The 72089-nt window shown below is 42.5% G+C and overlaps 1 protein-coding gene across 1 annotated transcript; it reads right to left on the reverse strand.

Moving 5' to 3' along the window:
* Positions 1–22697: 22697 nt before the first annotated feature.
* On the reverse strand, positions 22698–42824 carry LOC139165357 (mucolipin-3-like). The gene is made up of 12 exons (XM_070748548.1): positions 42747–42824; positions 41419–41572; positions 39152–39236; positions 38978–39074; positions 30436–30535; positions 29565–29677; positions 29321–29474; positions 28700–28800; positions 28456–28578; positions 27878–28084; positions 25186–25316; positions 22698–24406 (listed from the first exon to the last, which is right to left on the reverse strand). Exons 1-12 carry the CDS (start codon positions 42822–42824, stop codon positions 24400–24402), a joined length of 1350 nt encoding a protein of 449 aa, XP_070604649.1. The 3' UTR covers positions 22698–24399.
* Positions 42825–72089: the final 29265 nt, after the last annotated feature.

Raw genomic sequence — 72089 nt, forward strand, 5'->3', positions numbered from 1 at the left:
TTGTTGTCAAAGCAAGATTTCTTTTTATTATAAAAGTAGAAAATTAAATATGTCATGAGAGACAAATAAAAAATACATCTTCACATTATGGCTGCTAACACCCTGCCTTCTTTCTACAATTCCATTAAGAGCCGGGGAGTAAGGTGCTGACGCTTGATGATGGATTCCATTTTTCCTCATACATCCTTGGAATTGCTGGGACATGATCACTTTGTATTCTTCTGATGCGGACACCATGTTGTTAGTACCTCTGCAGCAAAGTCTTTAAAGATCTGAAAAGTCTCAGATTTTTGTTTCATTAGGAATACATACCCATATCTAGAATAACTATCAACAATAGTCAAGAAATACTTACAGTTCCTTTTAGTAAGCCGAAATGGACCGACAATGTCAGTATGAACCAAATCAAAAATGCGTGTAGACAAATGTGTGGCATGCTTAGCAATAGGTGCAGCTTTAGATTTAGAAGATTTGCAAACAGAACAGTCTAAATGAATTTTGCAATTACTATCAACCTTAAAACCATTTACAAGTTCAGGCATCTTGGATAAGACTGGATAAGATGCATGGCCCAAACGACGATGCCATTGGTGAACACACCTGGAATGAAAAGATTTGTTTGTTAATACAGGTTTAACATTTGCAACATCATGTGGAACCTCTTGAACCTCATTGGCTTTAGGAGCCTTTGTTTCTATAGTGGCAACAGGTTTTCTCTCTGGACCTGTGCTTTTGCCCTTTGGAACTTTTATACTTACATCACGTTTTACATGAGGATTTGGCTTTAAGTAGTAAACACCTCTGATTGGAAAAGCAGTAGCAATGACTCTTCTGTTCTTGACAATGTAGCCTTCACTTAGTTTAAAAGTCACTTCGGAACCTATATCTTCATTTAGGCCAGTGATTTTCAACCTTTTTTTAGCTGCGGCACATTTTTTACATTTACAAAACCCTGGGGCACATTGAGTAGGGGGGGCCCTAAAAAAATTATCTCTCTTCCTCCCTTTCGCTCTATTTCTCTCTCCCACTTTATCTCCCTTCCTTCCTCTTTTTTCCTCTCTCTCCATCCCTCTTTCTCTTCCTTCCTTCCTCTTTTTTGCTCTCTTTCTCTCTCCCTCCCTACCTCTCTCTCTTTCTTTCTCTCCCTTTCTCTCTCTTGCTTTCTTTCTCTTGTTCTCTTTCTCTCTCTCTTGCTTTCTTTCTCTCTCTCTCACTCTTTCTCTTTTTTTCTTTCTCTTTCTTTCTATCTCACTTGCTTGCTTTCTCTCTCTGAGCTTCGCGGCACACCTGACCATGTCTCACGGCACACTAGTGTGCCATGGCACACTGGTTGAAAAACACTGATTTAGGCGATATGTGCTGAGTATGTTGCTTGTAGCTTGTGGAATATATAGAACATGTGGAATTATCTGGTCTAATTCTTTTATGTAGACAGTTTATATGCCGCCCCGTGTTTGCGGAGAGGGGCGGCATATAAATCCAATAAACCTAAACCTAGTTCCTTCTCCTTCAACTTTGCATAAGTGATTTGACACTGCATGTAATTCTTTAATATCAGTCTTATAAAATTTTATGAACAGTTCTTTTTGGTAGGTGATGTGAAAAGCTGCTCCGCTGTCTAATGTCCATAAATGTTGAATGTCGTACTGTGGACTCTTTTGTCAAACATTGTTCAGGATGAAAGAATTGATGTAAGGACATGGCTCACCTCTAGAACCTTGTTGAGATGATCTGTAGTTGCTGGAGCTTCTGCTTCTGGAACCCCTAGGATCTGTTCCTCTGAGCTGAGCAGGATATTGGGAGCATTGAGAATCACCAGATTGAGAGCGTTGAAAATCACCAGATTGAGAGCGATGAAAATCTGTTCTTCTAGGCTGATTGTGCCGTGGATATCTTGGAGTGTAGCCCCTTTGTTGGTAGCTGTGACTCATTGTAGGTTTGTAACCAGGTGCTGTAGTTTTGAGTCTACTTTGCATAATCACTTCTTCTTCTGTTAACAGCTTACATACTCTGGACGTAGTTCTTTGAGCTAAAGGTATGTTATTATACTTTGTAATAGCATCTTTCCATTCATAATTTAAAGACGTGATTATTGCGGTTGTCATCTGTATGTCGTCTATTTGATAGCCTCTCTCTATCAGATCCTTTTGCATTGCTAGAAGTTTAGATAAGTGTGGAGCAATTTAGATTTAAAAGAGATTACTAACCGACCTCTGCTGCCATGTCAGAATGAGGGGAATTAAAGTCCGTTTGAACCTTAAATCATTCTGGAGGTGATGGATTGAGAGAGCAGACATTTGTTGTCAGAGCAAGATTTCTTTTTATCATAAAAGTAGAAAATTAAATATGTCATGAGAGACAAATAAAAAATACATCTTCACATTATGGCTGCTAACACAGGACTGACTTAATTAAAATGGAGAGGAGGATAAAGACGAATGTGAGCTATAATGACGTGGCAGGATTTTACATCATAGTAGGAGGAGCTAATAAAACACACACGCAGTTAACTATTTAATTACTGAATGTCTCTGAATGTCTTTGGGGCTGTCAATATTCAGCGTGACAAGGTCTGCGGCATCTCTCAGAAAGGGAGAGGCTATGACTCCACGGGTAATAAATTCTTTCCTGGGGTATACAATCAATGGCAATGGGGGGGCAGACCAGATGGATCATCCTCACCCGCTTCCGGAAAATAAAAATCAGGCTCTGGTTCAAGAGGTAAAAAATAAGTAAGGCCAGGGGTCATCATAGACACAGTTTCAGAAGCATAGAGACCAAAAGAAAGAAGCATACGCCCAAAATAAAAAATTTCAGCCTTTGGTGCGGGGCTAGCTGAATGCCCCCACTCTAGTTTTCCTGGTCCTGGGGCTGAGGTTGAGGCTGTACTTTACATTGATTTGCCCAATGATACCGTTTCTTGAATTTGGGACAAAGAGTGCGTGGTTTGGCTGTGCTAGGGTTAAAACGTTGCTTTTGGGCGCCCCCCCCCCTCCTAGGGCCTGTACTGGTTTTTGAAATGACCATATTTACTGCAATTATAACAGTTGCCAGATCGTGGATTGGGGTTAAACCTTTGCAATGCCATGTACAGTAATACCTCGTCTTACGAACCTAATTGGTTCCGGAAGGAGGTTCATAAGGTGAAACGTTCGTAACACGAAACAATGTTTCCCATTGGAAACAATGTAAAAGCGATTAATGTGTGCAAGGGGAAAAAAAATCCCCAAATGGTGCTCCGCTGGGCGCCGCTGCCCAGCTGTCACCTTTTAAAAGAACCGTTGTACATACCTGAACGGTCTTCTCAATGCTCTGGAAGGAGTCCAACATGGGTTAAAATCCAATCCTATTGGTAGAGACTGAGTTAACTTAAATAATTAGCAGGCACCGCCCCCTAGTAGCCCCCAAGAGCTCAGTTTTAAAAACGAAGACAATGTAAGAACAACAAGAATTTATTGAACATTAATAACATATAACTTTAAACAACCCAAATACTCCGGCGACCTGGCCAAAAACCATGCCGGGTGGGTTTGGACTCTCCTTCCAGAGCATTGAGAAGACCGTTCAGGTATGTACAACGGTTCTTCTCCAGTGCTACTGGAAGGAGAGTCCAACATGGGATATACCAAAGATCAAATCCCTTGGGTGGGAAAAGGCTGCGTCAAGGTCGTTGGAGTGGTACACACTCGTTGCAAGACACGTCTGCCAAATGAAGCCTCCACCGAAGCTAGGGAGTTTAGGTTATAGTGGCAGATAAAGGTAGAAGGAGAAGCCCAAGTCGCTGCTCGGCAAATGTCCTCGATGGATGGTTGAGTCGCCCAAGCTGCCGATGCAGCTGCACTTCTGGTAGAATGTGCTGTCACCCCTGCCGGAGGTGACAAGGATCGTGCTTTATAAGCCTCCTCGATGCAATCTCTAAGCCAGCGACTGAGAGACTGAGATGAAACACCCAGTCCCATCTTATTCTGGGCAAAAGAGACAAATAGTGTCTCGGTCTTTCTGAAAGGTGCTGTCCTCCTAATGTAGAGCTTCAAGGCTCTCCTGACATCAATCTTGTGCCACCTGAGCTCCGAAGGATGTTGGCCGTGCGTACAAAAGTCTGGGAGCACAAGTTCTTGTTTCCTGTGAAACCCAGAATTCACTTTTGGAATGAAAGAGGGATCCAACCTCAACACAACCCTATCTGGATGAAAGATACATAAATCCTGTCTAATAGACAGGGCGGATAGTTCAGAAACTCGTCAGGCCGACGTAATCGCCACTAGAAATAAGGTTTTAATCGAGATCAATCGGAATGGAATAGATCTCATGGGCTCAAAGGGAGGTCCGGTAAGCGCCCGCAGGACCAGAGAAAGATCCCATGTCAGGAATCTCCGTATTGGAGGGGAGTGCGTGTTAATGGCACCTTTAATGAAGTCCCTTATCCACGGATGTTGAGCCAGAGAACGGGTTTCTGACAATCGAAGGATAGTTGAAAGAGCGGCTACCTGCCTCTTCAGTGTGTTAGGAGCTAGTCCTCGTTCAATGCCCGATTGTAGGAATTCCAACACTGAAATTATGGACGCCTCCTTAGGATCAGCATGATGGTCCGAACAGAATCTACAAAAAGCTGCCCACGTTGCTTGGTACACTCTCGTTGTTGAGGGACGACGGGCAGCCTGCATTGTGCTAATGACTTTATCTGGTAGCAACTGCTGTTTCAGTCTATCCCTCTCACATGCCAGACGGCTGGAACCACTGAGGGTCCGGATGTTGAATGGACCCCTGGCTGAGGGAAATGTCTTGATCTGGAATCCTCCAAGGGGAGGTCACTGATATGGCCGTCAGGTCTGCAAACCATGGGCGTTGAGGCCAGTGAGGCGCCACCACAATCACTTCTGCCCGTTCCTGAATTATTTTGTCCAACACTCTCTGCAAGAGGCATGTTGGAGGAAAGGCATACAGCAGACCTTGAGGCCAGGGTGACAAAAGAGCATTGATCCCTTCTGCCCCCAGAGTCGGAAAACGGGAGTAAAATCTCCCCAATTGTGTATTGACGTTGGTTGCAAAGAGATCCACCACTGGAGACCGGAAGCGGTGAACTACTTGTTGGAATAGGCCAGGGTCCAGTCTCCATTCCGAGGGATCCACGGTCGATCTGCTCAACCAGTCCGCCTGAATGTTGCTGGTCCCCGCGATGTGTTCTGCGGTCAATGAGGCCAACCTGTGTTCGGCCCAGTTGAACAATTCCGTAGTCAAGGTCATGAGTCGGCGAGACTTTGTTCCTCCCTGATGGTTTAGGTGAGCCCTGGTAGCCACGTTGTCGGTCAATACTAGGACATGTCTGCCCTGGACCAAGCGTGCAAAGGTTTGTAGGGCCAGGAAAACTGCCTTGAGTTCGAGGTAATTGATATTTACAGGGCTCAAGTCTTCTGGTGTCCAAAGTCCCTGGGCCAAATGAGAACCCATGTGAGCCCCCCAGCCTGACAGACTCGCATCTGTGGTGAGAATAAGGCGGTCTTGGTCGCGAAAAAGTGAACCCTGAAGTAAGGCTGGGGAGGTCCACCATTGCAGTGATTCCCTGACCACTCGTGGAATCCTTACTCGTCTGTGCGAGTGACTCACTCTGGCCCTCTGCGAAGGAAGGAGAAACCATTGAAGGGCCCTGATATGGTGCCGAGCCCAAGGCACAATTCCTATGGACGACACCAAAGTCCCTAACACCTTTGAAAGTAGGGCCAGAGATACTCGATCCTGGTGTTGGATGTTGGAAACCAACGACCAAATGTTTGCTATCCTGTCTGGGGATAAGGTTACGATACCTTCGGTTGTATTTATGATAGATCCCAGATGGAGTAGCTTGGTTGTGGGGAGAAGATGACTTTTCTCCTCGTTTATGGTGAAGCCATGGAATTCTAAAGTTTGTCTCGTCAAAGCTAGATCCTCTAGCGCTTTGGTGTGGGACCTGGACAGGATGATAATATCGTCCAGGTATGCCAGTAGTCTGATGGATTGAGACCTCAGATGGGCTGTCAAGATGTCGAGCAGTTTGGTAAATGTCCGAGGAGCCGATGATAGGCCGAACGGCATGGCTCGTTATTGATAATGAGATCCATTTAGGTAAAAGCGGAGAAATCTGCGATGAGCTGGAAGAATTGGTATATGCAAATAAGCCTCTTTTAAGTCTAGCGATGTCATAAGATCCTGATGGCGGATAGAGGCCAGAATGGTTTGGAGGGAATGCATCCTGAACCTTCGGTACTTGATATAAGTATTTAGATGCTTCAGGTTCAGGATCATTCTGAAACCTCCCGATGACTTTGGCACCAGGAATACTCTTGAGTAGAAACCTGTACCTTCCTCTAGTATTGGCAACTTTTCTATCGCTTGAATATCTAAAAATGAGTGATCTCTTGACGCAATTTAATTTTCCTCTGGGGATCTCGCAGAAGTGGGCACTGGATAAATCTTGCTGGTGGGGGCTGGAGGAACTCCAAGCGCAGCCCTTGAGATACAGTGGCCAACGCCCATCTGTCGGAGGATGAGGTCCACCAGGAGGCACTGAAGTTTTGGAGTTTGCCTCCTAAGGGTTGGGGTGCAAAGTCATTTGGTACGCTTGAAGCCCCTCTGACCGCCTCTAAAGGAGCGCCTCTGTTGAAATCCTCTTTGCCTATCCTGAGAGAACGCACGGTCTCCTCTGAACGTATTCTGGTGGTATTGGTTCTGAGGATAGGGTCTTGCGTTCTGACCTGTGTTGGAAGAGGTGTCCCACCGAAAGGACTGTCTGCACGCATAAGGGCCTGCCCGGCGCTCCCGGCGTCTGTAAGCCTTGGGGAGTGACTTTCTTTTGTCCTTGTCCTCAATGAGAACTGGCTCTAAGGCTTCCCCAAAAAGCTTATCTCCCTGAAAGCACGATGAGGCCAGATTCCACTTTGATTTTAAATCAGCCGGCCAGTTCCTCAGCCAGAGGAGACGCCTGGAGGAGAGTGTGGTTGTCATACTCCAGGCAGAAAACTTGGCCGCGTGGAGGGTGGCATCAGCTGAAAATTCTGCCGCTGCCAGAAGTTTACCTAGGTTTTGCCGAAGGCGGCCGTCCTCTGGTCCTAGTCGGGCTTGCATTTCCTGCAACCACACTATCGATGCCCTGTTGAAAAATGATGCAGCATCCGCCGCTCGAAACCCCCAGCTCGCCATCTGGTGCGTTTTACGCAAGAGGACCTCAGCCTTTCTGTCCTCTGGTTTAAGGCTGTCACCCATCTCGGAAGGAACTAAAGCCTTGGAAATCAGCTGCATTACTGGCTGATCTATGGGAGGAAATTCTAAAAGCTTTTCCACCTCCTCATCGAAGGTGTAAAATTTCCTCTCCATGGCTGAGGGGCCTTAAGCAGCTGCCGGGTATTGCCAGGGGCGCTTCACGCTTTGACAGAAAATTTCCGAGGAAGGAATGTGGTCTGACTCGGGTTGAGGCTCCTTAAATAACACCACAGAAGGTTTGGCCTCGCCAGTGGTCTCATCAGGTTTGGTAGGCCCAGGTAAGTCTACTGCCTGCTTGGCTTTATGGAGTAGAACTCTAAAAACTGATGCTTTGAACAACCCCGCAGTAACAGGCTGTTCAGGGGCCGTTTCATCATCAGATAAATCATATTCCTTTTCAATTTCCTCAAAGGGAGATTCTTCAGTCCAAGACCCCAAACCCGAGGGGGGCGGAGCAGACCACAAGTTCCTAGATTGTAATGGGCGAGTTGGTTGACTATGTTGATTCACCCCAGCTGCCATTCCTTGCGAATAGGTGTTTGTGATAATGTCCTGCAGCATGGGGAACATTTGTTGCCAGGCCTCTGGCTGTACACGAAGCCCTGCCACTGTAGGCGTGAAAGTTGCTGTTGGGCCTTGCATGCTCCTCACTGAGTGAGATGTAGAGCCTGGCCTAGGTATGCTGAGGCCTGGAGAAGGAAGAACCTGAGGCATGGATGATGTCTGCCTGTCTGGAGACCAATCCCTCTCAGATAAGGCCTCTGAAGGTCTGGAGATGAACTGAGGAATTGAGGGTTGTCTGACCAAGCCCAAATGCTGCAAGGACAGTGAAGGGATGGGTGGGGGAGCATGAAGAGCTGCCTCCAGCTTCTGTTCCAAGGCCTTGATACGCCTTTCTGCCTCTTTAAGGGAAGAAGAGGGGGCGTGAAATGTCTTGGCCTTATTTATTTATTTATTTATTTATTATTTATTAATAGAGTTGAAAGGGACCGTTAGGTCATCGAGTCCAACCCCCTGCCTGAGCAGGAAACCCTACAGAACCCCAGCCAAATGGAAGTCCAATCTCCTCTTGAAGGTGTCCAGAGTTGGGGAGTTCACCACCTCCCCTGGCAGGCAGTTCCATTGGTTGATCGCTCTGACCGTCAAGAAGTTCTTCCTTATTTCCAGGTTGAATCTCTCCTTGGTCAGCTTCCAACCATTGTTCCTCGTCCGGCCCTCTGGTGCCCTGGGGAATAAAGAGACCCCCTCCTCACCGTGGCAACCCCTCAAGTATCTGTAAACTGCTATCATGTCCCCTCTAGACCTTCTTTTTTCTAGGCTGTCCGTGCCCAGTTCTCTCAATCTCTCTTCGTAAGTCTTGGTTTCGAGTCCCCTAATAATTTTGGTTGCTCTTTTTTGCACTTTCTCCAGAATTTCGATGTCTTTTTTGTAGTGAGGTGACCAAAATTGGATGCAGTACTCCAGGTGGGGTCTGACCAGGGCATAGTACTTCCCTGGTCTTCGAGCGTATTCCTCTGTTGATGCAGCTTAGGATTGAGTTGGCTTTTTTGGCTGCTGCTGCACATTGCTGACTCATGTTTAGTTGATTGTCCACCAAGACTCCAAGATCTCTTTCGCAGTCACTACTGCTGAGTGGGATATCTCCCAGGCTGTATCTATGTCTAGGGTTCTTTTTGCCGAGCTGGAGGACTCTGCATTTGTCGGTGTTGAACCTCATTTTGTTGGTATGGGCCCACTGTGATAGTCTGTCTAGGTCTTCTTGTACTCTGAGCCTGTCCTCAAGGGTGTTGGCTACCCCCGCCAGCTTGGTGTCATCTGCAAATTTTATTAGTTCCCCTTTTATTCCCTCGTCCAGGTCGTTGATGAAGATGTTAAAGAGTACAGAACCCAGGACAGAGCCCTGTGGTACTCCACTGTCTACTTTTTTCCATGTGGATTTGGTGCCGTTGAGGACAACTCGTTGGGTGCGGTTGGTCAGCCAACTGTTTATCCATCTACATGTGTAGTAGTCTACTCCATTTTTTTCTAGTTTGTGGATTAGGAGATTGTGGTCGACTTTATCGAAAGCCTTACTGAAGTCCAAGCATATGAGGTCCACTGAGTTGCGTTGGTCAACTGACTTGGTTATGGTGTTGAAAAATGATGTGAGATTGGTTTGGCATGATTTGTTTCTGATGAATCCGTGCTGGCTATTGGATATGATCTTGTTTGTTTCTAGGAAGTGGGTAAGTTGTTTTTTGATTATTTTCTCCAGTATTTTTCCAGGTATAGAGGTCAGACTGATTGGTCTGTAGTTACCTGGGTCGGTCTTTTTGCCTTTTTTGTGGATGGGGACTACGTCAGCTCGCTTCCAGTCTTCCGGTAGGTCTCCAGTGATCCAGGATATTTGGTAGATGAGGAGGAGTGGTTCCGCTATGGTGTCTGCCAATTCTTTTAGGACTTTGGGGTGAAGTCCGTCTGGCCCTGGTGATTTGTATTCGTTGAGTTCCCTCAGGTAGTCCCTCACTGTCCTTTTGTCTATGTTGAGTTTGGTTCTGGGGCAGTTTGTTGCAGTTAAATTGCAGATTGGTTGGAGGGAGGTTCCCTTTTGTGTGAAGACTGATGCAAAGTAGGCGTTGAGTAGCTGTGCTTGGTCATTGCTGTCTGTGATTTCTCTACCCTCTTCGTTTTTTAGTGTGACGATTGTTTCTTTGATTTTCTTCTTATTGTTGAGGTGTTGGAAGAATCTTTTTTTGTTGTCTTTGACTTCCGCTGCAAGGTGTTGTTCATATTGTGCCTTTGCTGTTTTTATTTTTTGTTTGCAGGAATTGGCTGTTTGCTGATATTCCGCTTTGGTTATGAGTCCTTCTTTCCATTGTTTGTACTTAGCTTTTTTTCCTTTTATGTCATCTGCGAGGGCTTTGTTTAGCCATGCAGGTTTAGTTTTGGTTTTCCTGTTTTTCCTTTTCATGGGGATTGCGTTGTTTTGGGCGTCTATGATGCTGTTTTTTAGGATCGCCCAGGCTTCCTGAGTGGTTTTTCCTTCTAAGAGTTCGTTCCAGGGGCATTGTTCAAGGTTCGCTCTGAGCTTGTTAAAGTCCGCTTTTCTGAAGTCTGGGACTGTGGTGGTGTTGGGTATAGTAGCTAGTGATTGCACTATGTTGAATTTGAGGATGACGTGGTCGCTCTCTCCCAGTTTCCCTTCTTCTTCTGTTCCCTCTATTGTTTCTTCCCTGTTTGTTAGTATTAGGTCTAATATAGTATTCCCACTGGTTCCTGTTTCAACTTTTTGGGTTAGAAAGTTGTCAGCTAGACTGGAAAGAAATTTGGCAGACTTTCCGCTTGGTGCTGAGTTAGTTTTCCAGTTGATGTCTGGGTAGTTGAAGTCCCCCATTATTGTTGTGCTGTGTTTGTTGCATATGTCTGTTAGTTGGCATGTGAAGAGGTCGTCCATTGTGTCTGTATGATTGGGTGGTCTGTAGTATACTCCAATTGTGGTGTTGCTCTTTTTTTCTTTTATGATTTCTAGGGGGTTATCATCTTTGGTTGGATGTAGTTCTGTGGCAGTGTAGTGGTCTTTGATGTATAGTGCAACACCTCCTCCTTTCTTGTTTGACCTGTTCTTCTTGAAGAGGTTGTAACCCATTATCTGTGTGTTCCAGGCGTGCGTTTCGTCCCACCAGGTTTCTGTGATTCCAATTAGATCGTATTGGCCCTCGTGTATTAATAATTCCAGTTCATCCTGTTTGTTTCCCAAGTTTTGTGCGTTTGTGTACAGGCATTTTAGATGTTTCTGTTTGTTTGCAGGTAGAAATTTTTTATTCTCAGGTTTGTTTGTAGGCTTGTCCCATTCCCCTTCCTTGTTTTGTTCAGTGTTTTGTCGTATAGTTTGGTCACCCTCCCCTCTCAGAGCTAGTTTAAAGCCCTCCTGATGAGTTGAGCTAGTCGGTTGCCTAGGAGGTTCTTCCCCGCTCTAGTGAGGTGTAGCCCGTCGCTTGCTAGAAGCCCTTCTTGGAGATAGTGCAGGCCATGGTCGAGGAAGCCAAAGTTCTTATGACGACACCATCCTTTAAGCCAGTGATTTATCTGCGGGATTTTGCATTCTCTGGTGGGGTGTCGTCCTCTAGTGGGGAGGATGGAAGAAAAAACAACCTGAGCACCTGTTTTTCTGATAGTGTTGCCCAAGTGGTCATAGTCTTTCATAATTTGGTTCATGTCTTTCCCTGTGTCGTTGATTCCCGCATGAATCACCAATAGTGGGTAGTAGTCCGTGGGTTTGAGTATTTTGGTGAGGTTTTCAGTTATGTCAGAGATTTTAGCTCCAGGGAGGCAGCACACCTCTCTAGATTGGTTGTCTGGTCTGCAGATGGGAGGCTCAGTTCCCCTGAGGATTGAGTCTCCAATTACCAGTACTCTCCTTTTCTTTTTGGCTGGCTTGGGGTGATGGAGGTTAGCTTCTGTTGTTGAGGCTTTTGGTGGAGTTGTGTTGTGCTTGGTTCTTGGTGGTTCTTTGTCAGATGTTTGCAGGTTTTCTTGTTCCGAGAGTACTGAATATTTGTTGCTTGTAGGCAGTGGGGTTGGGAGGAGGAGGGTTGGAGTTGGTGGAGGCTTGTTTTTTCGTCTTAGGGTGATGTGTGTCCAGCTATTTACTGCTTCTGGGGCGTGGATTCGGCTTAGCTCCTCTGGGGTGTTGGTTTTGTTGGGAGTCTGATGGATTTTCTCATTGTGGTGTTGGTGCTTCAGGGTTGTTAGGTTTTTCTCTAGGTTTTCGATTTTTTCCTCAAGTAGCTGGATGAGTTTGCATTTGTTGCAGGTAAAGTTTGGGAGGTTTGAGGGGAGGAGTGAGTACATGGAGCACAAACTGCAGCCCCCCCACCTTCGGCTCGCAGCCGGGTATGGCCTCGGAGGCCAGGGCCCCCAGGCTGTGTTGCTCCTCGATCAGCATGGTACCCTCTGAGGGAAGAGGCTCCCGAGGAGATCTCAATGGGGTGGTGCCCGCGGAGGGCAGAGACCCCTCTGAAGAATTTTCATAACCTGTAGCAAAGACAAAAAGAGAACAAAATTAAACAGATACAATTTATTACTTTAAACACATTTTAAACCATTTAAAACACATTTTAAACTCAGTAGACAAAAACTACAGTCTCTACATTTGGACTGAGTCTTTAAAACTGAGCTCTTGGGGGCTACTAGAGGCGGTGCCTGCTAATTATTTAAATTAACTCAGTCTCTACCAATAGGATTGGATTTTAACCCATGTTGGACTCTCCTTCCAGTAGCACTGGAGAACAGCCATTATTTTTACAATATTTTCTTCTTTATTTTCCTGTATGTTCTGGAACCTCAGAAACAAAGCAGTATTTTCAAGTTCCATGCTAAGTAAAACTTCTTCCATATTTTTAATAGTTGTCAACCTGTTAGTTTCTGTTTCTTGCATTTTTGCCTCCATCACTCTTCTCTTCTATTTCTTTTATTTTTTGCTCATTCTTTGATAATGTTAATTGAATAGACTCTATTTTCCCATCCATTTTGACTACTCTATCCTCTACTCTTTTAATATTACCCCTCATATCTTCCATGTTTTCTGTCATCTTTTCATAATTTTGATTGATTGATTGCTGCATCCTTACCATGGATTGGAATGTAGTCGCTGAAGACATCAACATTTTACTACATTCTAATCCAAAACTGGCAAAAAGCCAGTTTTAAATTAAATATTTTAATTTAAATATAACAAGAATATAACTCCAATTAACCATATACTTCTATTATATTTATTTAAACTATTTCAAAAAAGAGTTGCTATGTGTCAGGTTTGTCTATTAATATCTCTGCCTCTCTAATATTGAATAGTTAATGTAATTAAAAATTAAAGATCTAATAATAATAACAAGCAAGCAATCTATCACTATAGTAAGTAATAAAGCAAATCAATCAATGACAGTTCATTTACAAAGCAATGTTAAATAAAGTAGCCAATAAATAGTTAAGTAATTTTGATTAATTAGGTTTGATCAGTACTGTATTTATATTAACTCTATATTTAATAGGGAGTCAATTTTAAATGAATATCAGAAGAGGAAACAGAGAAATAGGAATTAGGATATACCTAGACAGTTTTATATTGATTATTAAATAAGATCAGTTTTGAACTCTTAATGTTATTAATAGAATAGAATAGAATAGAATAGAATTTTTATTGGCCAAGTGTGATTGGACACACAAGGAATTTGTCTTGATGCATATGCTCTCAACGTACATAAAATAAAATATACATTTGTTAAGAATCATGTGATACAAAACTTAATGATTGTCATAGGGGTCAAATAAGCAATGAAGAAGCAATATTAATAAAAATCTTAGGATATACGCAACAAGTTACAGTCATACAGTCAACATGGGAGGAAATGGGTGATAGGAATAATGAGAAAAACTAGTAGAATAGAATAGAGTAGAATAGTAGAATAGAAGTTATAGTCATACAGTCAACATGGGAGGAAATGGGTGATAGGAATAATGAGAAAAACTAGTAGAAATGAAGTGCAGATTTAGTAGAAAGTCTGACAGTTTTGAGGGAATTATTTGTTTAGTAGAGTGATGGCGTTCGGGGAAAAACTGTTCTTGTGTCTAGTTGTCTTGGTGTGCAGTACTCTGTAGCGACGTTTTGAGGGTAGGAGTTGAAACAATTTGTGTCCAGGATGCGAGGGGTCAGTAAATATTTTACCCGCCCTCTTTTTGGCTCGTGCAGTATACAGGTCCTCAATGGAAGGCAGATTGGCAGCAATTGTTTTTTCTTCAATTCTGATTATCCTCTGAAGTCTGTGTCGGTCCTGTTGGGTTGCAGCACCAAACCAGACAGTTATAGAGGTGCAGATGACAGACTCAATGATTCCTCTGTAGAACTGAATCAACAGCTCCTTGGGCAGTTTGAGCTTCCTGAGCTGGCGCAGAAAGAACATTCTTTGTTGTGCTTTTTTTATGATGTTTTTGATGTTAGGTGACCATTTTAGGTCTTGAGATATAATAGAACCTAGAAATTTGAAGGTCTCTACTGTTGATACTGTGTTGTCTAGTATTGTGAGAGGTGGAAGGGTTTCTCTTAAAGTCTACCACCATTTCTACGGTTTTGAGTGTGTTCAGTTCTAGATTGTTCTGGTCACACAAGGATAGTTGTTCAACTTCCCGTCTGTATGCGGATTCATCATTGTCTCGAATGAGTCCGATCACTGTTGTATCATCTGCAAACTTCAGTAGTTTAACAGATGGATCGTATGAGATGCAGTCATTAGTGTATAGAGAGAAGAGAAGTGGTAAGAGTACACAGCCTTGGGGGGCACCTGTGCTAATTGTACATATATCTGATGTGATTTTTCCTAGCTTCACCTGCTGCTTCCTGTCTGTTAGGAAGCTTGTGATCCACTTACAAGTGTGTTCAGGTACCGCTAGCTGATTTAGTTTGGTTAAGAGAATGTCCGGTATGATGGTATTGAATGCTGAACTGAAGTCCACAAAGAGGACCCTGGCGTAGGTCATTGGAGATTCAAGATGTTAAGTTAAGAAGTTAATTTAAGTTAAGTTAGTTAAGAAACCAATTGTCTTCTAATTAATGTATCAGTCTGACCCAATCCTAAATTAATTCAACAATGTTCCTTATTGGTCATCAAGTTGCTTATAGTTCTAATCCATTTATATCCAAATTAATAAACCCGCTGAGCTGGTGATACTCCCTTTATTTTCAGCGTGGGGCTTCCAGTTTGCCTAGTCACCTCTAAGTCTTCTGTTCTTTCAACTTGCACAAAACTTCATATACATTCAAAAAAACCACCGTGCCCTTTGCTATTCAAACAGCTCATCCGGAATGATTCCCAAGTAGGTCTAAATCTGGTATTAGGAGGAGGGAGTCTGTGGCTGGTCTCCTATCTCCGATTTCCGATCTCCAATCACCCATCCGCCACTTCAACTCTTTCTCCTCGCCCATCTTTCAAGTCCTCACTGTTCCTGATGAAATGCAATGACTGCTGCCTTGCCCCGATCAAATCAAATACAATCAAATCAATCCAACCAGACAGCATCAAGGGCTCCTCTCTCCAAGTCATTCTACTATTACCACCTCTTACTCCGAACCTTTCCACAAATCCGCAATCCCCATCGTTTTAGTCCCTTATTTGGCTTATTTTGGCTGTTATTTCTTGCTTCCCTTTTAAGTGTCAGGCAGCTGCATCAGCTGTGGTCCTGAGGGTATTTCTCGCTTTCTGGGGGATCACCACAGATACACGGGAAGTTCCTCTTTAAGTTGTGGAGGCTCTCCAAGCTGCAACCAAAAAAGCTCAAAAGCAGAGAACAGCCCTGGAGTTCACTGGAGGCTGTCCTGCCATGATGCGATGTCAAGTTGGAAGTAAAAAAAAAAATCAGGACTTTTAAAAAATGCTGCGGGATGTGGGACAAATTGTTAAAAATTGGGACTGTCCTGCCCAAAAGTGGGACATCTGGTCACCTTACCTAAAGGATCAGAGTAGAGGAATTAGAGGGCAAATATAATTTTAAAATTATGTGCTATTCTGGACACTGTTTCTCAAGTCTAGATTCCAATTTTGGAAATAAAAATGTCAAGGCTGTTCTGCATTCTCACCTATTACTTTGTCTTCTAGTTTCCATTACTGATTTTGCGATGGAAAACAATTTGTTGACAAAATTAAGAGAAAAGATGAAACGTCTCGAAAGGGAGGTAAGAGAAAACATTTGTTCATACGCTGTCACAGTAAATGTGTGATGGAACATATAGAAATTTTAGGCAGGTAGCTAGGTAGGGATAGATAGATAGTATAGAGAGAGAGAGAGAGACAGACAGACAGACAGTCAATCAGACAGACAGATAGATAGAAAGAACAGTAGGTAGTTGGAGAAAAACAGATAGACAGACAGAATATGAATTGTGATTTCTGTTTATCCTCAGTTGACCGTTTAGGTTTTTGTTTTGACCTTTGAAATACATAGTTAGCTTGCATTAGCAACCCAAGAAAGCCAGTTTGGTATCGTGGTTAAGGCATCACTCTGCGCACCCAGAGACCGACATTCCTTGCCCCACTTTAGGCACAAAGCCAAGTGGGTGACCCTGACCCAGTCACCTTTTCTTACCCCTAGAAAGGAGGCAACACCAAACCACTTCTGAAAAATCTTGTTAGGAAAACAGCAGGAACTCATCCAACCGAGAAGAAACTGGACTTTCCTTTTTGTTTGTTTGGGGGTTTTTTGAAAAATTTTAGACCGTAATCCAAGAAGTTTCTTCAGTTTTGGAAGAATAGTAAAATGTTATTTTTTTCAGTAGTGTGAATTTCCAGGCATGTGTCAAAGATTAGATGGCAGAGATATAGTTGGTACCCCAGATTTGAAGAGGAAACAATGTTTCATATCATTTAGAATTGTTGATAGAAAAATTAGTGTCTTTAATCACTGTCAGTTTGCTTTTAAAAAATAGGGTATTTTGCATCCGGAAGAAGAAAGTTCGAGACTTCCTCTTCTGGCACAAAGACATGCTGAGGTATATAATGTGTAGCTCACCTTAGAATATAATTAGGAGAAAAATGAAAATAAATGATTTTTTCACAATTGGTAATGGTTAATAATGCATGTGCAGCATATTTTATGTAGTATATATGTTCGCTGTATATTTCTATTGCATATATGAAATCCATACACACATCTATACAGACTAGTTTATTTGTAATTTCTGTAAAAGAATGGCAATTATCAGAGCTGATGCTAATTCTTGGTCGGTTCCTTCTTTGCTACATTAGCTAGTTTCTTTGGCCACATACAAAACCAATGGTAGTGAAATAAAATTTAGATGATTCACAATTGTTTTGAACCACTGTGTTTTACGTTTCCTAAAGAAATTAACTAAGACTACTTTTTTTGTAGCCCAGCATAAAGTTGCGTTCCCATCAGGTAAGCAATCTAGTACATAAGGAACCTGTTGAGTGTGCATGACCGAGACATAGTTCGTATCATAAAAAGAGGGGGGAAAGCCCAGTGTGACTGATTGGGTAGTGAGGGGTAGCAAGTGGGCTGCTACGGAAATATATTCCTGACTTATGATCTATTTTGGCTTCTCTAGATTGTTCAGACAAAAGCGGAAAGAGCAGATGCTGATTTGAAGAGATTGAGGGAGCAGAGTTATATGTAAGTCTTCACATAGTTCATCAAATCTTTGCACAATCCTATTAAGTTCACCCTGTCTGTATGACATTCATAATTTCCTAAGGTATTTTTAATGTGTATTTAATAAAAATTGAATAAGAAGGTTGATAATTCAAGTTAAAAAAAACCCTGGGGGCTAATTTCTCTCTGGTCTTCATCATTTGCAGGCAGACAATGGAAATTTCTAAACTCCTGAATGAAAAACAAGAAGAAGAAAAAAAAATTAACGAACTTGTAAAGGAAAATAAGCAACTTTGCAAAGAAAAAAAATGAAATTTCTGAAGAGTTTGAAGAAAAGTTGAGGAGGTGAGAAAATTTTTGATAGCAACCCTGACTTTCTCGTCATTTCTTCAATATTTCAATTAGTTTTTATTTTAAACAAGTTTTACAATTTGAATAAAAAAACTAAGGGGGCTAACTTCACTCTGCTCTTGATATTTTACAGGAAAATTAGTTCAGATAAACAAGAGGAGATTGAAAAAATTATAAAAGAAAAGGAAAGTCTCAGCTCAAAAATTAAAAAATATGCCATCGAGAAAGTAGAGCTCCTCCATGAAAATAATGAATTAAAAGAAGAACTGTATAGGTGAGAAATTTTTATTTTTATTTTATTTATTTTATTTATTGGATTTATATGCCGCCCTTCTCCAAGGACTCGAGGTGGCTTAGAACATATAAAAACAAATAGAATACAAATACAATAGCAAATCCAATTAAATTAAAACTATAGAGACAATCTAAAACCCCAATTATGTTAAAAATCAGTCATACCCATTCAAACAACAGCCATACAAACATTTGGTCGGCCAGGGGGACTGAGATCTAACTGCCCCAAGCCTGGTGGCATAAATGAAGTGGGGGGGGGGCAGAGCGAATCTCCAGGGGGAGCTGATTCAGAAGCCCCCACAGAAAGGGCTCTTCACCTACGCACCACCAAACGACATTGTCTAGTTGATGGGACCTGGAGAAGGCCAACTCTGTGGGACCTCACCAATTGCTGGGATTGATGCGGCAGAAGGTGGTCCCACAAGTACCGCCAAGTACCGATGCCATGTATGGCTTTATAGGTCATTACCAACACTTTGAATTGTGTCCAGAAACCAATCACCAACCAATGCAATCCACGTAGTGTTGGAGAAAGAGGGGCATGTCTAGGAATGCCCATGACCATTTGCACGGCCACATTTTGCACAAATTTAATTTTCCAAACACTCTTCAAAGGTAGCCCCATGTAGAGAGCATTGCTGTAGTTGAATCTCAAGGTGATAAAGGCATGAGCGACTGTGAGCATGAGCGACTGTGACTGTGCTACAGCTGAAAGATGATGGTTCCTTCCCCCCCAGAGTAATGGACCAGCAGATGGAAGTGTTCTTTGGTAGCCCCCTGGGTCCATCGCACCTGGGAAGGAATCACCTAATCAGTTCCATCTCCCTGCGGAGGAGGATTGAAGCCTTTAAATCAAGCCGTAGCAGAAAATGATCTGACTATGACAAAGGCAACATATTTAAGACCCTTAATTTCAGATCATTGCTCAACTGCTCTGTGGGGAATACCATGTCAGGAGCATGCCACCCTCATGAGTTGCACCCTAAATTACTTCGGTCAGGTCCATGGTTGCCATGGTGGCCATAAACTCCTGCACCAATCCAGAGGATTTTCTGAGCAACAGGTTAATGTCCACCAAGACAATAAGCTTGGGGAACTCCACTGCCAAGCCCAGCTACCTCCTCGAGTAGAGCAGGTAGGGCTGTTGACACGCAGCTGGGAGGCAGGTACATGAGCAACAAGCCCACCTGAACCCCTAGGTCCAACTTCACAAAGAGGGACTCACAACCCGTAATCTCAGGAGCGGCGAGCCTGCATAGGCTGAAGGTCTTTTTCGCTATAATAGCCACTCATCCCACCTTCCCTGGGGTCGTGGCTGGTGCCACACCTGCAACCCAGCTGGGCACATTTCAGAGAGAGGGACTCCTCCTTCTGGGCCCAGCCAGATCTCACTCACACATGTCAGGTCAGCCTCCTCATCTAGGAGTAAATCCTGGATGAGGGGAGCTTTATTTACAGCTGACCTGGCATTGAATATCAACAGCCTGAGCATAAGGTCCGAGATTCGCTTGTCGCCAGTACCCCGAGCTTAGCTCACGGGGCCGGAACAAGGGATCGCTTTCAAGCAGCGAGCTCTTGTTCCCCGAGAGCAGCCTACCCCATGTCTCCCAACATATCTGCCTCTCCCCAGCAAAACCGGGATATTCCGGCCCTGTGCCACCCTAGATATGGGCTCCTCCACTCCTCCCACCTCTATATTGCAAGAGGGCTAATATCTCTCTGGTCCTTATATTTTACAGGAAAACAGCAGTAATGGAAGAAATTACAATAGAAAAAGTACAAATGAAAATTGAAATGGAAAAAATCACATTCCAAAAAATGGATACAATTGATAAAAATGAGGAGCTCTGCCGAGAACATTACAAATTGCAGTGGAGGTGAGAAATTTTTAGATAGCCACCAGAAACTACAGAGGAAAGGCTCGTAAGTCTTCACATAGTTCATCAAATCTTTGCACAATCCTATTAGGTTTACCCTGTCTGTATGACATTCATAATTTCATAAGGTATTTTTAATGTGTATTTAATAAAAATTGAATAAAAAGGTTGCTAATTCAAGTTAAAAAAAACCCTGGGGCTAATTTCTCTCTGGTCTTCATTATTTGCAGGAAGACAATGGAAATTTCAAAACTCCTGAATGAAAAACAAGAATTAGAAATAAAAATTAACGAACTTGTAAAGGAAAATAAGCAACTTTGCAAAGAAAAAAATGATTGAAGAACAGTTGAGGAGGTGTTTTTGTATGCGTCGAGGAATGTAGACGCTCCGCTGAACGCTCCTCAAATGAAAAAAATAAACATTGGATTTTAAACCCCATTGAACCTCTTGGAGTCTCAAATAAACTGGACTAAGTAAAAAGCTAAAACTTTGGAACCTGGAAATACCTTGGGCTTATCGGGGGAGAGCAGAAACAACGGGAAAACAGCCTGCTTTCCATTCGGAACTGTGAGTAAACAATAAGTTAATTGGGGGAGGGAAATGGCGGAGGCAGTTGGGGCAGAACTGACAGAGAGAATGGACGCTTTGATTAAAACTTTTGTTATGGTCGGTCAGCAGCTAAAAGAAATGCAAGATGTGGTGGCTAAGACTGAGACCGAGCTGCAAAAAGTGAAAATAGAACAGCAAGAAGTGAAAATAGAACAGCAAGCCCAGGGTATTAGGGTTTTAAAGATAGAAGAAGGAAGGGAACAGGACCAACGTATAAATATGCTGGAAGACAGATTAAGAAGAGCAAAGTTACGTCTGAGAGGATTTAAAGCAGATTTTGCCGATGACAGAAATATGATCCAAAATATTCAGCAATGGTTTAAGGAGTATAAGATTGAAATTCAGGATCATCAAATAGAACGTGCACATTGGGTTTTCGGAGCGCGAAGAGACGGGAATCAACGAGACATAGTAATTAAATTCCTCTCAGAAAAAGCAGCTGAAACAGTCTACAAAGAGTTAAGGAAAATTACTAACCTTACTTTTAAAGGAGCCTCGATCCGGGTTTTGAAGGATTTGTCGGTGCAAATTTTGCAAGCTAGGAGCCAGATTTTCTAATGACATTAATTAAAATGATGCATTTTGGAGATAAATTTAATAATTTTATAGAAACTATATATTCAGGCCAACAGCTAATATAATAATAAATGGAGATAAGATAGATATAATTAATATTGAAAAAGGAGTTAGACAAGGTTGTCCAATCTCTCCGCTACTATATATTTTGTACATTGAAATCTGATTGAACTTTGTGACAACAAATCCAGATATTAGAGGTTTGAAAATTAAGGAGCAACATTATAAGACACAAGCCTTTGCCGATGACCTAGTCTATATCATACCATTAAATTCGGGATTGGAATTGTTAAGGGAAATGGAAAAATTTGGAAAAGTACTGAGGCTCAAAATCAACAAGGATAAAACAAAGATGTTAACTAAAAACTTGTCCAAGAAACATATAGAGGAATTAGAGGAAAGAATAGAAATTAAATCAGTTTAAAAAGTTAAGTATCTGGGGATTTGGCTTACAGCCAAATGTACTTCGATAAAAAAATACAACTACCCAAAATTTTTAAAGTATATCCAGAAAGATTTAACGAAATGTTCTAAATTACAAATATCCCTGTTAGGGATCTCAGTAATTAAGATGAATGTACTTCCAAAGGTACTTTACCTATCTTCCTTGATGACTTCAACCCACCTCACATTTCCCAGGAAAAAAAAAACAAGGAATATAAAATCTTACTGGAGAAGTTTTGTCCAATGTCAGCTAAGTTATGGCATGCGCTGCACTCTTTTGGACTACTTTCAACGGATCTTCACTGTTAATCATTTTGTTTGCTTGGAATCAAATCAGCTGTATGTATAAATTGATACAGAGAAACATGTGTATCTGGCATTGAAAAGCCAAATTGAAAGCTGGACATTTTGAAGGTGAAAAGGAATCAACCAAAATCAGGATTGCTTCCCTGACTGCAACATTGCTAGCATAACAGTACAGCCTTTGTGGAAGGGAAATGCTGCCTTATGAGGAGAGTTCTCAGACTTCCATGGCCATCTCACAGTTATAAGCCGTGGTCTGGTCTTGCCATGACCCTGGAATTTGGGTGCCAAACTTTAATTAAAAAGTTGAAATTGGATTTCAACTGGATTTCAATTGAAGGGCCATGAAATTGCCCTTTCAGCTCTGAGCTTTGCAGTTGAAATCCAATTTCAACTTTTTAATTAAAGTTTGGCAGCCAAATTCCAGGGTCATGGCAAGACCAGACCACGGCTTATCCAGGGCCACAGAATATCTCTGTTGCTGGAACTGGAGTTCCCAGCAACTATAGAATGATCTTTGGACTTGATATTTCCTCCATTTAATTTGCCTCCTACAGGTACTTAATAAAGCTTGAAATCTCCTTATGAACTGGTGTGTTTGTTTGGTTTTGATTCTCAAAAAGCCATTTATTTGGCAGCTGGCCATTGCCTGACACTTGCACACACATACACACACACATACACACACACACACACCACAGAAACATATCAGATTTATTTACTTTGAATAACAAGGTAAATTTACAAGTCTTCAGAGAGGGGTGGCATACAAATCTAATAAATAATAATAATAATAATAATAATAATAATAATAATAATAATAATATTATTACAAACAAACCAAGGAGCCACCCACACACATTTATTGTTCATAAGCAATTGTGCCAAGAGAACAAGATCACTGGTAAACCAGGCTGTCACCAGAAATCCATTGTATCCGTAAGGTACCTGGGATGGACCACCAAAATGGATCTGGCCTTGCATAGGCAGTCCAAAGCAGGCTGCAGCACTACCAAACCATCAAGCCACACCGTGCCAAGGATAGGAAGCTTTGCTTGCTTTCCTACGCAGTAACCTCCCCGGCTGAGCAAAGATGCTGGAGAGGAGCACAAGCCCCTTGCCACTTTGTCTGAAAGGGAAGAAGCCAGGCTCTGCTCACCCCTCCTGAAATGGAGCACATCATCTCCATGCCAGGAGAAGCCTTCCTCCCAAGTCATTTTTCTAGAAAGCAGAATTCTGGGCTGGCTCCTGGTTCTACAGCCATGACAGCTAGTATTTGGGCACCAGCAAAGAAAGCCTTCCGTTCCTTTCATTCTAGGTTAAGCTGAAAGAAAAGAGCCCATAAGGGACCACATAATGCTATACTACACCTGCCAAATGACCTCACCTAATGGTCTCATCTACTTTTAGTATTAAAAGGAGCAGGAACAAACCCTGATCACTCAGACCATGCTATTCATGTGTTCACACAGTGCTTGGAAGCTTTGAATTTTGGATGAGGAGAATTTTGTGGGCGTGGCTTAATTTGTAGAAGTTGCTTGTCGGTCATATAACTGGGTGGGAGCGGCTTTGTGGTCATGTGACTGAGGTGGGGTGGTTTGGTGATTATTTGACTGGGTGGTCATGTGACTGGGTCGGGGTGGCCAACTTGACATCACTAACATCAAGGGTTAGTTAGGGTTAGGGTGTCTGACCTCTCCTCGCCTCAATGAGATACAATTTCCCTATTTACTATTACTCAGCATGCAAACTATGTTATTTAATCCTATGTATATATGCCATATGTAGACTTACATATTACATACAGGCACACAAAAATATACATTATCTACTATGTGTACTGTATGTGCATGTACATGCGCGTGCACACACACAAACACACCTCTTCTGAAACTATACATATTCAATCTCACTTATTGCGTTTGGAAAAAACATACCCAGAGTTCACGCTCTGCCACACATTTAACTCTGACTTCTGTACATTAAAACATTCCACATGCCTTCAGATTTACTTCCCTAGTTTGCACATCACTATTAGAGCCAAGAGATGTCATGGATTGAATAAAATGTGGCGAAACTCACTTAACAACGCTCAATTGGGCTCAATTGTGGTCATAAGTTAAGGACTATCTCTGCCTTCCTCTGCATGGCAGCCTTGTCCTAGTAAATTCCTTCTTCTTTCTGGCAATTGTTCTCTCTGTTAGAGGCACCAAAATAATCCAGACAGTGTAAGCTTTCCTGCTGCAGCAGGGGGTTGGACTAGATGACCTCCTAGATGTCTTCCAGCCCTAAATTGCTGTGTTGTTTCAAAGTGTCTTCTGAAACAATGTCTAGAACCACAGTTTGTGGTGCTTCCTTCCTCTTCTCTCTCTCTCTGTTTTCTCCCTTTCCCCCCTCCTCTTCCTTCCTTCTTCCTTCCTTCCTTCCTCTATTTCTTTTTTCTCTTTTTCTCTTTTTTTGTCTCTCTTTCCCTTCATTCCTTTCTTTCCTCTTTGATGATTTCTTACTGAATCTGTGATGATTGTCCAGCTCCAGAATCTCCAACTACTTTCAGCAATTTTTGCCAATGTTTTTATTAAGACCTAAAAGAAGGGGAAAAGGTACAGAGATGTTATCCAGCTGCACAAAAATATAATAAAGAGAAAGAAATCAAAATGGTCCCATTTTATAAATCAAACAAGATCTATTGATCTAAAGAAAATAATTTTAATAAAAATAAGTCACCCTGAATAAGAAGTGCAAGGTTAGAAACCGTACTCTTAAAAAACCCCAAAGAATTAGTGGGGATAATCACAATTGCTCACTTTACAAAAGTATAACTGACACCAAAGTTATTTTATGCACCATTATTTTAAAGGTTCACTGGTATCTTTATTCCTCAACCCTCAGAAAGTTTAAAATAAATCAGTAATTGCTTTCACTTTTAACCATTTGCAATTCTGAAAAATGGGTATCTATCTATCTATCTATCTATCTATCTATCATCTATCTATCTATCTATCTATCTATCTATCTATCTATCTATCTATCTATCTATCTATCTATCTATCTATCTATCTATGACCAGGGGTCCTCAAACTTGGCAACTTTAACACTTGTGGACTTCAACTCCCAGAATTCTCCAACCAGCTAAGTTTGAAGACCTCTGATCTATGACATTGGGGGATCATGGGAATCTAGAGCAGCTTTCAAACCAGTGTAGGGTCACTAGGCTTATGAGAAAGTGCCTACAGTTTCACTAGATTCAAGACTGATGTTCTGTTAACCTGCTTTCTATTCTCACAGCAGTCAACTTAATTTAATATTGAAGAAACCAAGCTGTCAGATGATGCATCTGTCACCCAGGCCTTTAGTCACCAACCTTTTACAACAACAGAAAATATTTATAGGACTGTCCTCTTCTAATCTGTATCTTCCAGAGTTTGGCAGGTCTTTGCACTGGGCTATGAATGAATGAAGTTCTGTCTCTGGAAAGCCTTCACGCTGGTAATGCTAAAAAAAAAAAGTTGTTATGTAGTACAACTCCAGTGGATATTATATGGCTATGAAAAACACAATTTTTAAAGAGGGGTGAGGAAAAATAGGAAAGGTCAGGTTTCTCCTGGTGAGTTAGAAGCCATTAAATAAGTAGAAAAGTGAGGTTCTTGCACCCTATTTCTCATCCACCTTCCCCCAAGTTTCCACATGAGATTGGGAGATTAGGGTGGACTTGTAATCTGCATTTTATCGGTCTTTAAACCCTGGTAGAAATGACAGGGGAACCTCAGGATTCCAGGCAGACTCTAGTAGCCTTGGAGGAAATATTCAGATGTCTTCCAAATGATGCTGCCAAATTATACTTTTTCATATGAGAGAAGAGGAAAATTCTGAAATCAAAGAGCAAAGCCATCTTCTCTGGACCCTTGTGATTTACATGGATACATCCATTCAGTTTTATTGCCCAGGAATGGTAAGAAAGTGATGTGGTTTTGCCACCTTCCAGGATGGGTTTTCAACCTCCCACAGCACTAGATTTTTTTCAACTTCCAATATGAAAGCTAACCAGAGCCAAATCTGCTTTGTCAAATCGTACGTTAGCTACCTGAAGATGCGGACGGCTGCTAAGGCAGTAATTAAATAATAGAGAGGGAGCAAGGCCTTTGAAATATGGCACTGGAGAAGACTTCTGCGAGTCCCTTGGACTGCAAGGCGATTAAATCGGTCAGTCCTAGATATCAACCCTGACTGCCCTTTAAAAGGCCAGATGCTGCAGATAAAACTCAAATACTTTAGCCACCTAATGAGAAGGAAGGACTCACTGGAGAAGAACCTAATTCTGGGAGAGATTGAGGGCAAAGGAATAAGGGGATGGTAGAGAATGAGGTGGCTGGATGGAGTCACTTAAGCAGTCAGTGTGAGATTTAATGGACTTCAGGGGATGGTAGAGGACAGGAAGGCCTGAAGGAATGTTGTCCATGGGGTCACGATGAATTAGACACAACTTTGCATCAAAAACAACAAAAATCATAGGAATTCTGTTGAATTAAATATCCTTGTAATTCAATATAAACATAACATTAACTTAAAATCAAGAAGAGTGCTTGAGGGCTTTTCATATTTTTTTTGTCTTTAGGGCCTACAGAGGACATTAGGAAGTTGGAGCACCCAAACTATCTTCTGAAGAGATTCCCTCATATTATAGGCAATGGGAAGGGAAAAACAACTGTTATCATAGTACATGTCCTCTTGCCCAAGGGAAATTAAGCATAGTAGTTCAGATTAAAGTAGAGTTGGGAAATTAAGCAATAGGTTATAGCCTTAAACTTCAGTCTTGGTTGTTCTAAAGAACTTGCTCAGTTCTTTAGAACCAGATAAACCATGCTAACAAAAAAAAATTAAATACAAAAAAACTTATCACTCAGCTATGGAATAAATCGAACAGATGGCCTGTGATTTGGATGCATTATGCGCAGGCCAAGCCCACCACAGTTCCGCAAAGGGGGGAAACATCGCAATACATTATATGACGGTAACATGACTCTGTGAGTTTGACATAGACCGAATAAATGATGACACTGCATCATGATGTCATCATGCAAATGGCCCTTTTTTGCTTACTTGCAGTAAATATGAACTTATCAGAGCTCGGTGTCATTTGTATGATGATGTCATGATGTTATGCTGAATTCTTGCAAAGGTGTAGAATACAGTGATCCCCCGAGTTTCGCGATCCCGATCATTGCGAATCGCTATATCGCGATTTTTCCACCCGATGACATCACTCCCTTCCTTTCTCATCTTTCTTTCTCTCTCTCTTTCTCTATCTTGCTTCTTCCTCTCTCACACTCTCTTCCTCCCTCTCTCATCTCTTTCTTTCCTTCTCTCTCTTTCTCTATCTCTCCCCCTCTTGCTGGCGGGCGGCAAGCGAGCAGCCGGGCGGGCGAACGGGCAAGCGGCAAGCGAGCAACTGGGCGGGCGGGTGACGGGCAAGCGGCAAGCGAGCAGCCGGGCAGGCGGGCGAACGGGCAAGCGAGCGGCCGGGCGAGCGGGTGACGGGCAAGCGGCAAGCGATCTTGGGGTTTCCCCTTTGCCTGGGCGGCGGGAAGACCCAGGGAAGGTTCCTTCGGCCGCCCAACAGCTGATCTGCTCCGCAGCGCGGCAGCAGCGAGGAGCCGAAGATAGGGTTTCCCCGTTGCCTGGGCAACGGGGAAACCCCATCTTCGGCTCCTCGCTCCTGCCGCGCTGCGGAGCAGATCAGCTGTTGGGCGGCCGAAGGGTCTTCCCCGCCGCCCACACGCAAACTCCACCATCTGCGCATGTGCGGCCATGGAAAAAGGGGCGCGCATGCGCAGATGGTGTTTTTACTTCCGCACCACTACATCCTGAAATATCGATTATCGCGAGGGGTCTTGGAACGGAACCCTCGCAATAATCGGGGGATCGCTGTATCTCTGTTTGCACAAGAGACTAATGAAATGAACAAAATCATTTGATATTCAGAAAACTATTTCAGAACTTTTGGAAATTCACATTTCAAAAATTAAACGTAACATCCTATAGTGATGTTTATGTACCTTCACTGTTTCATACGTGTCTGTAATTAAGGCAATGAAGAGACTCAGGACCATGTAGATAAAGAGGCTAATGAAAGAGTAGAGGTAGATCCGGCTGAACAGCCACACCAGGTAGCTTTTCTGTTGCATTTTTGCAAAAGTAGCAAACATGTCATCTCCATTTATCAAAGAGAAAAGACATTCAGAAACCATATTCAAGGTATGGAACTAGAAGAGAACAAATATTCAGGAACAAACAGACAAAAGAAAAGAAAATTATTTCCATTTTTTGCTCAAGTTGTTTAAAAAATACTGGTCAAATACAGTAAACTGCAAATAAATGTTACATGTTTTACTCAATACCAGCCCTTGAAAATCTCTGGATATTACAATATTTTATTAATGTGCATCAATGCCTCAGATAATGCAGAATATATACCTATACGTGACAACTCCATATTCTGGTGATCATGTATAGTTACCTAACTAAAGTGATAAACTGGCCCTTTCAGATATCTTGGCAGCGTGCTCATTTTGTTAACATTTGCGCAAGACCCTTCAGATACAAAACTAGATGACAAACATCCAACTCACAGTACCTTAGCATGATATGGGCCCAGCACAATCCAGCCACAGAAGCAATAACCCAGATAAATCATAGCCGCACAGGAGCAAAATCGAATGACATTGGGCAATGCTGCACGGAAAGTCAAAATAAGCAGCTGAAAAACAAGGCCCAAGAAAAACCCAGAGATGCTCATTAGACTTTCCAAAGACATTCAGCACTGCCAGGTAATAACAGAAAAGAATACCAAGAGCATGAGTGTTCCAGAAGATCCTTACATTATATTTCTTAAAGCAGCTGAGGTAGCGGATCACTCCAAGCCACACAAGCATGGTGGAAGTTCCTAACAGGATACTGCAGACGTCATAGCTTGTCAACTCTATATGAAGATTAAGATGATGTTCAATAAATTACACTAACGGAATTTCAGTTGGGGTGCCCATAAAAAAAGGACCTTTTATATTCATTTTAACTCTTGGGGATACCATATTTTCTTTTCTTTTGACACTGAGATGGGAGACATAAAGTTCTGCTAGATTAGGAGACCGTTCTTGGGAGGTGAGTAAACCTTATTCCATTAAAAAGAAATGGGCTAAAAATGTCAGGGCTGTTTCCTGGTGGACAAAGAGCACAAATGCATTGCACAGCAAATTAATAGACTTTTGATGATATGCACAGATACTGCTCATTTCTAATTTCTAATGATATTACCATGGATAGATAAAATATACAGCTAGAAAAATGCCTTCTCTGGAGCAGCAGTTTTCTCAATGTGACCATTTTCCCCAGTTGAAGACTCAAGTGAACTATAAAAATAACAAAATTCAGGTTGGTCAATAAGATTTCAATTGGGACTTCCAAAACTGGAACACAGGTCATCTAATCAGCATTCAAGTCACTTACCTTAGCTTGTATCTCCATCTTTAATGTAGAACCAACTATGGTAAGAAGGTCACTAACGATGATCATGATATACCATCCATTGACAAATTCCACTAGATCAGAGAAAGATACTTCTTTCTTATAGTGATGTTGGAAAAAAGTCACAAATTCCTAGGATACGTGAGAGGGCAAGAAAAGAGAAATTGCTATTGAAAAGCTGCAATTAAATTTATTAAGAGATACTGACAAACATAAGCTTACCCTTTGTAGATAAATTCCTTTAATTACAGATCGTGTGCAGAGAATCAGTGATGCAAGACATGTCAGTATGACAAAACCATCAAAGATCATCATATAATGGGTATTCTTCTGTACTGGGAAAAAAAAGATTGATTTACTTGTCTATGCATAATAGTTAACCTGATACTCTCATAGAACACATACTCATTTGTGTCTGAGGGGAAATTTTCTTTGTGAAATTGCCTTGAGAGAGTGCTAATAATGGAGAAGAGGCCTCCATCTTACTTAATTTTTCAATACAGGGAAAGGTGGATAATTAAAGGATTCAAAGCCATCAAAAGGAATGAATGCTTCACACTTTTGGTAGTCTAAAGAGGACCCCTCCTCCCTCAAGTTACCGTATGTAGTTATTTGCATTTGGGGCAAATTTCCAATTGTGGGGAATTCCCTTCTAATATACTGTAAATCAGAAGTGAAATTCAGCAGGTTCTGACAGATTCTGGAGAACCAGTAGCGGAAATTTTGACTAATTAGGAGAACCGGCAAATACCATCTCTGGCTGGCCCCAGAGTGGGGTGGGAATGAAGATTTTGCAGTATCCTTCCTTGCCACGCCCACCAAACCTCACCCACCAAACTGGTAGGGAAAAATTTTGAATTTCGCCAGTAATTCAAATATTAACCATATAGAAAGAGACTTTTTTAAGGACTATAGGTGAAATGATGTAACACACATATTCAAATTGTGTGCTCAGTTGACAAACATACTTTAAAAAATATAGTTACTACAGAACATAGCAAATACTATATTTAACTTCATGCATCACTAGGCCTTCAATAAAACCTAATAAGCACTAAATAAGTAATAACAAAAGTATGTTTTTTAAGCTTACTTGATCCAGAAACATGCCAGTCTTTACATTCCTTGATGGCAATATCATTGTCTAGGCTTATTTTAATTCTTCCACTATGAGCTTTGTTATCAAAGAGTATCTGTAGATATTGTGGAGATAGAAAAGATGCTATTATTCTTATTTCTAAACACTCATTAGTTCAGATAGAATCTGAATAGTTTATGCCTAATGCTTGGTAATAAAATCAAAATCTATATCTATCTACCTACCTACCTACCTTCCATCCATCCATCTATTTATCTATCTACTATTCTTCTCAAAAAAGCCATAAAGTCTTATAGTTAGCTTGAAGTATAACTTTGAAGCAGTGATGGCATATAAAAAGCATGTTTTGTAGAAAAGAACCGTTGCACTTACCTGAACGGTCTTCTCGCTGCACTGCAAGGAGAGTCCAACATGGGTTAATCTACAGCCTATTGGAAGGGACTGAGTTAAAAATTAGCATAAATAACCGGTCCAACCCCCATGTTGCCCTCTCTGGGTCAGTCTTATAATAAAACGAAGTCATAGTGCTAGAAAAACAAGGAAACTTTATTCAACTGATTCAACAGAATCCAAACTCAACTATGAATCGTCTAGTGACCCTGGGCCCGTTAGCCGGGTGGGTTTGGACTCTCCTTGCAGTGCAGCGAGAAGACCGTTCAGGTAAGTGCAACGGTTCTTCTCCACTTGCACTGCTTCGGAGAGTCCAACATGGGATATACCCAAGCTTTAAACCATTAGGGAGGGAGAAGGCTGGACCAGGGGCGCAGACTCCGTGCAAACTCTCTGCAACACTCTGCGTCCAAAGGCCGCTTCAGCTGAAGCGAAACTGTCCAAACGGTAGTGCTTGATAAACGTATTGGGGGCAGTCCAGGTTGCTGCCCTGCAGATATCTTCAAGGGGGGCCTGTGTCGCCCAGGCCGCTGATGTGGCTGCACTTCTTGTAGAGTGGGCCGTGATACCTCTAGGTATTGGTGCCGACCTTGATTTATATGCTATGGCGATGCAGGAGCGTATCCAACAACTGACAGTCTTAGAGGATACTTTATTCCCCATGGATGCCGGGAAGTAGGAAACGAACAGGGCCTCTGTTTTCCGGAAGGAACCTGTCCGTCTTATGTATATTTTGATGGCACGACGGACATCAATCTTGTGCCACTTTAGTTCCAGTGGATGTGACCCTTTGGCACAAAAATCCGGAAGGATGATGTCTTGTGACCTGTGGAAGACAGTGTTTACTTTTGGTAAAAAGGTAGGATCAGGCCTCAGGACTACATTGTTTGTATGAAAAATGCATAAGTCCGGTCTGATTGACAAGGCAGCGAGTTCGGATACTCGCCTCGCTGATGTGATTGCTGTTAAGAAGGCCGTTTTAAACGATAAGAGACGAAGTGGAATATCTCTTAGGGGTTCGAAGGGAGGTTCTGTCAAGGCCTGTAGGACCAGAGGTAAGTCCCATGTAGGGAATCTGTGAATGGTGGGGGGTCTGATGTTCGATGCCCCCCTGATAAAATCCCGAATCCATGGGTGTTGTGAAATTGGGCGAGAAAAGTCCATTTTAAGGATTGTGGCTATAGCTGCCGTCTGCCTGCGAAGCGTGTTGGGTGACAGTCCTTTGTCCAACCCAGCTTGTAAGAATTCTAGGATCTGGATTACGGATGGGTCCTGTGGGTCCTGATGACGGTTTCTACAAAATAAACAGTATGCCCTCCATGTGGCCTGATAAATGCGGGTCGTGGAGGGTCGGCGAGCTGCCTGCATAGTATTTATTACTTTGTCCGGTAGTTGTTCTCTCCTCAATCTCTCCCCCTCAAGTGCCACACGGCAAGACTCCACCACTGAGGGTCTGGGTGGTAAATCGACCCCTGTGTCAGGACCACCTTGTGGTGAGGGATTCGCCAGGGGGGAGAAATTGAAAGACCCATCAAGTCTGCGAACCAAGGCCTCCTGGGCCAGAATGGGGCCACCAAGAGGATTTCCGCTTGTTCTTGCAGCAGTTTGTTGATTACCCTTGGGATCAGACAGACTGGGGGAAAGGCATATAGCAGACCCTCCGGCCACTGGCATGACAGGGCATTGATCTGCTCTGCTCCCGGCGAGGGGAACCTTGAAAAGAACCTGGGCAATTGGTTGTTGTGATGGGTGGCAAACAAATCCACCTGTGGTGTCCCGTATTTGTGAATGATCTCCATGAACAGATCGTTGCCCAGGCTCCACTCCGCCGGATTTATGGTGGTCCGGCTGAGCCAGTCTGCTTGAAGATTCGAGATGCCGGATATGTGTTCCGCCCTCAAGGATGATAGGTGTTGTTCCGCCCATTTGAACAGGGACTGGGATTCCCTCATCAGGCGACCCAATCTTGTGCCGCCCTGATGGTTGATGTGCGCCCTTGTCGCCACATTGTCTGTGAGGATCAATACGTTCTGACCTCTGACCTGTGCAGTGAAATGTCTGAGAGCCAGGTGAACGGCTCTGAGCTCCAGGTAATTGATGTTTGGGCATGTGAGCTCCTCTTCGGTCCAAAGGCCCTGGGCCACTCCCACCTCGGAGTGCGCTCCCCAGCCCGAGAGGCTCGCGTCCGTTGTTATGGTCATCTCCTGTTGTGGCAGGAACGGTGATCCCTGCGTGAGGGCTGATGACTTCCACCAAGGAAGTGATTTCCTTACTTCGTGCGAAATTGTCACTGATGCGGACGAGTGACTCGTTCTGTTCCTCTGAAAGGGAATGAGGAACCATTGCAGAGGCCTGGCATGGAGCCTGGCCCAAGGTAGAATGTCTATACAAGATATGAGTACCCCCAACAGTTGAGAGAGGAAGGCTAAGGTCGGAGAACGGTTGCATTGTAGCTGTGTGACCAAGGTTTTGACCTTGGCTTGTCGTTCTGCTGAAAGGAAGACCATGCCGGATGTGGTGTCTATGTTGGTGCCTAGGTGAGGTAGGTACCTTGTTGGTGTAAAGTGGCTCTTTTGATGATTGATGGAGAAACCGAGGTGTTCTAGTGTCCTCATGGTTTCTGTTAGGTCGTGGTGAGCCCGTCCAGGACTTTTGGACAGGATGATGATATCGTCCAGATACGCCATGAGGCGTAGTGGACGAGACCTGAGATGAGCTGTGAGTATGTCCAGTAACTTTGTGAATGTCCTGGGTGCAGATGATAGGCCGAAAGGCATGGCCTTGTACTGGAAATGCTGGTTGTCGAGGCAAAACCGAAGGTATTTCCTGTAATCCTGATGTACTGGGATATGCAGGTAGGCCTCTTTGAGGTCTATCGACGTTAACCAATCCCCTTGGCGAATTGCTGCTAATATTGTCTTTAGGGAATGCATCTTGAAACGCCGATATTTGAGGTATATGTTCAGTTGCTTCAAGTTTAGAATGAGGCGGCAACCACCGGAGGCCTTGGGTACTATGAACACGATTGAATAGTATCCCCGCCCCTCCTGATGGGACGGGACCCTTTCGATGGCGCCTATCTGGAGAAGGTGGTTGATCTCGTGATACAGAAGGTTGTTCTTGAGGTTGTTGAGGGTTGTTGGGCATTGCAGGAACCTGTTGGGAGGTTCCTGAATAAATTCCAAAGTGAGACCTTGAGCTATAGTTCTTAGAGCCCAAGAGTCTGTAGATATGGCTTCCCAAGAGGCGGTGAAGTGTTGTAGCCGTCCTCCTATAGGAAGGTTCTCGATGGAGTCATTTGTTCCTTCTATAACCTCCTCTGCTGGAGCCTCTGTATGGTCTCCTTGATTGTTGGAATTGTTTATTCCGGTCTCCAAAGCCACCCCTGTCTGCTCTGTACGAAGTTTGAGAGTATGACCCCTGAGTGTATGACCTTCCAACCTGGGGTGCATTGGAGGAGGTCTCTGCCCGAAAGGGTGGACGTCTGAAGTATGGTGTGGTCCGTCTGTCTTGCCTCCTATAGGTTCTGGGTAAGACCTTCTTCTTGTCTTTATCCTCTATGAGGACCTTGTCAAGAGATTCACCAAACAATTTAGCACCATCAAATGGGGCTGAAGCCAGACGCCATTTGGACTTGGCGTCAGCTTGCCATGTCCGGAGCCAGAGTAAGCGTCGAGCCGACTGATTTGCTGCTAGAGCCCGTGAAGAAAGGCGGGATGCCGATAAAGTGGCGTCCGCGGAGAACTCTGCTGCCGCTAATAGCTTGTTGAGGTCTTGCCTCAAGCGGCCATCTTCCGGTCCTAATCTCGTGAGCATGTCTTGCAGCCAAAGGACCGACGCCCGGTTAAAAAATGAAGCAGCTGAGGCTGCTTTGAGGGCCCATGCATTCATTTGATGGGCCTTTTTGATTATGCTCTCGGCCCTCCGGTCTTCTGGTCGTAGGCCGTCTGCCACCTCTGATGGCACGAGTGCATTAGAAACAAGAGCCGCTACAGGGGCATCGACAGATGGGAATTCCAGTAAATTCTCCAATTCTGGTTCAAATGCATAGAATTTCCTTTCTGAGACTGTTGGGCCTAGAGCACCCGCTGGGTATTGCCAGGGTCTTTTAACATTGTCCAAGAACAATTTGGGAGCAGGTATACAGTCTGCATCCCTCTGGGTTTCAGTAAGTACCCTTGAGGTCGGTTGAGTGATCGCTGCCTGGTCAGCGGGCTTGCCAGGTGCATCTGAGGCGATAGTTAGCTTAGCCTTGTTCAAGAGCACACGAAAAATAGAGGGCCTAAAGAGGCCAGTATATGCCGGGGGTTCTGGAGGTACACCCTCATCCTCTGATAGGCCATCATCCGGATCAGAACCATGCTCCCTAAAGCCCATGTCCTCCTGAAAGGATTCGTGCGTGGGAGATGGGGGTGCCGGAGCTGCCCATATATTCCTCTGGACAGATGGAGAAGGGCGAGGCGAAGCAGGGGGGGCACTGGGCATGTGTTGTTGGGCCCCAGCCACTATGCCATGGGAATAGGCCGAAGCAATCATGTCCTGCAATGCAGGTGGCAGGCGTTGCCAGGTGTCTGGGGAGGATCTGAGGCCAGCTGCTGTCGGGGTGAATGAGGCAGTTGGCATTGGTTGAGATGCCATGTGCCATGCCGGGGAAGAAGAAGAAGAAGGCCTGGTAATTTCTGGCCTAGTTGGCTCTGCCACCTGGGATGCACCCCCAAACCTATCCGGTGACCAGTCCCGATCAGTTGCTGATCCCATGCCCTCCGGGAGCCCCGGGGGGGTAGTACCTGTTATAGGTGCATTTTGTGGCATGGCAGCTTGCTTTTGCGCCTCCAATTGCTCCTCCAGGGCTTTGATGCGCCTTTCAGCATCTCTCATTGCAGAGGAGGTTTGCGAAGATTTAGACTTGGGCTTGGAAGAGTGAGACTTCTCCTTAGCCTTTGTGATCGGGGCCTCAGCTGTCCCCTGTTGGGCTGGATCGGCCATGAGGATGATTATAAGGCTCCGTGAGACCAGCAGGTAATTATAGCTGCGTTTGAGCAATTTGGTCAGTAAAAATGGCCGTCGCTATTATGTTCCGCCTCTTCCTGTTACACAGGACATCCGGGCGATATAATTGGGTAATCGGGCTGTCCGTCAACCCTCCAAGATGGCGGCCCGGAGCTAAGCCTCAAAATGGCGGCGCCCTGTGTTTGGCGCCTTTATTGTCATGGCCGCGCCCATTACAGCTGCCGTTACGAACGGCGATGATCTTTCTCGGGCTTCCTGGCTCGGCGCTCCGCTCGCCGGCTCGTTTCCCAGCCACGGCTTTTCTTCCCTGGCGGGAAATTCAAATATCCTCTTTTCGTCGTGTCCGGCTCCCGATGGTCGCTCCGAACAGAGGTATGGCCGCGCAGGCCGGGGACCTCGTTCCTTGGGCGACGCCCGGTCCTTGGAGCTGTACCCTCGCAGGGAAGAGGCTCCGACCTGGGTGAAGAGAAGTGGGCATAGCTCCGCAGAACCAGGGGCCCAAACTGCCGAAATACATCATCCAGTCTCTGAAAGACAAACAGAAAAAAATTTTATGTTAGTGAATATCTTAATATGCTTTATAATAAAACAATAAAAACAGTAAAAAGTTAAGCAAATGTACAAGCTAAAACAACAAGACTACAAGAGTCATAGGAGGAAAAACTCATGAGTCCCTCCACTATGACTGAGTTTTTTAGACTGACCCAGAGAGGGCAACATGGGGGTTGGACCGGTTATTTATGCTAATTTTTAACTCAGTCCCTTCCAATAGGCTGTAGATTAACCCATGTTGGACTCTCCGAAGCAGTGCAAGTGGAGAACAGAAAATGCTTGGAGTTAGTTTAGTTCTGTCAGTGTACCATTCTCCCCCAAATCTAAGCAGTTTAAAAATAAGGTGGAGAAATAGAATAAAGGAAGACTATATCTGAATAATCCTCGAACAAAACTTAACAAGAGAACATGACCCAATGTCTTCTATCTTTTTAATATTGTTTCAGAAATATTGCTATTCTTATCACTATTTGGGTTTTATTGCACTTTTCCATCTGAGGAGTATTCAAGTTGATCGCCAGCCACAGTCAACCAAAAATAAATAGAAACAAATTTTAAAATGTACAATTACAATATAGTTACACGCATAATAAAAGTATTAATATTATTGTTAATATTATTGTCAAAAAGCTAATACTATACAGAATTATGTTTTGAACTTAACTAAAAGAAGAGTAGGTGAGTTACCGCGAGAATTAATGTGAATTGTAGGACACAGACACAGACACACACACACAAAGAATAGCTGATTTACCAAATGGGTATTTGCAGCTGTGGGCAGGCAAATCTCTGGAAGCAATAAATCATTGGTGCCTGCCTCTTGATTAGTTTCAGCGTTATCATTTCACTTCATTCTCTACTTCTAAGTTGCTAATGTATATACTGCAATAGTCCACTTTAAGAAGCTGACACAATCTAGGCCCATTTCTCCCATCCCAAACCTGCCCTTCAGAAAATGACTACCGTATTTTTCGCTCCATAAGACGCAGTTTTTTTCCTCCCAAAGTAGGATGAAAAATCAGCGGCGTCTTATGGAGCGAAGCTGCAGGCAGGGAGGGGGGGGAGGCGCTGGAGCAGAGGGGGGGCGGCGATATACTCACCAAAAGTGTCCCGCCTCTGTCGCCGCCTCTCCTCTTCCCAACCCTGAAGAGAGCCGTGCCTTTCGGCCTCCGGGAGTGCTCGGCCGGGGGACGCCTCCACCGCACAGGTTTAGGAGGCAGAGCGGCACCGGAGGAGCGTTGGCGGTTCCGAGCCTTTGGGAAGGCTACGGGAATCGCTTCAGGAGGCGGGGAGGTCTCGAAGCACCGTTCACCGTGTCTTCGCCTCCGCGTGCTGCCTCCGCCCGGCCGAAAACAAAACGGCTCCAAAAGTCGGCCGGGCTCCCGGGAGGCGGTGCGCGACTGTTTCCTCTTCGCTGCAGAGCCACACGGAGGCGAAGACACGGTGCCCGGCCACGCTCCGCCTCCCGGGAGCCCAGCCGATTTTTGGAGCCGTTTTGTTTTCAGCTGGGCTCCCGGGAGGCGGAGCGTGGCCGGGCACCGTGTCTTCGCCTCCGTGTGGCTCTGCAGCAAAGAGGAAACAGTCGCGCACCACCTCCCGGGAGCCCGGCCGACTTTTGGAGCCGTTTTGTTTTCGGCCGGGCGGAGGCAGCGCGCGGAAGCGAAGACACGGTACCCGGCCACGCTCCAAAACAGCTCCAAAAATCGGCTGGGCTCCCGGGAGGCGGGGCGCGACTGTTTCCTCTTCGCTGCAGAGCTGTCGGGAAGAGGCGAAGACAACGGCGCCCTCCACTCTCTCTCCCTCTCTCTCTCTCTCTTTTTCTCTCTGTTGCCAGCGTGGTGAACGAGAGAGAAAGAGAGAGAGAAAGAAAGGAGGGGAGAAAGAATGAGAAAGAAAGCGAGAAAGTAAGCAAGAGAGAAAGACAGGGAAAGAAAGCAAGAGAAAGAGAAAGAGGGGGGAAGAAGGGGGAGGGAAAGACATAGAGGGAGGGAAGGAGGGAGAGAGAAAGAACAAAAAACAGGGAGGAAGGAAGAGAGAAAGGAAGAGGGATGGAGAGAGAGGGAATGAAAGATGAAGGAAGGGAGAGAGAAAGGGGGAGGGAGAGATAGAAAGGAGGGAGAAGGGGGTAGTTAGGGAGAGGGAAAAGGAAGGGCTTGGAGAAAGGCAGGGGGAAAGAAAGATAGAAAGGAAAGAGGGAGGGAGAGATAGAAAGGAAAAAGGGAGGGAGGAAAGAGGGAGGGAGAGATAGAAAGGAAAGAGGGAGGGAGAGATAGAAAGAAAAGAGGGAGGGAAAGATAGAAAGGAAAGTGGGAGGGAGGAAAGAGGGAGGAAGACATAGAAAGGATAGAATTATGGATGCAAGAACTTGCTCATGTGTGATAGCTACTTTTTGGCTCAAAATATTTTTGTTCTATTTTCCTCCTCTAAAATCTAGGTGCGTCTTATCAGCAGGTGCGTCTTATAGAGCGAAAAATACGGTAATTACAAGTCTTCATCAGTTCAATTTTTTTTACTTGCTTCCTAGTTTATCTGCACATAAACAACCAAGCTCAGAAAGTTCCAAGGACTCCACCTCTGTACTTACTGTTAGTGTGAAATCATAGCAGTCTGGGAGTTCATGTTGTCGAATGGTCTGGAGATTAATGGCCTTCAGTTTGAACGTGAGTGTCAGAGTTACAAGTCTAGAACAGAGACCGGAGCTTTATTTCACCATTACCAAAAATGTTCAAGAATGCCAGCAACTTTTATTTCTCCTCACCTCTGGAAGTCCAAAGTAAAATTGAAAGGAGTCTTCCTCAGTGTCCCATTTTCTAGAGGTAGCATTGGCTCCACATAAAGACACTCTGTGGGAAGACAGATGCTTTACGGCATATAGAAAATACTCAATATTTAATAAGACGAGGAAGACAGAAAATCAGTAATAAGGAATCTGGTCACTAGTAGTCTTATCTAAATAATACGAGATGTAAAATCTTTCTTCATACTTGCAAGAAAAAAGCAGCTATGTTTTTTCATTAATTTAATGCATATATTTACTGAACTTCTGCCTTATGGGAATTCTTATTTGATAAAGAATCCCTGAAAATATCTGCTTGTTAAAAATAAACCCAAAAAGGAAATTTTATACTTGATCCACAGATCAGTACCCTAATACCCTAATTTCTATGGTTACAGGCCCTTCTACTTATGACTGTAGAATGATGTTTCAATGCAGTTATGAATTACTTCCATCTGAATAAAATGAAGAAACAGTAATTCAGAAAGTTCTTGTACTGTAATTATTTGTATATGTTACACATTGGTTCATGTAATTGCATACATATATCAAGAAAAGACCCTCAATCTGTCAACAGTCCTTTAATATCTTTCATACCCAAGAGGTTTAAGCTAAGATATCCTTACAGAATTCAGCTTTTGGTATTGTTTGGAAATGTTGTGCACATATGTTTACTACATTAGTTCGCTAAGAGATTATTATTTATGTCACTATTTCCAAACTCCAAAAATAAGTCACAATGCTTCTGAATTCTCATAACAGACACTACCAATAATTCTATATGTTCAGTAATCAATATTCATGTTGAACAGTTAAGACTGTCCACTCAAATTTATTCACAAAGTTTCAGAGGCCAGTAGAGTCAGCCAATATATTTTGGTATTTGCCTAAAGCACATAAACATGAATGGCTCAGGCAAGTAAACTAACTGGATTTGTAAGTGCATTGTAAGGTGACATTTTCTTCAATACTTCAGGGCAAAAGTAAGAGCGCAAAATAATCCACACAGCAAACATTTATGTCATCCAACAGGTTACTAATGCTTTCTATCACATGTCTACAGTCTGAGGGCACTGCCTCACTTTTCCTAATATATAGTTCACCGTGAACCTGAATCACCAATTAGTGTTGGTGATGTTTGCAATGTTGAGTTGGCAAGACACTTTTGTGGATGAGGGACATCAATTGCTTCAATTTTGATTATACTACAGTATCTTGCAAGTAGATGCACCCTTAACTCTGTTCAATAATTACCAGTATGAAGAACCTGCTTCAGATACAATAAAGTCAACACACTGGGCTATGAGTCAGCCATTTTTATCAACAGGGTATCAGGCCACTTGGAAACTAAACCACGTACACCCTAAAGGTGCTTTTTCAAGAGGCACCTGGACTTTCTGGTTTTTCTTTCAAGATGTTCTGTTTCTCATCCATGAAGCTTCTTCAGCTCAGAGTTGAAGAAGCTTATTGGATGAGAAGCAAAACATCTTCAAAGAAAAACCAGAAAGTCCAGTTACTTCTTGAAAAAGCACCTTCAGGACAACCATAACCTGGATGACTGAGAATCTCCATAGATATAAACAATGTACGTCTATATGGAATATACTTGGTCTGAGTGAAGCTGACATCATTTGAGTGAAATGGGGCAAGGAATTAAATGAAGCACCACTACTGCAGTTTTCATGACTTAAACAAGACTCTAATGTACAAGTAGTCCTCACTTACTAATCACAGTTACTAAGTGATATAGTCATAAAGTGAAACATCCCATGACAGTTCCAGTGCAGTCATTAACCAAATCACCTCAGGTTGTTAAGCAAAATGGCATATGACTTTTGTGACTTCCTGCCATTTTCCACAATGATTCTGCTTGGAAACAAGCTTGGAAATGATTCTGCTTGGAAACAAGCTGAGAAGGTGACAATGGATGTTGCAATAGCTGCAAGTTCAGGGATTGGTCTTAAATATACCTTTTCACTGTTGTCGTAACTCTGAACTGTTACTGAATGAAGCAATTGCTAAGTGAGGACTATCTGCAGTAGTTGAATTTCTTCCTGTACAAATAAAACATCTGAAGTGTCTACCCATTATATTGTAATGATACTGGAAATTACTATGTGTTTGCTTTTAAACACTATGACTTTGCTCAAGTTGTCTCTCTTTCTGACCTCCGCCCACCCCACTCTCATTCTCCTTTCTCTCTCACACACAGAAACAATCTATCTGATTTGAGTCGTTCAGTATATCACCAGTTTCAATTTCTGGGTCAATATCGAAAGTGTCATTTCCAGGGCTGATAATTCCTCTCTTGTAGAAGTACTGACATATTGCCATGGGCGTCTCTTCTGATCCTTTCTTTTCGTAGGCGTGATTTCCAACCGAATTAGCACGCAGCTGTAAGAACTAAGCAACAAGGTACAACCAGTTAATGGAGCTGCCTGGTAATTAAAACTGAACTAATTGGAGACGCAAGAGAATGTCTGCGATGGAACATCCTGCTTTTCAGATTTATTGATCTCATGAATAGAATTACAAAGACTAAGGTTCAAATAAAACTCGGTGAAATGGATTCAGTCATAGAAAACCTCATTTTTATGGGCCAATTGCCTGTGTTACCTTTATCTCATGAGGTTACTATGGAATTAAAAGGTCTGCATCTCTTGCCTCATTAGAGCCAATGCAAGCTCTATGGTATAGGAAACCAATGTGATTTTCCTTCCATTCATATCTGTTTACATATAATGACTTGGCTTTTTCAAGCTTAGTTTAGGTTCAGTGTACAATATTTTATAAAATACTAGCTGAAAACCCAGCGCTACACGGGTATTTATAGACCTCAAAGCATTTGTCTGACAGGGAGCCATTGAGAAGGGTCTTTTGCCCCCTACTCCCATGCCTATCACCCCTGCCCTCCCCTTCCCATGTGATCTTCTTTCCGCTCTTTCTACAATCTTGGCACTTTGCCCCAAATCCACCAGGGGGCGTCGTCTGCCTCTAACAGGGAGTCATTGAGAGGGGCCTTTCTTCCCCCTACCCCCATGCCCATCACCCCTGCCCTGTCCCTCCCCCCTCCAACGCACTCCTCTTTCCCACCCTTTCTACAATCATGGCACTTTGGGCCACCTTCTGTCAAGAGAAGGGAATATCAAGTGCTTTCCCATTGGCCCAGTGGAGGGCAAATGTCATGGCTGGCTTTCTAGAGGAAGCTGTGACAGAAGTGAATCATAGACAATGTCCACTCTAGGACGCTGCACTCGCTCTCATTAATGGCCCAGATGTTTCAGAGTTATGCTGGAACACACACACACACTAAGGGGTACTAGGGTGTCTTACTCCCACAGTATTTGTTTCCAGAGGGTAAATCATCTGTGTACCAAGTTTGTTTAAAATTGCTTGAGTCATTCCAGACTTATGCTGGAACATACAGCCGATAGATGGATGGATGGATGGATGGATGGATGGATGGATGGATGGATGGATGGATGGATGGATGGATGGATAGATAGATAGATAGATAGATAGATAGATAGATAGATAGATAGATAGATAGATAGATAGATAGATAGATAAATATTACCTGGTTTATTGCGAAAGAGATCTGGTCATAGACCTCTTTTTGCGTGTACACTGCATAGGTGTCATCCATGCTGTCCATATAGCCTTTCAGGAATAGATGCTTAAAGGATACCGTGTTTTCTTCTTTAAATGTAACCACCATTTGATTGCTTAAACCAAAAACTACAAGCTGAAAATATCAATAGAAAGGGAATTCTTCAGCTAAAATACTCAAAAAGTCCATTCTGACCACAAGTACATTAAATTTTTTAATTGATGGAGCATTCGTAGCTACCGTATCTTTCAGAGTATAAGACACACTGGAGTATAAGACACACCTTAGTTTCGGGGGAGTAAAATAGAGGGGGGGAATCTACCTATCAGGTATTCATCTGGTTAGTGTTCTTAGTCAGTTCAGCTCGAACACATTATTTTATCCTCTGGTTAGGGCTGAAAAAGCCTTTTTCAGAGGGGATAGGAATGAAAGCAAGCCTGCAAAGACTTAGGGCTGGAAAAAACCTTCTTCGGAGGGCATAGGAAGCAGAGAAGATTGTCAGCACCTTGCTAGGGCTGGGGAAAAAAACTTTGAAAAAGTAACATTCAAAGTATAAGTCACACCCAAATGTTCAGCCTCTTTTAGGGAGGAAAAGGGTGCCTCTTATCTGTATATTCCGAAAAATACAGTAGTTCTACCACCATTCCCTACTCATTCTCTTGGTAGTTTCATTTTACCCTGAGAGTGTGAAAGGTAAATAAATCAGGAATTGAACATATAGGAAAAAAGAGCTGGGTACCATCCCTCCGATTTACAACTTTTATTTTCATTCAGTGGTCAAAGACTCCTCCTATATTTATGTAACTATATTCTTGTTACACTTAAAATTTAGCCCAGTTCAATATCATGACTATTTTATTCTTTTTGATCTTGGATCTGTTTTGCTGAATAAAAATATAATATAATATTAGTATAGTTCATATTGGACATTTTCATACTATATTCTGAACACACAGATTTCCTTATAGTTGGTGAACAATGAGGATTTAATTAGTAGAAGGCTGAAGAGTGACATATATAATAATGAAATGAAACTGCAACTATAATCTTGATATTGTTCATTGTCTCTACTTGACTAATAGCCTATTCTGTTCATTACCCCAATCCAGCATCCATCAAATATTTGGACTAAAAGTTCTATAATTCCTAAACGAGATAGCTATGTTAGCTGGCACTTATGAAAGTTCTTTTGCAACACAGATGGAGAACATATGATGAAGATACATATATTATTAAATTTGTCAATACTAAATACTTGACAAAAATATTTTCTTCCAAAATATTCAGTGTGTAAGAACACAGGTCATTTCAATACTTACAGATGGTCCTTGATTTACAATCACAATTATGACCAACATTTCTGTTGCTAAGCAAGGCAATTATTACATGAATTGTACCTGATTTTATTTTTAAAAATGGGGGGGGGGGGCATGGTTTTTAAATGAATCACTGCAGTAATTGATTGAATTATGTGGTTGCTAAATAAATCCAGCTTTCCCTATTGACTTTGCTTGTTGGAAGCCAACTGGGAAGATTGCAAATGCAGGTCACATGTTTCTAGGATGCTGCAACCATCATTAGTACATGCTGGCTGTCAAGCGCCCAAATTCTAATTATAGTGGTACCTCGAGATACGAGTTTAATTCGTTCCGGACCTGCGCTCTTAAGTCGAGCAGCTCTTATCTCGAACGACTTTTCCCCATAGGAATTAATGTAAATAATTTTAATTGGTTCCAGCCCTCAAAAAACTCACAAAGTTAGTCTAAATTATGCAAAAAGACATTGCAAGAATAAATGTAACTTTACTTATTAATAAGATGATAAGCTGAGAGCTTTCCTTCCTCTTTTTACCCAAAACAATCAACATGGCAAACTTTTATTTTTATTCATTAAACTGTAGTTATTTATTCAACTTCACTGCCACCCAATCCTGTAGAGGGAGGAAAGAAGGGAGGAAGGAAAAGGAAAGCAAGAAATGGAGGGAGGAAAGGAAGGAAGGAAAGGAAGGAAGGAAGAAAGAAAGGAAGAAAGAAAGAAAGAAAGGGTGAAGGGACAGGAACAGAGGAAGGAAGCAAGGAAACTTATGAAAGGGGAGAGTAACTTCACTGCCACCCAATCCTGTAGAGGGAGGAAAGAAGGGAGGAAGGAAAAGGAAAGCAAGAAATAGAGGAAGGGAAGGTAAAAGAGAGAAAGAAAAAGAGCAAGAAAGAAAGCAAGCAAGAGAGAAAGAAAGAAAATGAAAGAGAAATAAAAATAGAGAGGGAGAATGAAAGAAATGGAAGGAAGGAAGGAAGGAGAGAAAGAAAGAGAAAGAAAGAAAGCAAGAGAAAGAAAGAAAGAAAGAGAAAGAAAGAAAGAAAGAAAGAAAGAGAAAGAAAAAAGAATGAAAGAGCAAGAGAGCAAGAGAGAAAAAGAAAGAGAGAGAGAAAGAAAGAAAGAAAGAAAGAAAGAAAGGCAACTTCAAAGAAAGGCTCACTGAGCATCTCTCACTCTCTCTCTCTTTCTATCCCTCTCTCTTTCTCTCCCCCCTCTCCCCCTTTCCCTCTCTCTTTCTCTCTCTCCATCTCTCTTTCTCTCCCCCCTCTCCCCCCTTTCCCTCTCACCCCCCAGGCCGGCAGCGATGTTTTAAAACAGCCGCGCCGTTTGCGAACTAACTCCTGAGGTGCGGAAGTTCGCCTTTGGCGTTTGGGCCACTCGGAATGTGAAATTCAAAACAGCGTTCGGATCCCCCCACCCCCAGCAGAAGCCAAGGACCCCCAGAGTGGGGCGGCAGGGGAGGCGACCGCCTCTCCGATACGAGCCGAGAAGAGCCGGGCTGGCTTACTTTCCTTCCTTCCCGCGCTGATGCAGAGCCACTCGAACAAAGCGTCACGCCCCCCTGACGCTTTTGGCGGCAAAAGAGCCCAGCGTCGCTTCGGAAGCCGCCGAAAGCATCAGAGGGGCGCGACGCTTTGTTCGAGTGGCTCTGCATCAGCGCGGGAAGGAAGGAAAGTAAGCCAGCCCGGCTCTTCTCGGCTCGTATCGCGGAGAGGGGCGGCATACAAATCCAAGTAATAAATAAAATAAAATAAAAAAATGTCTCTCCTCTCCCAGCTCTTATCTCGAGTAGCTCTTAAGTCGAGCAGCTCTTATGTCGGGGTTCCACTGAATATGACCAAGCCCTTGTAACTTTAGACAGTTGCTAAACAAATGGTTATAAGTCGAGGACTGCCTGTATTAAGGTCTGAAAGTTTCAAATACCAACCGTACAAATGGTTCTAAAAACACAAGTCACTAAAGCAGCAGTAAATCAGAGGTTGTCACTCAACTGGTTATAATTTCTTGAATTTATATAGCAGTAGCTAAAAATGTGTAAGTAATAATTGTACTGCAGCTTTGTGTCTCACCTGGATAGTGACCATAGCTATTTTCAGAATTTGTATGCCCAGCTTCCACGGTTTCCTTCCTCGGGCCCAGAATTTTTCACAGGGATTCATAAAGAAAAATTTAAGTTTTCTTCTTAACTGATCTTCCAGAAGCTGGCACATTGATGCATGATGTTTTACATTGTATAAATGTTCATCATCCTGAGTACTGCAGCTGCCTACAAGCACTTCAGGATTTTCCATTGCTGGAATAGAAAAAAACATTAGCAATATTGGAATGATTAACCAAAAATGCTATGCATGTATTTGTGAGCATATCTAAAACTCAAGGTGTGATTGTCTCCTTTAACAACAAGAGTTTCAACTCTAAACTACAAGTATTACAGCACCTTCCATGCCAACTTATAGCCCATTGATGTTATTTCATCAACTAATCACAGCAGTGAAAAAGATATTAACAGTGAAGAAAAATGTGTTCTCCCACAGTTCTCATGTTCCTATCATAGAAAGCACTATTTTTGGAACCAAACATAAGGAGGTTTTTTCCATAAACACATTATTTTGTTTATCAGTTTTCCTGTTAAGATTTTACAGGATATTGTTTCACGAGTTATTTCTCAAAAAAATCTTCGACATTTCTCCCATCCTCCCCCTCTCTTACGTGCACATTTATCCTTGGCTCTTGCTTGATTTCTGCACCATCATAAAATGGCTGAGAATCACGGCTTCTGAATGGTCTAGAAGTCCAATAAATAATAACTGGGTTCTTTAAGACAGTGATTTTCAACCTTTTTTGAGCCATGGCACATTTTTTACATTTACAAAACCCTGGGGCACATTGAGTGGGGGGGGGGGGGCTAAAAATGTTTCTCTCTCTTCCTTCCTTTCGCTCTATTTCTCTCTCCCACCCTCTTTCTCTCCCTTCTTTTTTTTTCTCTCCATCCCTCTTTCTTTCTCTCTTCCTTCCTTCCTCTTTTTTGCTCTCTTTCTCTCTCCCTCCCTACCTCTCTCTATGTCTTTCTCTCTCCCACCTTCCCTCCCTCTCTTTCTCTCTCTCTCTTTCTTTCTTTCTCTCTTTCTTTCTTTCTCTCTCTCTTTCTCTCTCTCTTTCTCTCTCTCTCTCTTTTTCTTTCTCACTCTCTCTCTCTTGTTTTTTTCTCTCTCTTTCTTTCTCTCTCTCTGTCTTTCTCTCTTTCTCTCTCTTGCTTTCTTTCTCTCTCTCTTGCTTTCTTTCTCTCTCTTGTTTTCTTTCTCTCTTTCTTTCTCTCTCTCTCTCTCTTTCTTTTTTTCTTTCTCTCTCTTGTTTTCTTTCTTTCTCTCTCTTTTGTTTTCTTTCTCTCTCTGAGCTTCGCGGCACACCTGACTATGTCTCACGGCACACTAGTGTGTCGCGGCACACTGGTTGAAAAACACTGCTTTAAGACATGTATATTATATGGAACTCCATTCTATGTCTTACCGTCATACAGATCACACTTTCAGAGAAAAGTCACAGAACAAACCAATTTTTAAATCCAATTCCTTGAGCTAAGAAACTTTAGCACATTGAGGGAGTTCCATAAACAACTTCCTGGGCTTTTTAGTATTAGGAACCCTAGAAATTACAATATATTCTGTTTGCTCTTAGAGTACAGATGTCACAGAATCTGCTTAAACTTCCTTCTAATTCTATTGACCCTCTCACAGAAGGCATGTGAATTATTTAGTTCTGTATTTGCAACATTGGCCTTAATGTATTACAAATTGTTGTTAGAGGACAACAACAATGTTAAAAGCCAGTGTGGCTCCATTCCAAAATAAGTGTGCTCAGAGGCAGGTCTCTCATCTGAAAAATGGAGCTTTCTTCCATTCATGTCTGGGTAGAAAGACAATAGATAGGAAGTAGATCCACTGTGAGAATGAAGACAAGGTATTATCAACATCTTTAATACTGAAGATACCAGAAAACCAGGTTAACTAAATTCAAAGAATTTATTATTGAGAATTGTATGGTGCTCAAGAAATATAATTGCATTACTGGTATTGCTATGAAAAACACAAGAAGCAATATTTGGGGAACAGATTCCTACGCATACGAAGGACAAAGAAGTTAATCTATAAAGCAGTAGCTCACTTCCCTTCTCTTTCCCTCCTCTTCCCTGGTCCAGGATCTATATTATATGTGGCAGATTCCTCAATTCATCTCTTTCTCTTTCAAAAAGCACCAATGCACAATTGATATATTAAGATAAATGGGAGGAAAATCATTGTTATCTCATTTGACACTGGCATTTAAACGGGAAGTAATTTTGTGCTCATTCTAAAGCAGTACAAAAATATTTTCATATACTGTATTAAATTATTTTGTGGGACCTATCATATTTGTGCAAGGTGACTGTCTATTCCACAGGATTATTAATGTCATATCGATCCTGTAATACTGCCAACCCAACAGGGATGCTCATAATCTCATAAGATACAGCAAAACCCATGCAAATCCAAATTATTTATATAAATGTTGCAGTCAACTTATCAAATATAATGCTAAACATTTTCTTTATTGATTTCAATTGCCAAATCAGAGCCAGAGGAAGTAACTATATGCACAGAGTTAATTAGTGAATATACAGTCCATTTTTGGTATCATCATTTGAAAGTAATACGCCGCCTCCGAACTGATTTAACTGTTGCTCATAAAATCATACATCACAATGTACTACTCCCTGTTGGCGACTACTTCACCTTTAACAACAACAACGCAAGAGCATGCAATAGATACAAACTAAATGTAAATTGCTCCAAACTAGACTGCAGAAAATACAATTTCAGCAATAGAGTGGCCTGGAATTCACTCTGTTGTTTCTTCCCCCAATCCCAAAATCTTCAACCTTACATTATCTACAATAGACCTCTGCCCTTTTCTAAGAGGTCTGTAAGGGGTGTACATAAGTGCACCTTTGTGCCTACCGTTCCTGTCCTAATGTCTCTTTATCTTTTCTATCTCTACTTTATACTTATATTATGTTAAACATACTACAATACAATACTATATTTGTATGATAAATAAAATAAAAGAAATAAAGAAATAAATAAAATAATCAGAATTCAGAAAAATTTTCAAAGAACGGGAAGGCAATATTATACCGGTAATCAAATCCTTGAGTTGAATTTTATTCCTGATGACAACATAGGTAGATTCATAAAGTGGGGTTTTGTGTGGGGGGGGTGGAGGGCTACAATCAGTGTGAAGGGCTACCAAACCTTTTACTACCACACTGTGGGCATTGTTTATGCAGGACGCCCTGCATTTCCTTTCATCATCTTTCAGTGCAAATTGGATGCTCTGGGCTGGAGCTCCATTTTTGCTACCCCCACTGCATCCCCCCCCGCCCCGGTCCGTGCAGTAGCCCACACCCGGCTACAATATGGAAATGGTCTTGCCATTGCATTCTAGGTTTTTTTTCAGCTAGTCTACACATGAGATCCTTCACAGACCAAGTGTTTCTAAGTGGTAAATACAAGTACGCCCTACTCCACTGTTCAACTAGACAAGATTTGTTGAAATTTTGATTTAGTTGGTCATACTTTTCAATTCAATACAATTAGTATATTTTTCATGTATTTATTAGATTTGTGTTTAGGAAGTTCAGAGTAGGTTTATAAATTAAATTAGAGTGGTAGATTTAGCTGGCCATCTATGGTTTGTCAACACTACTATACGAGTGTCTCATAGAAGCAGAATCTAAATTTCTGACACTGTCTCAATACTAGCCACTGATGATTATTATATCATACCCTATAACTAAAATCCATTTCAAAAAACTGAACTGTTCCAAGCTAAAATTAAAAAGCCAGATGAATTTGAAAAAGGGGCTATGATTAACTTTCACCACTCAGTTGAAGTTAAAAACAAAGTTCTAGAAAGCTTTTGTTCATTCACTTAGATATGCAAGTACAGTATTTTAACTTTTTCCACAATTTTGAAAATTATTCAACTATCCTTTAAATAAAAAATAAGCCTCCAGAAAGATGTGGATTTTTTTTCTTTGTAGTTATTCAGCATCATCATGTTTATGGGAATGATAAATAGCCATGATTCATCTGCATAACCAATAACATAGTATCATTCATTAAAATGATTTCAAAGAAAGGACATATAAAATTAACATTACTTCTATAATGTAACATAAGGCAACAATAATTCCATAGCAATTTTAATCTGAATGGAAGGAACATATTTTAGCATCATCCAGAGTTTTTTTTAATTTAAGAACTCTCTAAGTTGTCCAGTTGAAGAAACTTAACACCATTTACCTAAAAAGAAATCTACTGTACAAAGAAAGGGCATATAGATTTAATATTACCTCCACAATAAAACATACGACAGCAACACATTCATATAACTTTCATATACCGGTAATTTATTTGAATGGGAAGGAAGGGATTTGATTATTATTATTAATATTTATTATTATTATTTATTAAATGTGTATGCCGCCCCTCTCTGCAGACTCCAGAAGACCTCCCCAAATCCAGAAGACTTCCAATTGAAGAAACTTTTTAAAATGTTCATTTATCTAAGGAGGAATTGAAAGCAATGCCCATCTATCTAAGAACTTAACCTTAATTAGAATAATGAATATTTCCATTAAGTCAACATAGGCTTCCACTGATGAATTAAATTAGTTTTTAACAGTCGATCGCTTCTATACACATTGCTATCGGAGTGAAAGTATAATTTCTGAAGGAAAAAAGGATGCCACCTTCATGTTTAGATGGCATATGCATTTACGCCCAGAGTCCTTCAGGAGTTGGGCATCATATTATTTATTTCTTATTTATTAATTGGACTTTTATGTCACCCCTCCCCGAAGATTCAGGGTGGCTTACAACACATAATGAAACAATATATAACGTCCCAAATCCAGTTAATTTAAATTATAATCTTATTATAATTTATAATCGAGTCTGTGGAGAGGGGCGGCATACAAATCTAAATAATAAATAAATAAATTTAAAAAAACAACCCAAACCATAAAAAGTCAGTCAGTCAGTCAAATCAATCAATCAGCATGCAATTTTAGAAAAATCATTCCCTTCACATAGCAGCAAAAGTGGGAGGATGCAAACTTAAGAGTTTGTCCCAAATAAAGCATCCCTTTTGAGAAAAATGAACAAACGTGATATTAAATAAATATTAAATTATTCTTCTTATTATTTTAAAAATACTCAAAAAATCACCCAATCAAGAGGGAGAAGAGGTTTTTTAGTTCAGCAGAAAGGCTTAGAAAAATTCAATTCAGTTCAATACGTTGCTCTCTTCCTCCTTCCAGCCACAGCTCTCAGTCCTGGAATTTTACCGCTTCGTCCTTTATTGGTCCGTCGTCGAAAGATTATCGGGGCCACCACAAAAAAGCAAGCTTCGTCGCCGGGAAGGGTCTGCCTTAAAAACACGGTCAGACCCTCTCGATGGCCTAGTTCCATAATTCAGAGGCGGATCCCATCCGAAGCAGCCCCATTTTTTTCGCCTCTCTCTGTGCTCAGGAAGCCCCTTCCTCCCGCCATCCCAAGGAAGGACAGAAGCGGCCGCCGACCCCAGACTCACCTTCCCAAAAGAAAGGCCGCCCCTTGAACTCCTACAGCCGGGCAGGGGAGGGACTTTTTTTTAAAAAAACCTCCTACTTCAGCCCTAGCAGGTGAAGCTGGTTCCTCGAAGCGAGCGAGGGAGCGAGCGCCGGGCTTGCCTTACATCGCCGCCGGGCAGAAGAGTCAGCTGAGCCGCGCGGCAAAGGCGAAGCGACGCAAGACGTCGGCCTGACTCTGCTACCACAAAGCCGCGTCTGGGGAGCATCCCCAGAAAAAGCCGGGCGATGAGCAGCCGGCGGAAAATTGCAGGAGGCAGAAGCTGCTCCTCTGCGCCGGCACCACGTGACCGAGGCCGGCTTCTGCCGCCAGCCTCGTCAGCCGCCTCCTCCTCCTCCTCGCCCAAAGGCAAGGAGAAATCCGAGGCCAGTCAGCCGCCCCGCCCGGCCGCAAACCGCAGCAGGCCTGACGGGTTGTTTGGAGAGAAGGCGGCATCTGAGTTCCCTCGCTCCGATTCTCAGCTGCCTTTGTCTCTCTCCGGACCAAATCTCAACCAACAAATGCTCTGTCCTACACATTGGCAAATAGATCACCAAATACAGGCTGAATAAACAACACCTTGCAGACAACCCTCACTCGCTAAGGACCTTGGAATACTCATATTCCAAGGCTAATATGAAAGGCTAGTATGAAAATAAGGAACATAATATCAGTCTGTCAAATATAAATTGAGTGAGGATAGGAGCCACTCAGGAAATGGACAAAATAAATAAATAAAATAAATAAATATTAAATGCCCTAAGTGTCAAAGCCCACTGCAAGGACATCGCCAAAAAGGCTTCAAGAGTTGTTAACCTAATCCTACATAGCTTCTGCTCCGGTAATCTCATACTAGCCAGAGCATACAAAACTTTTGTCAGACCAATCCTTAAATACAGCTCATCTATCTGGAACCCGCATCACATTTTGGACATAAACACTCTAGAAAATGTCCAGAAATATGTCCATTCCTCTACTCACAACAGAATACCCTACGCAACTAGATTTACAATCCTAGGTTTAGAAAGCTTAGATCGATGTCAGCTAAAACACGACCTAAGTATAGCCCATAAAATCATCTACTACAACATCCTTCCTGTCAACAACTACTTCAGCTTCAAACACAACAACACATGAGCACATAACAGATACAAACTTAAAGTAAACTGCACCAAACTTGACTGCAGGAAATATGACTTTCATAACCGAGTAGTTAATGTATGGAATTCACTACCTGACTCTAGTATCATCATCTAACCCCCAAAACTTTACCCTTAGACTATCCACTGTTGACTTCTGATTGTTAAGATATCAGTAAGGGGCGTGCATAAGTGCACCAGCATGCTTTCTGTCCCCTGTACTAATGTTTCCTCTCTTATTAGTATCATGTATATAAACATTGTTATATCTTTGTATACTACCAATATGTACTTGACAAAAACAAACAAATAATAGAATAGAATAGAAAAGAATAGAATAATAGAGCTCCACAAGAAATGATAATTAGTGAAAAAAATTAAGCTATAGCAATATTTTAAGAATAAAAATTGAATTAATTGGTGGTTGGCCCAGGAGACAAAACTAGGGGATTAGGTGACATTAGAGTCATGTAACATATGCCAAGGTTATACAAATTATAAACATAGCAATGAAACAAAAATAATAATTTGAGAAGTGGCACCGCTAGTATGAAAATAAGGAACATAATATCAGTTTGTCAAATATAAATTGAGTGAGGATAGGAGACACTCAGGGAACGGTATTAGAGGGAGGAAGAGGAAGTAGAAGGGGAAGTTAGAGGAGTGAAAAGAAGTAGAAAATATAGAGTGTTAATAGAGGATGAATGGAGGGAAGGAGAAAGGGGAGAGAAGGAGTAAGAAAGTAGGAAGGGGATGAAGGTTGAGAGAGAGGAGTGTTGGGTCAGACTGAAGAATAAGAGTTGAAAAGGGTGCAAAATAAGATATTGGTTTATGAAATATTGAAAATGTATATATATCTTATTGATATATTTTAAGGCGTATATGTTTTGTTATAAAATGGAATTTGTGAAGAGAAAAAATAGAATAATAGAGCTGGAAGGGATCTTGGACGTCTTCTAGTCCAACCTCCTGCTTAGGCAGGAAAGCCAACACCACTTCAGACAAATAGTTATCAAATCTCTTATTTGAAACTTCCAGTGTTGGAGCATTTACAACCTCTGGAGGCAGGTTGTTCCATTGATTGTTTTAGGTATCAGGAAATTTCTCCTTAGTTCTAAGTTGCTTCTCTCCTTGATTAGTTTCCACCCATTGCTTCTTGTCCTACCGTCAGGGCTTTGGAGAATAGCTTGACTCTCTCCTTTGTGACAGCCTCTGAGATATTGGAACACTGCTATCATGTCACCCCTAGTCCTTTTCATCAGACTAGACATACCCAGCTCCAGCAACCATTCTTTGTATGTTTTAGCCTCCAGTCCCCTAATCATTTTGTTGCTCTTTTTTGCACTCTTTCTAGAGTCTCAACATTTTTTTTAAAGTTGTGGCAACCAAAACTGAATGCAATATTCCAAGTGTGGCCTTACCAAGGCATTATAAAGTGGTATTAACACTTTGTATGATCTTGATTCTATCCCTCTCTTTATGCAGCCTAGAACTATGTTGGGTTTTTTGCTCACTTATTTAGTTAGATAATGTCCAAATTCAAATCTATCAAGATCCTTCTATATCTTAAGCTTATCTTCTGAAGTGTTGGCTATTCCTGCTAGCTTGGTGTTGTCCGAAAATTTGATGAGTTCTTCATCTAAAGGGGCGGCATATAAATCCAATAAACCTAACCTAACCTAACCTATACGCTTATCCACATCATTGATGAATATGTTGAAGAGTACTGGCCTTAAAACAGATCCATGGGGTACCCCACTGTATATGTCCCTCCATGTAGATGCAGTTCCATTGACGACTACACGTTGAGTGTGGAGTACAGTGATACCTCATCTTACAAATGCCTCGTCATACAAACTTTTCGAGATACAAACCCGGGGTTTAAGATTTTTTTGCCTCTTCTTATAAACTATTTTCACCTTACAAACCCACCGCCGCCGCTGGGATGCCCCGCCTCTGGACTTCCGTTGCCAGCGAAGCACCCATTTTTGCGCTGCTGGGATTCACCTGAGGCTCCCCTCCATGGGAAACCCCACCTCAGGACTTCCGTGTTTTTGTGATGCTGCAAGGAATCCCAGCAGGGGAATCCCAGCAGCGCAAAAATGGGCACTTCACTGGCAACGGAAGTCCAGAGGTGGGGTTTCACAGTGAGGGGATTCTCAGTGAAATCGCAGCATTGCAAAAACACAGAGGTCCGGAGGTGGGGTTTCCTATGGAGGGGAGCCTCAGGGGAATCCCAGCAGTGCAAAAACAGGCGCTTCGGCTGGCAAAAGGGGTGAATTTTGGGCTTGCACGCATTAATCGCTTTTCCATTGATTCCTATGGGAAACATTGTTTCATCTTACAAATTTTTCACCTTAAGAACCTCATCCCGGAACCAATTAAGTTTGTAAGACAAGGTATCACTGTACTGGATTAAAGTGACTTGTCATTAAACATGCTGCTAACCCTGTTTGGCTAGCCTTACTAGTGCCCATCTGAAATTTGCCCCTGGTGTTTATGGGTTTTCTGCTGTATTGCTCAGTGTTGGTAGACTTACACAATCTACAACAAAGGAGTACACTTTCAAGCAACTAATGAACATGACATAAATCAATAAAAACAAAGCATAGGCGCCGTGTCATATTTAATAAAACAGTTAAGGTCATATAAAGCCTAGGTTTTTTTAGAGAAGCTGTACCCAATCTGGTGGCCTCCATGTGCACTGGACTTGTAACTCCAAGACACATCATACATGAAGGGAATTCTCCATTGTAGAAGCCTGTTCAAAAATATTGAGGACTTTCATCTTCCTGAAATGTCCAATGAGCCATTGAGGCTCTGAATTATTTTATGGATGAAACATCCCAAAAAGGCAGATCAGAGAAATGCAAGGTAAATAAGGCCAACCAACAGAGTTGACTTTTTCCTGTCCTGTCCTGGATTATAATTCCCATACTCAAATGAAAATACAAATTATAAAAGTGGAATTCTTCAGGCAAAATAGATGGCTTTTGGGACTATTTAACTTGCTCATATTGCATTTTAGGAATTGAATATTTGACTCATCGTGCACACAAAGTTCCATATAATTCCAATAAATTTTATTTTATTTCAGATCTTTGGAGCTAGACTTCACAATGGTTATTGAATGATAATGAAAGACACATTATATTATAATTACTATTATTTTCTTTGGATTATCACATTAAACCAAACCAATATCTGTGCCAAAGAGCTTATAAACGTTCAATCTTGAATCTTGGCAGAGTTAAAAATTGTACAAAGATTCACTTCAAATAAATCCAATAACTCATCAACAACTTGACCCAGAACTGGGCATATCATCTGCTCGGATTAGGATTGATTGATAGATGTGTTCAGTGAAGGGCTACCAAAATTTTTACTACCACAATATGGGCATTGCTTCTGCAGGACACCCTGCATTTTCTTTCAACATCTTTCAGTGCAAATTGGGTGCTCTGAGGTGGAGCTCCATTTTCACTACCCCACTGTGTCCCTCCTCTCCCCGTCCGGGCAATAGCCCACCCCTGGATGTGTTGCCCATCTACTTCCACTCTGTTGTGCAATCAATTGTGCAGACTGGGGGCGCTGTTAGATTTGCTATAGCTTCTGGATGTTCAAATGATAGCATTGTCTATTTTATATAGCAGATAACTCAACATAATCTTACACTTGAAAACTATAGTTATTGCATGGCCTGTGAATCAAAGCCATATATTGTGAACTGTCGTTTTTCCATTTTTTTCTAAATCCAATTGAGAATTCTAGTTCTTACCTATACAATTATAAATATTTTATGACTAGAATTTCTGAAAAACTGTTTCCACACATTTGAATCTGAATGTAATTTGGAGCCCAGTTGCATATATCAATTACTAAACTCGCTAAATTGGGCTTAGTGGAAAACACCTTGTTGAAATTTCCTTCTCAGAGATGATAGATAATTAATGATAGGCAGCCCAGTTACTTCTTGGCTACATAAATTTGATCAATCAATCAATAAAATAAATCAGCATTCTCCAAAAGGACTCTTGTATCTTGGCACTTTAATTTCTCAATTCCCAGCATCAATTTCTGACAATGTGTAATTTAGCCTAGATTATTTGAAGTGCTAAATGAACAGAAAAGCAATTTTTATAACAGCTCAAACATTACAAAAGAGTTTAGAAAACAGCTTCATTAGCATCACAAATCATCTTGTTAATAAGGGCTATGAATTTTAAGTATGGCTACTAAATGCCGTAAGAAAAGTATCCTAAAATTTACTGATGTTATACAGAGGCTACATGTTGCAGTGTTAAGAAATTATAAAGAGAATTTGCCAATCTTGATTGATAATTTATCAGTGATCTCTTGTGGCTGTACTATGTTGCATAGCAATTTGTGAGTCTAATGAAATCTTGTTTTAGCACTGAGAAAGATCTACTGTACTGTACTATCTTTGACTGTATCACTACAGGTGAAGCCAAAATAGAGCCAAAGTGTATTTAAGTTATTAAAGTGATTAGATCGGTTTAAAGGAAAAAGACAGCCATGTATCTGAAGAGATTTCCCCCCCAAAAAAATAATTATTAAAAAACCTATTATAAAGTTTTTTAATAATTCTTTTTATTATAAATTATAATTTAAAAAAAAAAAACACCAAAAAACTTTAAAAGTTTTTTATCCTATATCCTATATCGAGGGCTGGCAACAGAACAGAGGGAAATGATTACTGGAAAGCAACATCGGTACATTCATTTCGCACTTAACAACCAGTGATCCGAATCTTACATGGATTCAGGATCCAACAAAAGCAAATAAGCACAGTTCGCTCTTACACACCGACCGTTCATCGGCATGCTAAAGGCAAAAGCATGCTGGAACCTGTAGTTCGCTCTATGCTTTTGGCTCCGTTCTGCAAGAGGGGGAGGGCTAAGCGTAAAACAGTGTCAAACAGCTGAATGAACCCTGAGACTCGCTGGTAGTATTTTTGCAGCATTGCTGGCTTTTTGTCAATGGGACCCTAGGGCAGTGTTTCCCAACCTTGGCACCTTGAAGATATTTGGACTTCAACTCCCAGAAGGAAGGAAGGAATTCTGGGAGTTGAAGTCCAGCTGTCTTCAAGTTGCCAAGGTTGGGAAACACTGCCCTAGGGCATATAAACTGCTCAAAAAATAAATAAATAAAGGGAACGCTCAAATAACACATCCTAGATCTGAATGAATGAAATATTCTCATTGAATATTTCATTTGCACAACTATTCCATTTGCACAACGGCATTTGAAATTGATTGTAAATCACTGTTGCTTCCTAAGTGGACAGTTTGATCTCACAGACGTTTGATTTACTTGGAGTTATATTCTGTTATTTAAGTGTTCTCTTTATTTATTTATTTTTGAGCAGTGTATAAGAAGCTGAAACAAAAGAGTTGGTTCACCTTGATCAGGACCATCCTAAGTCATTTTGCTACCTAAAGTAGAGCCTATTTGCTACCTAAAGTAGAGTCTATATGTCCTTCCTTTGCGGGAGGAAGGAAGGAAGGAAGGAAGGAAGGAAGGAAGGAAGGAAGGAAGGAAGGAAGGATGGATCATGGCATTCTAAACCAGCTAACACTGTAGCTTATTAGGTAAGCCACCTCGAGTCTTCGGAGAGGGGCAGCATACAAATCTAATAAATTATTATTATTATTATTATTATTATTATTATTATTATTATTAAACTAATATTTCAAATTCCTGACTTAAAAGTGTTTCTTAACCATGGCAACTTCAAAGTAAATAAACTTCAATTCCCAGAATTCCCTAGCCAGTATATTCTGGGAACTGAAGACCATCAAGCTTAAAGTTGCAAATATTGAAAACCACTGGTTTAGTGTGATGTGTGAACCCAGGTGTTATCTGGCTCTGATGGAGTTGAATAAACTGACAATCAAGTGGCAATATTTAGCTGACTTGGGGCCTGGTGCGTATTTGGATGGTAGCCCACTGGAAAATCCCAGGGCTATATGTTTTTTCTAGGAGGTGGGAAAATATCTTGGAGAAGACAGGAACAAATCACTTCTCTATTACTGATGAGACCATTATATAGACAATTTCCTGGAATCATCAGGAGTCAAATGTGACTCAAAGATGACTTTACATTTTCCTTAATCGAATGCAATTGATTGTATTAAAAGTCATTTCCTCCTGATTGCTTATTACCTCCAGGATGGAAAGGGCTTGTGCAATTTCTAGATTACACTTTCATCTTCTTGAGGAAATATCTGGAGACACAGATGAGGGAAGAAATATGAGGAATTGGGCAAATTCTGCAGCATTTTGTAGCATATTGAAAGCTACATATAATAAGAAGGAACAGTAATTTTAAGGTAGGAGACTAGAGTAGCATCCATAGGTTCAGGGGCAGGCTACCAACCACAGTCCTACCGGAACACACTGGGAGCGCACCACTGCAAGCGCACCTGGCATGCACCCGTGCCTGGTGCACAGTTTGGCTTCTGTGCATGTGCAGAAGCTAAATATTGTGCAAAGACGTGTGCATTATTTCCGGGATTTTTTGCTTCCATGCATGCTCCCCTCGCTGCACCACTCGCCCTCACTCCCCCGCTGCATTGCTCACCCTCGCTCGCTGCGCCGCTCACCCTCTCTCCCTCCGCCGTGCCCCTTGCCCTCACTCCCCTCGCCAGGCCCCTCGCCCCGCTTACCTGGATCACCTCCTGCAGGGGCTATGGCACAGGGAGCAGGGTGGGTGGCCCCAATTCTGGCCGCACGGCCTATTCTGTGCTCTCCCACACTGCAGGCATCTCTCCTGTGGCCCAGGAGATCAAAGAGCAGGCCACATGACCGGAGCTGGGGCAAGATGCTTTTGCTGCTGGCCCCAGCTGCTGCTCTAGGCGTGGCAGCAAGAAATCTCCTTCTGCATGCGTTCAAGCAAAAAACCCGTTAATTTTTACCACAATTGCGCCATTGCGCATGCACAGCGCATGCACATCCGACGGCAATGGAGTGAGCCTACACGCTCCATTTCCGTCAACGGAATGGCATGCCCCCTGTTCCGCCTGGGTGGGTTCTTCCCGGTTCGGACCAGATCACCCAAACTGTTAGCAACCTGCTGGTAATGTAATTTAGGTGTCATAGATCAGACTCTGTCTTTGCCGGTCTGTGCTTTCCACCATCTCTCTTTTTTTGGAATTTTCAGTGATTTTTTTGGTTGTTGTTTGCATGGCTTCTTCTCCTCTACTGTGGAAAAAGCCACCCCTCCTGCCCGCACGTTAATACCCACCTATATTTCTTCATCCGAAGCACAGCTGAGTGGGTCCACAGCTGTGTTTCGGCCTGAAACCACCTTCTGAGCATGTCCGGAAGTGAAATTGCAGGAAGGGACACGCGTGTATGAGTGTGGCACCTGCATTCGTGCAACATCACGATGCGCACCAGTAGCAAAGGTAAGTGGAACCCGCGCCTGATCCATAGATATTCTTAGTTTTCCCTCTATTTAAGAACTTAATTTGTTCCGTGACCAGGTTCTTAAGTAGAAAAGTTTGTAAGTAGAATAATTTTTTCCCATAGGAATCAATGTAAAAGCAAATAATGCATGCAAACCCATTAGGAAAGAAATAAAAGCTCAGAATCTGGGTGGGAGGAGGAGGAGGAAGAAGAGGAGGAGGACAGTCACTGCCCAGAGTGAAGGGAGCATTTCTTTTCTCTGGGCGCTGGCAGAGGTTTATTCCCTCTCCAAGCGCCCAGAGAAAGGAAAATGCTTCGTTCACTCTGGACTGCCAAAGCCTCCTTAAGCGCCACCGAAAGGCTCCTCTGGCAGTCCAGTAAAGCCCGAGATTTCAGGATTAAAGGGGGAATGGCAGGAAACTGGCCAGGCCTTCGTGCCGCTCTCAAATTCCCTGGGAAACCTTTCCGGCCTCGGGTTCTTAAGTAGAAAATGGTTCTTAAGAAAAGGGAAAAAGATCTTGAACATCCGGTTCTTATCTAGAAAAGTTCTTAAGTAGAGGCGTTCTTAAATAGAGGTACCACTGTACTTAAGTGTTGGCATTTACTGAACGCCCTAGTAACCTCTACAGAACAGTTAAAGTGAACCCACTTACAAAATTGCCACCATTTAGAAACAAAGTAAAAAAGTTTTTAAAAAATGTAAATGTAACAAAAAGCAATACAGTGGAACCCCGACATAAGAGCTGCTCTACTTAAGAGCAACTCGAGATAAGAGCTGGGAGGGGAGAGATATTTTTGTTCTACTTACAAGCCCAAATTCGAGATACAAGCGCCAAGGAGCTGTCTCCTGAAGCCAAACGCTAACTTCCGCGTTCGGCTTCAGGAGACAGCTGCGAAGCGGCGCGCGTGTTTTAAAAGGTTGCAGCCAGCCTGGGGGGCTCGGGGGGGTGCTTGCAGCTTTCTTTCTTGCTCTTTTTCTTTCTCTCTTTTACCTTCCCTTCCTCTATTTCTTCTTTTCTTTCTCCTTCCCACCTTCTTCCCTCCCTCCATCCCTTCACTCATTCCTCTCTTACTCTCCCCTTTCATAAGTTTCCTTGCTTCCTTCCTCTGTTCCTGTCCCTTCCCCCTTTCTTTCTTTCTTTCTTTCTTTCTTGCTCTTTTTCTTTCTCTCTTTTACCTTCCCTTCCTCTATTTCTTCTTTTCTTTCTCCTTCCCACCTTCTTCCCTCCCTCCCTCCCTTCACTCATTCCTCTCTTACTCTCCCCTTTCATAAGTTTCCTTGCTTCCTTCCCACCCTCCGTCCATTCATTCACCCATTCCTCTCTTGATCGCTTAAAGCCGGTCCCTGGTGCAAAAAGGGTTGGGGACCTCTGTCCTACAGGATTGGGTGGCAGAGAAGTTGAACATATGTAAATTTAAAAGTTTAAGAAAGTTTACAAGTTAAGTGAAAGAAACTTCATTATTCATTTATATGTACATGTACATTTCTTCATTAAAAACATGTCTTTCTGCATAATTTAGACTAACTTTGTGAGTTTTTTGAGGGCTGGAACCAATTAAAATTATTTACATTAATTCCTATGGGGAAAAGTCGTTCGAGATAAGAGCTGCTCGACTTAAGAGCCCAGGTCCGGAACGAATTAAACTCGTATCTCGAGGTACCACTGTAATTAAAAGAACTTAATACTAGACCCTTTATAGATTTGGCCCAAGAGCAGGTGGCATCTATCCAGTGGAACAAACTGGGAACCCTAAAGGCTGAAACATCTTCTTTTTTTTTTTTAATTCTGATGCTGTTGTAACTGACTTTTAGGGTTAAGACGGGATTTATTTTACACCTGTGTCTTTTGATGATTCAGGGGGTTTTTTGCCCCAAAACAAATTGCAATCTTTAATCTTTAATGAGTAAAGTGCCTACATGGGACATTAAAGCAGTTCAATCTCAGTGCTAATTTATCATTCTTCCTTCCTGGAACAAACAACATTCATGTCTTTGCTGTTAACTAATTAACTATCCCCATCCTTGCATACTTAGCAACATGCTGGTTCAGTTGTGTAAGGTTAAATATTTTACCCCATTAGCTAATTACAAGAATGTGCTCTTACTCTATTTCTCCCCCCTCTTTCTGGCCTAAGATAACTGTCAGTTTTCTAGCACAACAACCATCTGTCAGTCATTTTTCAACACTGGAATGAGGGAAGTTGAGTGCACAAATCAGTCCATACCACTTTACAAAGAAAACCAAAAAGATATTTATTATTTATTTTTATTTTATTTATTATTTATTATTTAGATTTGTATGCCGCCCCTCTCCGCAGACTCGGGGCGGCTCACAACAAGACACAACAAATCGTAACAAATCCAAATAAATTTAAATATTTAAAAAGTTTAAAAAGAGTCCCAATATACTAACACACACACACACACAAACATACCATGCATAAATTGTACATGCCTGGGGGAGGTGTTTTAGTTTCCCCATGCCTGACGGCAAAGGTGGGTTTTAAGGAGTTTACGGAAGGCAGGGAGAGTAGGGGCAGTTCTAATCTCTGGGGGGAGTTGGTTCCAGAGAGTCGGGGCCGCCACAGAGAAGGCTCTTTCCCTGGGGCCCGCCAACCGACATTGTTTAGTTGACGGGACCTGGAGAAGGCCCACTCTGTGGGACCTAATCGGTCGCTGGGATTCGTGCGGCAGGAGGCGGTCTCGGAGATATTCTGGTCCGGTGCCATAAAGGGCTTTAAAGGTCATAACCAACACTTTGAATTGTGACCGGAAATTGATCGGCAGCCAATGCAGACTGTGGAGTGATGGCGAAACATGGGCATACCTAGATAAGCCCATGACTGCTCTCGCAGCTGCATTCTGCACGATCTGAAGTTTCCGAACACTTTTCAAAGGTAGCCCCATGTAGAGAGCATTACAGTAGTCGAACCTCCAGGTGATGAGGGCATGAGTGACTGTGAGCAATGAGTCCCGGTCCAGATAGGGCTGCAACTGGTGCACCAGGCGAACCTGGGCAAACGCCCCCCTCGCCACAGCTGAAAGATGGTTCTCTAAAGTGAGCTGTGGATCGAGGAGGATGCCCAAGTTGCGGACCCTCTCCAAGGGGGTCAATAATTTCCCCCCCCCCCCCAGGGTAATGGACGGACAGATGGAATTGTCCTTGGGAGGCAAAACCCACAGCCACTCCATCTTATCCGGGTTGAGTTTGAGTCTGTTGACACCCATCCAGGCCCCAACAGCCTCCAGACACCGGCACATCACTTCCGCTGCTTCGTTGACTGGACATGGAGATAGCTGCCTTTGGGCCAAATAAAAGGTGATTGGAAAAGTGGAATTATATTTTTGTTGTTCCAAAACATAAAATGTTGGCTTCTAGCTGATGTGGAAATTAGCCAGAAGCCATGAGCTTAATGATCATGTATTTATTCAGTTTGTATAGTAGTGTAGCTCAACAAATCACTCTTAATGGTGAACAAAATTAAAAAACATTGCAAAAATTAAAATACAATGCAGTTGAAAAACATCCAACCCAAATTATTAGTACAACAAAGAAGCTGGTTCCCTGAGCCCAGAACCAGGCCTTCATGGCTTTATGAAAGGCCAACAGGGTGTGGGGCCATCCTGATATCTGGAGGAAGAATGTGCACAAGGTGGATGCTATGGCAGAAAAGGAATGTCCTCTAGGTCCAGTGGTGGGCTACGAGCCAGAATGCTAAATTGCGCTCACTGCCGCGGCTCGTATGTTCTTCTTCCTTTGGAGGTAGCAAAATTGTGCATGGGCCGCAGGTGTGCCTATGTTTCGGTGAGGGTTTTTTGCTTTCATGCATGCCGAAACATGGGTACACCTGTGGCTCCATGCACGATTTTCCCTCTCACAGTTCCTGTTTTTGAGCCAGGTTTCACCTAGTCTGTACTTGTACCTTTGGGGTTTTTTGTTGACATTAGCAGTGGTGGATTCTAAATGGTTTTGTTACCAGTTCACATGCTCACTCACGTGCACAATCCTCGGTGGGTGGGCGGAGTCTCCCACTGCCACTGCTACCAGTTCAGACAACCAGGCTGAACCGGGCGCAACCCACTGCTGGACATTAGACCAGTGAAGGGCCGCACTTACCTTCTTTCCCTACCGTATCAATCCCGGATGCCGATGTGGGTCCACACACTCCCGTGCAAGAATTTGCTTCTGTGCATGCGCAGAAGCAAAGAAATCAGTGAAAATTGCCGAAATCTCAGGTGAGGACATTCACATGTGAGAGATTTCAGCTATTTCTTTGCTTCTGCACATGCGCAGAAGCAAAGAAAGGTTGAAAATCACCAAAACTCGCCGACTTTTGCCAATTTATTTTGTGCTTCAATGTGACCGTCTTTGGAAAAAGCAACTTTGAAAGGCAACTTTATCCTGAATAAATAAGAGTAGAAGGCAATCAAAAGAGAGATAAATATAGTCATAGAGGGGGGAAATCAACTAATGACATATTTTTGTAATGACCACATAAAACCTCCAGGATTAGAAGAAATGGGATTTCAAATATGGGTATGGATTGCAAATATGGATTGATGGAGAATATCAGCAGATGGAACCGGTTGCTTCTGTGTGCTGCTTACACAATACATTGAGAGGCTTCTGACTGGCTGTTGTGATTCCGTCTGAGGCCCCTCAGGGAACGGCTGATCCTCTGCCGGCTTCCTGCTCAGAGGGGGAGGATGAGGAACAGGAGGTTCAGGCAGACGGGGAGGAGGAATCTCAGGCTGAGGGAGAGGGAGGACAGCCAGAGTCCCCCTCGGGGGAGCTCTCCCCAGCAAGCAGCCTGGATTCCTTAGATGAAAATGCACAAGCAATCATAGATCTCCGGCAGAGAAGAGCAACACAACGAAGGGGACAATTAGCCAGGTACTTTCAGCACTAAAGAGGCAACAGCTGGGTTTGGGTGTGGTGCTCTCTGAAAAGGCAGACCCACCCTTCCTGGCTTGTGGAGTATTATCTTTGGGAGTCCTGGGACCTGGCTGTGATCTTTGGCGTCTTGGAATTCTGGTTTGTGACTTTGAATACTGAAACCTTGGGGGGAAAAGGTGTGGGTCTTATTCTCTACAGTGGTGGGTGTGCCAGCAAGAAGTCTGTTGTATTGTCTGGCCATCAGGACTCTGCTGTGAAGTCTCATAGCCTGCCTGTTGGGAAGAACAGGTTTTTCTCTGTGTTTATTTTTCAAACTATAAAGTGCTTTTGCTTTTACCAGCGTGTCTGGCTGCTTTTTCCAGTTGGTGTTGAAGTCTGGGGGCACCCAGACAGAACACTGGCCATAGTGGAAACATGATCCTGGGATAAAAGTGATTTTAGTCTGATCAAACCGGGCTCTTACGATTCTTTTTCATTTTCTATCTGTCTGCCTCACAGTACTGTAATATAGAGCAGGTCTTCAGCCAGAGGTAATATTCAGATGTGAGCGTTCTTCCAACATTGTTGCACATGATGGTGACACCAGGATTGTTGGGTTTACTTTGAGACCACAAGTTGCACACAAATGCAGAGCATTATATCTGTGGAGAAAGTAGCAGATGTTTGAAAATCACATGTACATGATCATATATCTTAGAGACTCCAGGTGCAGTCTATGATGTGCTTTGTGATAGGAGTACACCTATTTTTGTTAAATACGTAAGCAAAAAGTTCCAATGCAGAAAAGTAGATATATGTTGTGACACGCACACAGCCAGCAGCTTGTGCAGCTGGTAGCGGATCCCATCCGAGATGACGCCAATGAGGTGATGCTGGCACACAAGTTGGATAATGAGGAAGCTGGTAAGGATTCGGTGGCAGTGGCAGAGGTTCAGCCAGGACTTCTGAACTTCCAGCACCTCACAGCAGAGATGAGGAAGAAGAGGAGGAATCCCTTCTTAATGCACATGTGCTAAGTTTTCTCTGGTCTGTAGTTGAGGCGGAGCAATATAACAATTAATTGTGGCACCACAATACTTGTTTTTTTAGGTTGCTAGCCAGTACGGGCCACACTGTGTACCGGTAGCGAAAAATGGAGCTGCGCTTGCAGCTCTGTGTTGCCGGCATGTGTGCGCCCCAGTGAGATTTTGCTTCTGCGCATGCGCAGAAGCAAAAAAAAATACTGAAATCTCACGCGCACATGCCCTTTCATGAGATTTTGCTTCCTTCCATATGCAGAAGCAAAATCTCGCTGGGGCATGCGATCGTGCACACTGGCGACGCAGACCTGCGCATGCATCATACCAGTAATGGCGGTAAGTACCAACATTGTTTGAGCTAGGAAGTAAGTACCAACATTGTTTGAGCTAGGAAGTAGGCAAGGTAGGACTGGTCAATACTTGATTAAGAAATTTCTAAATAGCTCAGGATCTAGTTTAGGATCTAGTCTAGGATCTAGTCAGAAAAAGATTATAATGGTAAGAATATTATAAATACATAGAGTAAATCCTATTTTCCTCTTGTTTCATTTCATTCACTAGATTTTATTATAGACCATAATCATCTGCTACTTAGTAAGTTTATTCTAATTTGTTATCTAACTTGACTCATGTAAAAGTTTTTACGTGTAACTTAAGTTATTCTGAAAATAATTCATTTTAACTATGTGAGAGCAATCCCGTAGGAATAAGTAGGAACTTTCTTCATGGTTTTGCAAATTGCTTTCTAAAAATAGCTCGGTGATTAATCTCTGAAACTACAGTGTTGTCCATGTGACTCAAGTGTTTGGATGACTTGATAGAAGCAATCATATTTTCCAATCTGTGGGTTATTTCAGTTCCTTATTGTCAAAACAATAATCCTTGTTTCTACAATATCCGGTTTTTTATTTTCTATTTAGGAGCATTGAGCATTCTTGTGCGTTTCTCCCATTTTCTGAAATCTGCTTTTACATCAAATTTAGTACTTACTTTGATGGGATGTCTGTCCTGTAATATGCAGTTTCAGGAATGACATCCGAGCAAACCTAAAGTCTTTTAATTAAATGAATGCTAATGCTAACCTCAAAGTAAGCTAATGTCATTCCTGGGAAACTTTGGAAAGAAAACTTGTTTCCGTCCAATTCTGCCATGTGATGTAGACCATCTTCACACGATGGTGCTACAATTATTCTTTACTCTTATTCCCCATTAATCTGGCCATTCATTTACTAAGGAACAAAACAACCATCTCAACAGACCTGTGATTTCTGACCCTGACATTTAAATAGTATTAAATGGCTATTACGGTATATAGGGCCACGTAAAAAAAAAAAATCCTTATCCACATAACAAATACAAGCAGGCTTCCACAGCCCCATAACTGGAGACCAAAAACGATCAAGGGTGTTTGAATCTTCATAGGAAGGTTGTTTATAAAGCAGGAATCTTGAGACAGAAAGCACACTTCCTAAATCCTATCTGTAAGCCCTGCGTGGAAACCAAAACTGGTGGGACACAGAACTTATCCACCTTGCCTGATAGAATAAAATAACATTCTTGTGATCAATGTTCCCTCTAATTTTTTTCCGGTGTGGGCGGAAAAGTATAGTGTCTGAATGGCAGTCCCCTTGGGACTGGGCCGCATAGAAATAAACAAACAAACAAACAAACAAACAAGAAATAAATAAGAAAAAAATCCCTTATTTTTTATTAAAAGAAATTAATAATTTAAAAAAACCAAAATCCATTACTATTAAAACTAAAACAACCAGCAAAACCAAAAACATAACTATTAATAAAAACAGGTGAGGGCTGGGGTTTTTTTTCCTCTGTTATTATTTAAGTACTTTTACCATATGCTTTAAATCAAGAGTCACTTCTCTCTCTGTTTCTCTCTCTTTCCTGTCATTCTAAGCCTCAAATATTTTCTCATTTCTCTTTTTCTCCACTTTTTTCTATCATTTCTCTTTCTTTCTTTCTTTCTCTCTCTCTTCCTTCCACTCTTCTCTCTCCCTTGCTTTCTTTGTCTGTCTCCCTCTTGCTTGCTTTCTTCCTCTCTCACACTCTCTTCCTTCCTCTCTCATCTCTCTCTCTCTTTCTTTCTCTCCCCCTCTTGCTCTCTCTTTTTCTCACTTTCTCTCTCTTGTTTTCTTTCTCTCTCTCTTGCTTTCTCTCTCACTCACTCTTTCTCTCTTGTTTTCTTTCTCTCTCTCTTGCTTTCTCTCTCACTCACTCTTTCTCTCTTGTTTTCTTTCTCTCACTCTTTCTCTCTCTTGTTCTCTCTCTTGCTATCTCTTTCTCTCCCCCCTTTCTCTCTCTCTCTCTTTCTCACTTTCTCTCTATCTTGCTCTGTCGCTCTCACTCTCTCTCATTCTCTCTCCGTTCTTCTCACAGCGGAGACCGGCAAAGGTGATTTTCAATGTCAGGCGTGTGGGCGGGCGCGCGCACTCCCCATCCCCCTGCCAATCCGCCCGGAACATTTAAAGTAAGAAAAACCTTCGCCGGCGCACCCAACATTAAAAATCACCTTCGCCGGTCTCTGCAGTGAGAATGCCCGTCCCGCCTCTCCTGCAGCCCCCTCGCTGAGAGGGGAAAAAATTCCTATCTATCCATCCATCCATCCATCCATCCTCCTTCCTCTCCATTTGCCTTCTCTCTTTCTCTTTTTCCTTCCCTCTTGAAAATGGGACTCTCTGTCCTCCTTCCTCTCCATTTGCCTTTCTTTCTCTCTTTGGAAAATGGGACTCAACCCTGACTTTCTCGTCGTTTCTTCAATATTTCAATTAGTTTTAATTTTAAACAAGTTTCACAATTTGAATAAAAGAACCTAACGGGGCTAACTTCACTCTGCTCTTGATATTTTACAGGAAAATTAGTTCAGAGAAATAATAGGAGATTGAAAAAATTATAAAACAAAATGAAAGTCTCAGCTCAAAAATTAAAAAATATGCCATTGAGAAAGTAGAGGTCCTCCACGAAAATAATGAATTGAAAGAAGAACTGTATAGGTGAGAAATGTTTATTTTTATTTTATTTATTTTATTAATTGGATTTATATGCCGCCCCTCTCCAAGGACTCAGGGTGGCTTACAACATATAAAAACAAATGCAATACAAATACAATAGCAAATCCAATTAAATTAAAACTATAGAGACAATCTAAAAACCCCAATTATGTTAAAAATCAGTCATACCCATTCAAACAACAGCCATACAAACATTTGGTCGGCCAGGGGGACTGAGATCTAACTGCCCCAAGCCTGGTGGCATAAATGAAGTGGGGGGGGGGGGCAGAGCGAATCTCCAGGGAGAGCTGATTCAGAAGCCCCCACAGAAAAGGCTCTTCACCTACGCACCACCAAACGATATTGTCTAGTTGATGGGACCTGGAGAAGGCCAACTCTGTGGGACCTCACCAATTGCTGGGATTGATGCGGCAGAAGGTGGTCCCACAAGTACCGCCAAGTACCGATGCCATGTATGGCTTTATAGGTCATTACCAACTCTTTGAATTGTGTCCAGAAACCAATCAGCAACCAATGCAATCCACGTAGTGTTGGAGAAAGAGGGGCATGTCTAGGAATGCCCATGACCATTTGCACGGCCGCATTTTGCACAATTTTAATTTTCCAAACACTCTTCAAATGTAGCACCATGTAGAGAGCATTGCAGTAGTTGAATCTCAAGGTGATAAAGGCATGAGCGACTGTGAGTAGAGACTCACGGTCCAAATAAGGCCGCAACTGGTGCACCAGGCAAACGTGCCCCTTGCCACAGCTGAAAGATGATGGTTTCTTCCCCCCCAGAGTAATGGACCAGCAGATGAAAGTATCCTCTGAAAGCCCTCTGAGTCCATCAGGCGCCTGGGAAGGAATCACCTAATCAGTTCCATCTCCCTGCAGAGGAGGATTGAAGCCTTGAAATCAAGCCGTAGCAGAAAATGACAAAGGCAAAATATTTAAGACCCTTAATTTCAGATCATTGCTCAACTGCTCTGTGGGGAATACCATGTCAGGAGCATGGCCCCCTCATGAGTTGCACCCTAAATTACTTCGGTCAGGTCTATGGTTGCCATGGTGGCCATAAACTCCTGCACCAATCCAGAGGATTCTCTGAGCAACAGGTTAATGTCCACCAAGACAATAAGCTTGGGGAACTCCACTGCCAGCCCAGCTACCTCCTCGAGAAGCACAGGCAGGGCTGTTGACACGCAGCTGGGAGGCAGGTACATGAGCAACAAGCCCACCTGAACCCCTAGGTCCAACTTCACAAAGAGGGCCTCACAACCCGTAATCTTAGAAGCAGCGAGCCTGCGTAGGCTGAAGGTCTTTTTCGCTATAATAGCCACTCATCCTTCCACCTTCCCTGGGGTCATGGCTGGTGCCACACCTGCAACCCAGCTGGGCACATTTCAGAGAGAGGGACTCCTCCTTCTGGGCCCAGCCAGATCTCAGTCACACATGTCAGGTCAGCCTCCTCATCTAGGAGTAAATCCTGGATGAGGAGAGCTTTATTTACAACCAACCTGGCATTGAGTATCAACTGCCTGAGCCTAGGGTCTGAGATTCGCTTGTCGCCAGTACCCCGGGCTAAGCTCATGGGGCCGGAACAAGGGATCGCTTTCAAGCAGCGAGCTCTTGTTCCCCGAGAGCAGCCTACCCCATGTCTCCCATCATATCTGCCTCTCCCCAGCATAACCGGGACATTCCGGCCCTGTGCCACCCAAGATATGGGCTCCTCCACTCCTCCCACCTCTACATTGCAAGAGGGCTAATATCTCTCTGGTCCTTATATTTTACAGGAAACCGTCAGTAATTGAAAAATTAACAAGAGAAAAAGAAGAAATGAAAATGGAGAAAATCACGTTCCAAAACATTGACTTAATGGATAAAAATGAGCAGCTCTACCGAGACTATTATGAATTGAAATGGAGGTGAGAAATTTTTAGATAGCCACCATAAACTTCCTGGTCCAGAATTTTGTATTAGGTTCTCCTTAACTTAGAAAATTCAGAAAAATCTCACATTCTCCTTATTTTAGAAAAAAAAAGAATTATAGCTCATTATAATTTTACATCTATAAATCTAGTAGATAGCCTCATTCAACTCCCACTGCCCACCTATAGATATATACTTTAGGAATGAGAATTTCCTGACATCAAAGCAGTTACCATTATTTTTAACTAAGAATACTTTGTTGTTGGTCCAGTTCATAGATTTTCGCACGCACATTCCAAGACACTAGTTCCCGCGTTCCCACAATCAGGAATTCCTTTGACCTGCTTGAGCTCTTTTCCCCATGCAGGTAGGTAGGAAAATTTCAATTGTGGGATGAAATCCTGTCAGCTTTTAAATGGATCCTACTGATCTTTTTAGAAAAACCTTCCAGATGAAATGTTGTTTTGAGGGATGGGATCAGATGCAGTTGTCCTTCTTCCTGCATAAGGTAACTGGCATCCTGACAAACACATTCCTTGCTACAGTTAAAGTTAATTTGACTTTCCTTTGAAAAAAAGGGGAAATTTTTCCAGATTTATCCTGATCTGAAAATGCCCAGCATAATCGCCAGCACATTTTTGGGGCCCCGCCCATCTGCTCTGTGCACAGGATTAATTGCCATTGTTTTGGGTAGGACTAACTTTTCCTCCAGGGTCTCTGGTGGAGAAGGGATGTCCCAACTGCGTGAGATCTAGCCCCACCTGGCTGGCTCTTTAAGACCAAGAAAGCAGCCTTCTTGCATGTCTACATTGGGGTCCCCAACGAGATGAATTCTGTTTTAGCTCAGGGGTTGGAGAGAATCCGCCCAATGGAACAAGGCAGAAATGGACCTTTTTGGGGCCTTTTGGTAAGAATCTGCC

This window comes from Erythrolamprus reginae, chromosome 3 (genome assembly GCF_031021105.1).
Source record: "Erythrolamprus reginae isolate rEryReg1 chromosome 3, rEryReg1.hap1, whole genome shotgun sequence".
NCBI lineage: Eukaryota > Metazoa > Chordata > Lepidosauria > Squamata > Dipsadidae > Erythrolamprus > Erythrolamprus reginae.

Bases quoted from the DNA above. Each gene is read 5' to 3' on its own strand.
- LOC139165357 (XM_070748548.1), bottom strand. From the start codon at position 42,824: ATGGACAGCATGGATGACACCTATGCAGTGTACACGCAAAAAGAGGTC. The intron at 30,536-38,977 runs GTAAGTACAGAG...CAATATCTACAG, and splicing joins GCTATGATTTCACACTAACA to ATACTCTTTGATAACAAAGC. The intron at 29,475-29,564 runs GTAAGCTTATGT...CACGTATCCTAG, and splicing joins AAGGAATTTATCTACAAAGG to GAATTTGTGACTTTTTTCCA.